The sequence below is a fragment of the Bos taurus genome, chromosome 7, assembly GCF_002263795.3.
Source record: "Bos taurus isolate L1 Dominette 01449 registration number 42190680 breed Hereford chromosome 7, ARS-UCD2.0, whole genome shotgun sequence".
Taxonomy (NCBI): Eukaryota; Metazoa; Chordata; class Mammalia; order Artiodactyla; family Bovidae; genus Bos; species Bos taurus.
The window spans coordinates 59,019,997-59,092,085 of record NC_037334.1 but is presented as its reverse complement, the minus strand read 5'-3'; the positions used below and the strand labels follow the sequence as shown (position 1 = coordinate 59,092,085).

General features: G+C 40.3%; 1 protein-coding gene and 1 non-coding gene across 2 annotated transcripts; both read left to right on the top strand.

Annotated features, from left to right (window-relative positions):
• Positions 1 to 34,775: 34,775 nt before the first annotated feature.
• Positions 34,776 to 41,774, top strand: SPINK1 (serine peptidase inhibitor Kazal type 1). The gene is given in 4 exon segments (NM_001025348.1): positions 34,776 to 34,888; positions 36,582 to 36,613; positions 38,132 to 38,238; positions 41,651 to 41,774. Coding segments are annotated over 4 exon segments (240 nt in total). The 5' UTR covers positions 34,776 to 34,833; the 3' UTR covers positions 41,697 to 41,774.
• Positions 41,775 to 53,661: 11,887 nt separating this feature from the next.
• On the top strand, positions 53,662 to 53,733 carry TRNAC-GCA (transfer RNA cysteine (anticodon GCA)). Its single transcript has one exon. It is a non-coding gene; the product is annotated as a tRNA-Cys (tRNA).
• Positions 53,734 to 72,089: the final 18,356 nt, after the last annotated feature.

The window sequence follows — 72,089 nt, the reverse complement described above, 5'->3', positions numbered from 1 at the left end:
TGATTTCCTTTAGGATGGACTGGTTAGATCTCCTTGCAGTCCAAGGGACTCTCAAGAGTCTTCTCCAGCACCACAGTTCAAAAGCCTCAATTGTTCAGTGCTCACCTTTCTTTATAGTCCAACTCTCACATCCATGCATGACTACTGGAAAAACCATAGCTTTGACTAGATGGATCTTTGTTGGCAAAGTAATACCTCGCTTCTTAATATGCTGTCTAGGTTGATCATGGCTTTTCTTCGAAGGAGCAAGTGTCTTTTAATTTCATGGCTGCAGTCACCATCTGCAGCGATTTTGGAGCCCCCCAAAATAAAGTTTCTCACTGTTTCTATTGTTTCCCCATCTACTTGTCATGAAGTGATGGGACCAGATGCCATGATCTTAGTTTTCTGAATGTTGAGTTTTAAGCCAAATTTTTAACTCTCCTCTTTCACTTTCATCAAGAGGCCCTTTAGTTCTTCTTTGCTTTCTGCCATAAGAGTGATGTCATCTGCGTATCTGAGTATCTGTGTATTTGATACTCTGCTGCTGCTGCTGCTAAGTCACCTCAGTCGTGTCCGACTCTGTGTGACCCCATAGACAGCAGCCCACCAGGCTGCCCCATCTCTGGGATTCTCCAGGCAAGAACACTGGAGTGGGTCGCCATTTCCTTCTCCAATGCATGAAAGTGAAAAGTGAAAGTAAAGTCGCTCAGTCGTGTCCGCCTCTTAGCGACCCCATGGACTGCAGCCTACCAGGCTCCTCCGTCCGTGGGATTTTCCAGGGAAGACTACTGGAGTGGGGTGATCTGACACTCTAGGTTCATGCAAATGGAAAATCATATGCAAATGGCAAATCATATGCAAATCTGACACTCTAGGTTCATGCAAATGGCAAATTCTATGATTCTATGCCAAATCATAGAATACATATCCTTTTGTGACTGGTTTATTTCACTTAGCATAATGCCTTCAAGGTTCATTCATATTTTATCTATGAATTCTAATACATTAGAATTATTAGAATTTCCTTCCTCTTTAAGGCCAAATAATATTCTATTGAATATACATACTACCTTCTGCTTATTCGTTCACTTTTCAATGGACATTTAGGTTCTTTTCATCTTTTTGCTACTGTAAATAATGCTGCTATGACTCACAATACAAATATGTATTAGGTGTATGTACATCTGAGCCCTCACTTTCAGTTCTTTTTCTTTTATTAGAGTATAATTGCTTTACAATGTTGTGTTAGTTTCTGCTGTACAATGAAGTGAATCAGCCATATGTATGCATAAACCAAGCTGGAATCAAGATAGCCAGGAGAAATATTAATAACATTAGGTGTGCAAATGACACCACCCTTATGGCAGAAAGGGAAGGGTAACTAAAGAGCTTCTTGATGAAGGTGAAAGAGGAGAGTGAAAAAGCTGGCTTAAAACTCAGCATTCAAAAAACTAAGATCATGGCATCCAGTCCCATCACTTCATGGCAAATACATGGAAAAACAATGGAAACAGTGACACACTCTATTTTCTTGGGCTCTGAAATCATGGCAGACAGTGACCACCGACATAAAATTAAAAGATGCTTGCTCCTTGGAAGAAAAGCTATGACAAACCTAGAAAGCATATTAAAAAAGCAGAGACATTATTTTGCTGACCAAAGTCCATATAGTCCAAGCTATGATTTTTCCAGTAGTCATGTACAGATGTAAGAGTTGGACCATAAAGAAGTTTGAGGGCCAAAGAATTGATGCTTTTGAACTGTGGTGTTGGAGAAGACTTGTGAGAGTCCCTTGGACTGCAAGGAGATCCTACCAGTAAATCCTAAAGGAAATCAATCCTGAATATTCACCAGAAAGACTGACACTGAAGCTGAAGCTCCAATACTTTGGCCATCTGATGCAGAGCCAACTCATTGGAAAATACTTTGATGCTGGAAAAGATTGAGGGCAGGTGGAGAAAGGGGCGCCAGAGGATGAAATGGTTGGATAGCATCATGGACTCAATGGACATGAGTTTGAGCAAACTCTGGGAGATAGTGAAGGACAAGGAAGCCTGGTGTGCTTCAACTCATGAGGTTCCAAAGAGTCAGACACAACTGAGTGATTAAACAACAATACATATATCCCCTCCCTCTTGAGCCTCTTTCCTACCCCTCATCCCACCCATCTAGGTTACCACAGAGCACTGAGCCGAGCTTCCTGTGCCTTCTTTTGAGTATTACCCAGAAGTAAAATTGTTGTATCATATAGTAATTCTAGGCTTAATTATTTTGAAGAGACTTCACACTGTCTTCCACAGAGCCTGCACCCTTTTACACTTCCATCAGTAATGAGCAAGGGTACCAATCCTTGCACATCCTGGCCAATACTTGTTATTTTATTCCTTTTTTTAAAAAAAAAAAAATAGCCCTCCCAGTAGGTGTGAAGTCTGAATTTCCTTTTTATCTCTAACTTGTATTCAACACCTCTATTAACAGAACAGAGTAGATGCTCTCAAAGGCCAACACCATCATCACCATCCTCATAATCAGTATCATGGATTAGGTTTTATAGATTACAAAGTACTTTTTGTAAACTATAAAGCATATATATTTGAAACAAATACATAATTTCATGTAAATCCACAAAATATAGGAATTTGGCAAGTATTAATATTTCTATTACACAGAAAAATTTACAGGTTTGAGTTTATTTGAAATGGTCCCAATGTCATGCCATGAGCTGTTAATTAGGATTAGAATCCAGATCATCTGCATCTTACTCTAAATCTTCCCCTGCTACCCACTGAGCCAAACTCAGGGCTCATCATGTGGCTGTTTGATCATCCTCAAATGTGTGAGCTACATAGCTGTAGGTGTTTGATCAGATCTGTCAAATCACAATGATATTCAAGAAGGTACCCACGGCCCTGATCCAGCCTTGTAAATGATTGGATTTATTCCCAACCTCTTCCAGGAAAATCAAAACATTATGAGGTTCCAGATAACTATGAAGATAAATACAATTACATTCTCCTGTCACCTGGTCCCTTGTATCAATAAGCATTGATACAACTGCTTATCAATGAGAGACTCAGATAAAGTCACTTGTATACAACAGCGATTCTGAAAGTATACCTCAGATTAATATCAAGGGCCTCTCCTAGAAACCTGTCAACCAATTCTCTGACTCGCTGTTAAACCCACTGCATTAGAAACTTTGGGGCTATAGCCCAACAACGTGCAGTTTAACAAGCCCTCCAAGGAATTCTGATGTATGTCAGACTTTGAGACAAAGTCTGATGTATGTCAAAATTCTGAGGTATGTCAAAGTTTGAGAACCTCTGATATAGAAGAGAGAACACTTGTCTTAAGATCAAATAGACCATAATGCTAGACAACTCTTGTTAATAATGATGGCTTGGGGCCTGATACTTCATTTTTGCTGCTTTTTATTCTCTAAAATGGGGAAAGTAGAGCCTTGCTGTATTGGTGAGTATTACACGAATAATGTGGGTTACATGAGGACATTTTGTACTTAAATATCTTTTTTTTTTTTTGCTAAGTCACGTCAGTCGTGTCCAACTCTGTGTGATCCCATCGACTGCAGCCTACCAGGCTCCTCCATCCATGGGATTCTCCAGGCAAGAGTACTGGAGTGGGGTGCCATTGCCTTCTCCGTAAATATCTTTAAGGCAATGTAAGGGTTATGATTCCGCTGGATAGGCTGACTCTCAGGATGCCTTCCTTGCTGACAGAAGGAAGCTGCCTCTCCCATAGCCCCTATTTGCCAGATAGCCATGAAGTTTACCACAAGGCCCAAATACAGAGGCTCTAATGGGTTTATCCAGGGACCAAGCACCTAGCTCCAAAGGAGAAAGCTACAAGCTGGATTGAGGATTATGAGCTATGGTATAGCCTGGTATGCTGTAGAAGGCAATGGCAACCCACTCCAGTACTCTTGCCTGGAGAATCTCATGGACAGAGGAGCCTGGTAGGCTGCAGTCCATGGGGTCACAAAGAGTCGGACACTACTGAGCAACTTCACTTTCACTTTTCACTTTCATGCGTTGGAGAAGGAAATGGCAACCCACTCCAGTGTTCTTGCCTGGAGAATCCCAGGGATGGGGGAGCCTGGTGGGCTGCCGTCTCTGGGGTCGCACAGAGTCGGACACGACTGAAGCGACTTAGCAGCAGCAGCAGCAGCATAGCCTGGTATGTACACAAACACACACACACACTCTGAGCTAGGTCAGAATTTGCATTTTAGAAACAAAAAGTGTTAATGCAGGAAAACGAAGTAGGAGATGGTAGACGCTGAAGCCTAAAGACTGCTTTGAGTCAAGAGGGGTCATGGCAAGGTGAAATCATAAGGAAGCAGAAACTTTGAGAAAGTAAAAGATAGAGAAGTTGCTATCGAGAGAGAATAGAGCAGAGAGGAAGCAAGAATTACCTTAAAGGATGGCAACCTGTGACCCACAAGAGGGGAAAGAGAATCTGACCCCTAAAGCAATTGCAGCTTCTGATAGCTTTCTAGCATCAATTTGAATCTCTTCTAATGAATGACCTTTTCTCTTGAGTGGGTCCCTGTTCCTTTAAAGCCAAAATGCTCAACTCAGCACATTTTCTTTATTACCACACTTAGACTGTAGAAAGAAGATCCAGCCTGGCAGGAGGGTAGGAGAGCGTAACTGGATATGACAACCTAGTTACATGATGGGCTATCACAAAGAAAAATAGGGGAATTGGATCATATGTCTCCAAAAGCCTGTGTCAGAACAAATACATAGAAGCTATATGACCCACGAGGGCTTAAGAAGGAAGTCTTTTCTAACAACAAAATTTCCTTTTATACTGCTTTTTTCCTTTTTTATTCTTATTGCTTATTGATTATTTTCATTAACAACTGAGTATATATGTTTGTATACTGTTCACTCTATTTCTTACTCTTTTCACTCCTATGTATTTTATTGGAGTGTAATTGATTTACAATGTTGTGTTAGTTTCTGTTATACAAAGAAGTAAATCAGTCATATGTATACATATATCTCCTCCCTTTTGGACCCCCTCCAATCCCATCCCTCTAGGTCATCACAGAGCACCAAACTGGGCTCTCTGGGTTATACCGTAACTTCCTGCTTGCTACCTATTTTACACATGGCAGTATATATGTCGACCCTAATCTCCCAGTCCATCCCACTGTCCCCTTTCCCCCACTTCCACATGTCCATTCTCTACATCTGCATCTCTATTCCTTCCCTGCAAATAGGTTCATCTTTACCATTTTTCTATACTCCACATATATGCATTAATATGCAATATTTATTCTTTTCTTTCTGACTTACTTTACTACCTATGACAGACTCCAGATCCATCCACATCTCTACAAATGACCAAATTTCATTCCTTTTTGTGGCTGAATAATTGTGTATGTGTACCACATCGTCTTTATCCACTTATCTGTCAACAGACATTTGGTTGCTTCCACGTCCTGGTTATTGTAAATAGTGCTGCAATGAACATTGGGGTACATGTGTCTTTTTGAATTATGGTTTTTCAGGGTATATGCTTTTCTTTTACCAAAGTTTATCATGAGCATGTTTCACAGTTTAAAATTAAAACCTATTTTTTAAAATGTTTTTAAACATTGGGTCTTTCCTGTGAACTTTAGAAAAAAAAAATGTCCTTTGGTAAACAATGTATTAGGGCTTTCCAAGTGGTGCAATGGTAGAGAATCTGCCCACAGTGCAGGAGACATAGGAGAACTGGGTTCAATCCTTGAGTTAGAAAGGTTCCCTGGAGTAGGAAATGGCAACCCATTCCAGTATTCTTGCCTGGAAAATTCCATGGACAGAGGAGCCTGGTGGGCTACAGTCCATGGGATCGCAAAGAGTCAGAAACAACTGAGTGACACACATTGTATTAGCAGTCAGTGTTTGTTAAAAGTCTTAATGTACAGTTCACCAGATGACTTACAGGATTTTAAGATTCTTAATTGCCACAGTCTCTGTCTGAACTGAATGGACAATGTAGTGTTTCATAACTTCCTTGAGTGCTCAAATTCCAACCTGCAACTCAACATACTGTTCTTCGGCAATTTCCTCTTTGCTACTGCTACTGCTGCTAAGTCGCTTCAGTCGTGTCCAACTCTGTGTGACCCCATAGACAGCAGCCCATCAGGCTCCACCGTCCTTGGGATTCTCCAGGCAAGAACACTGGAGTGGGTTGCTATTTCCTTCTCCAATGCATGAAAGTGAAAAGTGAACATGAAGCCACTCAGTCGTGTCCGACTCTTAGCGACCCCATGGACTGCAGCCTACCGGGCTCTTCCATCCATGGGATTTTCCGGGCAAGAGTACTGGAGTGGCGTGCCATTGCGTTCTCTGAATTTCCTCTTTAATCCCTTCTAATACAAAAAAGGAATGACTTGCTCACATGTTTAAGGCATAACCTACTTTCCAGAGGCACACAAATATTTCTTCTGCACCAGCTTCTTTAATGGAGTATGTAGGTGTAGAAGAGGGTTTCTAATGTGTGTAAAAACATGATGTGGATTCACTAGGATCTGCTTTTAGCTGCCACTCCTGACAGTGTGGCCTCTAGCATGGCAAGAAGGATTCTTAACCCACATAAACTTAGATTTCTTGTCTGTTAAATGTCTGTTAAACAGGCCCTAGTGTGTTTTAAAATATCAAAGGAGTTTAGGGAACATGGCATAGTTCTTGGTATGCAATGAGTTCTTTTCATTATGTATATCTTTTTATTATTTATCATAGATTTTTATTGCTACTGGTGCTTTCATTAATAATTATTGGTTTTGCTATTATTATTGAGTAAAGAAGAGTTACTTTTGGCTTCGAAAGAATTGCCAGTAATGCAAGTTGCCTTTTCAGTCCTTCTACCTACCAAACACACCTATGGAGGCAGACATTTTTAAACTCATTACATGTGATGATTAAATTTTGATAATACCTGAGTCAGCACTTTACCAGCCTCAGAGACCACCAGTGCCTGAGCACCATTCTCCCCTCAACTCTGATAAAGCCCAAATTTAGGGGAGAAGCTAATTAAGAACCAAGGTTAAACACATATAAAGAAACTCCAAAACCTTTCAAGTCTTACATTTCAACAAGGATTTACTGTATAGCACAGGGAACTCTACTCAATACTCTATAATAACCTATATGGGAAAAGAATCTGAAAAAGAGTAGAGATGTGTATAAATAAGACACCTTGCTGTACACCTGAAACTAACACAATACTGTATATCAATTATACTCCAATATAAAATAATTTTTTAATGCAAAAATTTTTTTATTTTTACATTTCTAGGTACATCCTTTCCTCTGCACGTTTCCACAGTTCACAAGGGAAATATTCTGTTGGAAAGAGTCTAAAGCCCCAGAACTTCCCTGGTGGTACAGTGGTTAAGAATACATCTTCCAATTCAGGGGACATGGGTTCAATTCCTGGTTGGGGAACTAAAACCCCACATGATGCAGGGCAACTAAGGTCATATGCTACAATTAGAGAAAGCCTGTGCTTCTCAGTGAAGAGCCCGTGCACTGCAATGAAGATTATATGCAGCCAAAACAAAATAAACAAACAAAATCAGTGGTTAAGGAAACTTATGACTTAATCCGATGTCCCATTCCTCTGTAAAATTATTTTTGTCCTGTGGCCACCCATCCCCTCTCAATATCTCAGGTGGTTCACTATATGTTTGGACAATACTAACTAATGACAAGAAATTTTAAATATTTGCCTAATAATCTGTGTTCTTTTGGAGAAGGAAATGGCAACCCACTCCAGTGTTCTTGCCTGGAGAATCCCAGGGACGGGGGAGCCTGGTGGGCTGCTGTCTCTGGGGTCTCACAGAGTCAGACACGACTGAAGCGACTTAGCAGCAGCAGCAGCAGCTGTGTTCTTTTACTTATTGCTTCTGTTTCTACCTTCGGGTGCCATAAAGAAAAATGGTTTCCCATTTTACTCAACAACACTTCAGATATATCTTATATCCTTTCATATCTTTCCTTCATATCATATATTTTAAATTCCTAGAGAAGGAAATGGCAACCCACTTCAGTATTCTTGCCTGGGAAATCCCATGGACAGAGGAGCCTGGTGAGCTACATTCTTGGGATCACAAGAGTCAGACATGACTTAGAGACTAAACCACCATCAGCATCATGTCTTAAGTTATTACTTATTATTCAGTTCATTCAGAAGAGAAATTTTACTTATTACCCTACCAGAAGCTGTACTTGGCACTAGGGGAATACAACAGGAAAGAAAATGATGCAGTCCTTAACCTTTTGATACTTATGTTACCATTAAGTGTTTTTTCCAGGTCAAAATTTCTCCTAACAGCTTTTTTTTCAACTGAATAGTGAAAAGCTAACAACGCAACTAAAAAATGGGCAAAGTATCTGAGTAGACATTGTTCCCAAGAAGACATCCAGATGATCAACAGTTGCATGAAAAGGTTCTCAACATTAATAATCATCAGGGAAATGCAAACAAAATCACAATGAGATATGACCTCATACTCGTTAGAATGGCTGTGATCAAAAGGACAAGAGATAACAAGTGTTGGCAAGGACAGGGAAATAAGAGAAGTCTGGTGACTGGTTGGTGGGAATGTAAATTGGTGCAGCCACTATGGAGAACAGTATGGAGATTTTTCAAAAATTTAAAAATAGAACCACCATATGATCCAGCAATCCCACTTCTGGATATATATCCAAAGGAAATGAAAAATTGAATCTTGAGGAGATGTCTATATACCCAAGTTAAATTCCATGTCATTCACAATAGCCAAGACATGGAAACAACCTAAGCACCCATCAATAATAAATGAACGGATATTATCCATGGATAAATAATGGATAGATATTATTCAGCCATGAGCAAGAAGGAAATTCTGCCATTTGTGACAACATAGACAGAAATGATGGAAGTTTACTGAACATCTAGATCATTACCAAACAAAATAAGATACTGAAACATTACTGAAAATAGGCTTCTTTTGACAGGAAAACTAAAAATTTCTAGGACTATTAATAATAAATATGTTTGGTGCCACAATGAGACATTTTCTATAAAAAAGCACACGTTTGTAGAAACTATAGATAGTATTTATAAGATTGTCATTCTACAAAATGCTAATACAAAGGGTAGTTTATAGTTGTTTACTTCTTGGTTTTTATTAGAAGTTAAGATTTTTAAAGGTTAAGAATTCTAATTAAAATATGAAATTAAAACTACTAAAAATAGGGAAACATCATTGTATGCAAAAGAAAGAAGGTATAAGGAATAGAAGTGCATTTGTTAAGGGAAGATAATAATTTTATACTAAAAAGAGGTTAAAAGAGAGAAAAGGAAGGACTCTGAAGGTGAAGAGAGAATCTGTAGAAGTTTTGTGGAAAAGAAACCCAGAGATAGGAGTTTTACATGTGATCAGAACTGGCATAGCTGGGAATGAATTTTAATATTAAAGGTAAGGTGGTACAAAATTAGAATTTGGTTTTCTCTCTGTTAAGAGGACAAAGTATTCTTGGACTATTGGGTTGTTTTTTTTTTTTTTTTTTTGACGTACAGTTGATTTACAATGTTGTCTTAGTGATCCGCTTTTGAGAACAGGTTATAAAATCTGTTTATCTTTTAGGTAATCTTTTGCAACTCTCTGTATGTGCCTTTGAAATCTTTTATTGTCACTAGGCTGAATGAATACGTATTGTTTCACAGTGACCTATGATCCTGTTTGATCAAGTGTTTTATAACCATTTGATATCTGATAAATATCCTTAAATCAAATAAATTAAGTTCTTTTGACCTGTAGCTAACTTTGGCATGCTTCAGAAGGCCCTGGAACATCCCAGACAGATATTAACCTAATTAGGCTTATTTAATATGTTAAATTACATGAGAAACATTGTCAAATCAGTAATATAAATGTTCTAGAAACTATATGGAATTTCTAATAATTGAATATATACTGGTATAATGTTATCAATCATAATTCTAGTTAATATTTCAATAATGTATGTTACCAAAATAACCAAAAGTCTTTGACAATTACATTGTAATCAGGCCTTTAACTGTGACTTTTTGAGTCTCATATCAATTGTAGACAGTTATTCTTTCACTATGATGCTTTTACAAAAAAACCCTCATCTTCAAGAAGAACCATAGAAAGAACTTTTTGACAAGCACAGGTTTCTGATAACTTTCAGATCATACCAATGAACTGAGTAATAAAGAATTCTAATAGAAAACCTGATGACTTCATAAAACTGTTAACAGAAGATCAAGATCAACAAGAATTAGTTACATAGGGCCAAATGATAATTTTTATGACTTTTTTCTTAAAATATTACTGGCTTTAATATTTGTTTTCCAGATACAAGGAAATCTTTCTCCTTAAGCTAATTATGGTTTATAGCAATTTGATAAATTATATCTCTGTGAGCAGAACTAAAACATTTATCTTTTCTCTCTGATTCCTCCAGAATCTAGAAATTCTTAGTGAGATTCTTATTTTCATGACAATATAATTATTTGCATAAGTTTAATGAGAATCTGTTTTTCTTGTAACAGGGCATAATTAGAAATTCTGGTCGTATTACCATGACTTTGACTGGAATATCATTTTTGACAATGCACATAGAATCAGATAAGACCAGAAAGCTTTAAAGAACCAAGGTGGACTTTATGTGTGAGTTGCTCAGTCATGTCTGACTCTTTGTGACCCACCAGGCTCCTCTGACCATGAGATTCTCCAGGCAAGAATACTGGAATGGGTTGCCATTCCCTTCTTCAGGGGATCTTCCCTACCTAGGGCTCGAACCCAGGTCTCCTGCATTGCAGTTGTACTCTACTGCCTAAACTTTATGAAGCCATGAAGGCCCTTGGAAAAACAACCTGGTACCTTGCTTACAGGGTTCCCAGAACCTGAGTGATAAATTATGTAATGATTGAAGTAAATAATGAAGGTCACTTTCTGGCAAGTACAGAAACCTCAAAATAGTTTGAGAACCCCAAGCAGAGATGAACTGATCACAAATCTGTGGATATTGTAGGTGAAATCTGATGACAAGTCCTTGATATGCTTCTCCATACCTTGAGAGATCTTTTAAAAGTTCAGTCTGAAGTATCTTATGAAAAGTTCCAGCAAAGTCAATTTAAAAGAGCCTATATTGAGACTTCCATCACAGTCCAGTGGTTAAGATTCTGTCAAAAACAAAACAAAAAGCAAAACACAAACAAAAATAAATAAAAGAGCCTATATGATCACTTACACTTACATATATCATCAGGCCAAGTTTATTAAAAGCTAGAATTATTTTGCAAACAAATGAGTCTTTAATTGGCTATATTTGGTAGAAATGATGGTGGTAATTAAAGAGAGAAAAATTTTACATTTTGTATTTATTCTAAGCTTCACTTTCTATTAATAGATGCGTCCTTGTTACTATGTTGCATTATTACAAAGCTTAATTAAAATTTTAAAAGATACCCTAAGCTTCTTCCTAAAGCTTATCACACTAATATCTTTTTGAACGAAGATCAGATGCTCCATGACCTGAAACCAGGAGATTACGTGCACTGGAAAAAGCATCACTTAAAGGACTGTCTTCCAACTATTAACAGACAGTTGACTCCTTATCAGGTACTCTTAACTAGCTCATGAGTAACAAAACTGAAGGGAATTAACTCACAAATTCATATTCTTCACTTAAAAAGGACTCCTACATTGGACTGCTCTATGGAGAGAACTGCTGATCTTGAACTCATCTTAATACTCAGAGGAGAAATGACATCAACATCAGCATGAGAAGAAGATGATATTAGAAGGAGACAGCTATCCCAAGATGCCAGACATGACCAGTAATTATTCAGAATGTTTTCTTTATTTCATGGACTTCTGCATATGAATAAAAATGTTTTTCTATCATGAATATAATCCCATGCAAATTTGAGAAATCAATTCAAATGTCAGGTTTGTAGTTAATTACTTACATCCAGTACTTCTGGTTTACCCTGGTGGATTTTTTTTATTGACAAAGCTCTGATTGGATGACCCTTAGAAAATTTATTTTAGAAGAAAGAAATTGTAGTTTTGTTCAGGCTGCTATTGATATTGCTAAATGGGATTCCCTCATTTGTCCAATCAACCATACTTGCTCTAACCCTGTCCATAAATAATAATTTTCTTTCAAGTTATTCAAGCTCAGTCAGAGCAACCAGCTAATTTCAGTCAAAGAGTATAACTAACCAATTATCAGGAGGGACCCACCCTCAGTTATGGGATGGATTTATATGGCTAACATCAAGCTATAGTCAGTTAAGTTTAAGGTTCCCCTATGTTGGGAACAATTCAATCATACTGAGATACCCAGCATAATAAAACTAGAAAACTAGGCTATGTGCCTTATGAAAAATGCCAACATGTTTCCCCTAAAGAGAGAGACTGATATGGAACAAACTGGGTCCGGCAACCAGAAATATACTAGGTCACACCTAATGGAACTCACGGAGAAGGCAATGGCACCCCGCTCCAGTACTCCTGCCTGGAAAATCCCAAGGACGGAGGAGCCTGGTAAGGCTGCAGTCCATGGGGTCGTTTAAGAGTTGGACACGACTGAGCGACTTCACTTTCACTTTTCACTTTCATGCATTGGAGAAGGAAATGGCAACCCACTCCAGTGTTCTTGCCTGGAGAATCCCAGGGACGGGGGAACCTGGTGGGCTGCCGTCTCTGGGGTCGCACAGAGTCGGACACGACTGAAGCGACTTAGCAGCAGCAATAGCAGCAATGGAACTCAATGGCTTTCAGCATCAATCTGTGGCCCTAGCTTCCTCCAAGATGGAAAGGAAAATATACCCTAGGATTCCTTTTGTCTCAAGGCCACAAGAGTGCCAATTTAGATATAACTCTGGTGTAGTGGTAAAGAATCTGCTTGCCAGTGCAGAGGACACAGGAGATGTGGGTTAGATCCCTAGGTTGGGAAGATCCCCTGGAGAAGGGAATGGCTAACCACTCCAGTATTCTTGCCTGGAGAATGCCATGGACAGAGGAGACTGGTGGGCTACAGTCCATGGGGTCACAAAGAGTCAGACACGACTGAAGTGACTGAATACATACTGGGAAATATACCATTAAGTAATACCATTGATATGGCCATTTAGCACCTGTTTTTGTGCCTTCAGTAAGATTGGAAGATGTAATTGCCCACATTGAAGCCTTTATAAAATTCACCCAACAGGCCTTAAATAGTGATCAGGCTATCAGCCTACTGAATTCTGAGGTCACTTTGACTATAAAAGTGGTCTTACAAGATCATACAGCCCTCAATATCCTTCTAGCATCTCAATGAGACATCTGCACCATAATTCAAACTGAATGCTGTGTTTTTATATCAGATGAATCTTCTAATATAAAACATTTTATGACCCATATGAAAAATCAGATTTCTGCTTTAAGTGATCCACTTCCTAATATTGGTCATCTTCTAAAAATTTGTTTAATTCTGGAAGCTCATGGCTTAAATCCCTACTTATGACCTTATTAATGCTATTAGCTATATTACTCATAATCCTATCTATTTTATGATTGTCATTTTTTTGCATGTGTTAACTAAGACTCTGACAAAATTAATGATCACTAAATATCTTAAGGCAATTGATCACATATATAGCTCTGCTACTGCTACTGCTAAGTCGATTCAGTCGTGTCCGACTTTGTTCGACCCCATAGACGGCAGCTCACCAGGCTCCCCCGTCCCTGGGATTCTCCAGGCAAGAACACTGGAGTGGGTTGCCATTTCCTTCTCCAATGCATGAAAGTGAAAAGTGAAAGTGAAGTCTCTCAGTCGTGTCTGACTCTTTGCAACCCCATGGACTGCAGCCCTCCAGGCTCCTCCCTCCATGGGATTTTCCAGGCAAGAGTACTTTGCTATTGCCTTCTCCGATATATAGCTCTACGTAAAATTAATTGTACTGGGGACTTCCCCGGGCAGTAGAGTGGTTAAGATTCTGTGCTTCTACTGCAGGAAGAAGTTCAATCTCTAGTTAGGAAACTAAGATTCCACATGCCATGTAGTGCAGTGAAAAAGAAAAAGAAAAGAAATTCTATGATGTACCTCTAGATATAGGAAGAAGCAATAAGGAAAACATTTTCTGGATCATATAAACTAGTAAGACATATGATTTTTCCAGTGGTCATGTATGGATGTGAGAGTTGGACTATAAAGAAAACTGAGGGCCCAAGAATTGATGCTTTTAACTGTGGTGTTGGAGAAGACTCTTGAGAGTCCCTTCGACTGCAAGGAGATCCAACCAGTCCATCCTAAAGGAGACCAGTCCTGGGTGTTCATTGAAAGGACTGATGCTGAAGCTGAAACTCCAATACTTTGGACACCTGATGCAAAGAGCTGACTCATTGGAAAAGACTCTGATGCTGGGAAAGATTGAGGGCAGGGGGAGAAGGAACAACAGAGAATGAGACGGTTGGATGGCATCACGGACTCAATGCATGGGTTTGGGTGGACTCCGGGAGTTGGTGATGAACAGGGAGGCCTGGTGTGCTGTGGTTCATGGGGTCACAAAGAGTCAGACATGACTGAGCAACTGAACTGAAGACATATGATCTAGAGAATTTACAAGTTATTAACAAAGCCTAATCTAGATACAGGGGCTTTCCCAATGGCTCAGCAGGTAAAGAACCCTCCTGCAATGCAGGAGGCACAGGAGATGCAGGTTCAATCCCTGGAGAAGGAAAAGGCAACCCACTCCAGTATTCTTGCCTGAGAAATCCCATGAACAGAGAAGCGTGGTAGGCTATGGTCCGTGGGGTCACAAAGAGTTGGATATGACTGAGCATCTGAACACACACACACAATCTAGATATAGTACATGAATAGCCTATTGACAAAATCATCACCTGAACTAGGAATGAGCCTTCAGAGTGAAAGTTGTTCAGTTGTGTCTGACTTTTTACGATCCCATGGACTGTAGCCTGCCAGTCTCCTCTGTTCATGGGATTCTCCAAGCAAGAATACTGGAGTGGGTAGCTGTTCCCTTCTCCAGGGGATCCTCCCGACCTAGGGATCGAACCCAGGTTTCCTGCAGGCAGATTCTTTATCATATTGTGGAACAAACCAATCATAAAATGTCTACCAAACCTTAGTAGAATTTATGACCAAAAGATAACAAGCTCTAAACAAAAAGAACAAAGAATGTCCTCATCATCTCCTTATACAAAGGGGTTTTTCATAACCCACTGCACTCACCGATCAACACTGATTGCACTCTGAGGGGAATTCAGGATGAAAAAACAGGAAGCTTTCTGTGCTTTGGATACAGGGCCCCTAGATACTTAAGATGCATAGCTAAGAAAGAATTTCAATGACCTCAGATTGTTACATCTTACCGGACATAGAAAGGGACTAAAACCATTAACTGGAGATGTCTGTTTTAATGATTAATAGTAATCCTTTAATGTTCAACTACATTTTTTCCAGCAAAAACTGCTATGTTTCCTAGTTCCTCCCTTACCTCTTTAGAACAGTTCCTCAGAGCTATCTAAGAGCCTGTCTTCCAGGCTATATTTCTCAGTAAGACCCCTGAATGAAACTGAAACTCACAATCTCACATAGTGCTTTTTTATTTCAGTCAACACTCTCCTATTTAAATACCTTTAATATATCCACATTAAAACACAAACTTTTGACCAGATAGCCAAGTAATATCCTTTCAAATCTGGGCTCTAGGATTTTGTTTTAGTTTTTACTAAAGGATTGTATATGTTCCATTTAAGCAGCAAAACTTGGTGAAAGGTGTGTCTCATTCATTTTCACATTCTCTCCATACTCAGTAGATGTTCAAATGAGGGAAAAGCAAATGTTTGGTAAAGAAATACTTACTGGAACATGCAGAGACAAAGGGACACAAAGAAATTTTAACAAAGACTTTGCTAGGTTCCTCCTCATTTACACACATAATTCCTAGCATAGATACCTATGGTGAGAGCTCCCTTGCTGAAACAGATCCTCCATCTATATCCTTTAGGCAGTTATCGGAGAGATCAAAGTGTCTTCCTGAGTCTTTTGAGCCTTGAAAATAATCAGCCTAAATTAACTCTCATGTTAAAGAGACACAGTTTGGGGGAGCATATTTTGCTCCCATTAGTTCAGTTCAGTTCAGTCGCTCAGTCGTGTCCAACTCTTTGCGACCCCATGAATCGCAGCACGCCAGGCCTTCCTGTCCATCACCAACTCCCGGAGTTCACTCAGACTCACATCCATTGAGTCAGTGGTGCCATCCAGCTATCTCATCCTCTGTCATCCCCTTCTCTTCCTGCCCCCAACCCCTCCCAGCATCAGAGTCTTTTCCCATGAGTCAACTCTTCACATGAGGTGGCCAAAGTACTGGAGTTTCAGCCTTAGCATCATTCCTTCCAAAGAAATCCCAGGGCTGATCTCCTTCAGAATGGACTGGTTGGATCTCCTTGCAGTCCAAGGGATTATCAAGAGTCTTCTCCAACACCACAGTTCAAAAGCATCAATTCTTTGGTGCTCAGCCTTCTTCACAGTCCAACTCTCACATCCATACATGACCACAGGAAAAACCATAGCCTTGACTAGATGGACCTTTGTTGGCAAAGTAATGTCTCTGCTTTTGAATATGCTATCTAGGTTGGTCATAACTTTCCTTCCAAGGAGTAAGTGTCTTAATTTCATGGCTGCAGTCACCATCTGCAGTGATTTTGGAGCCCCCAAAAAATAAAGTCTGACACTGTTTCCACTGTTTCCCCATCTATTTCCCATGAAGTGATGGGACCGGATGCGATGATCTTCATTTTCTGAATGTTGAGCTTTAAGCCAACTTTTTCACTCTCCTCTTTCACTTTCATCAAGAGGCTTTTTAGTTCCTCTTCACTTTCTGCCATAAGGGAGGTGTCATCTGCATATCTGAGGTTATTGATATTTCTCTTGATTCCAGCTTATGCTTCTTCCAGCCCAGCATTTCTCATGATGTACTCTGCATATAAGTTAAATAAGCAGGGTGACAATATACAGCTTTGACATACTCCTTTCCCTATTTGGAACCAGTCTGTTGTTCCATGTCCAGTTCTAACTGTTGATTCCTGACCTGCATACAGGTTTCTCAAGAGGCAGGTCAGGTGGTCTGGCATTCCCATCTCTTGAAGAATTTTCCACAGTTTATTGTGATCCATACACACACTATTAAATATTTGTTTGATTTTCTCCTGAAAATCTCTCCTACATGCTATTAAATATCTGTTCGATTTTCTCCTGTAACTTAATTCTCAGACAGGAAGAAGAATTCAAAAGGGCAGAAGTATACACAAACTTATTTACAAAGCAGAAATAGAGACACAGATGTAGAGAACAAATGTATGGAGACCAAGGGGGAAAGGAGGATACGGGATGAATTGAGAGATTGGAATTGACATATATACACTATTGATGCTGTGTATAAAATAAATAACTAATAAGAACCTACTGTATAGCACAGAGAACTCTACTCAATGCTTTGCGTGACCTGAATAGGAAGGAAATCCAAACGAGGGGATATATGTGTACATATAGCTGATTGACTTTGCTATATGGTAAAAACTAGCACAACAGTGTAAAGCAACTATATTCCAATAAAAAAAATTTTTAATAAAAAATGGTAGAGGCAAAATTTTTACCTCCTCCAAAAAAAAGCTTTCTTTTGAATAAGGTTAAGGACTCTGTACAGTTCCTATTGACCCATATCACACTCTGAATATGGATGTGCACTTTTCATAACAGTAAAAGAAGCTGTTTTTTTTGACAAGAGGCTAGTCAAATTTTCCTGTGTAACCAGAGCCTGGTAATACAAGGCATTACTAATAAAAGTTTGAGAAAGGGTAGGTGCAATACCTGTCAAGTTTTGTCAAACAACACACTCAAATGGTCACATCCCAGGCAGCCTTAATAATAAGATTGAACTGAAGTTTCCTCCTTCCTCTGTTAATCCAAATCTTAAGTGCCTTTCAAGGCTTACCTCAAAAACTTTTTTAATGATGTCTCAAAAAAAAAAAAAAAGAAACTCTGGCAAGTATTAATTTCTACACTGTGCTGATCATTCATACGAGCTAATAGCTATCTTATTCAACACAGTTCTTCATTTTCTTCTAACATATCATTTCTGGGTCTAAGTCTTATATGACTTTATCTACCCTGAGGACCCATGAATATGGTTTCATAGCAAGTGATTTGTATATTTTCCAACATAACGACTGAGTCCATGTTTGATTTCAATATGAACACTGCAACGACCAGTTTTGTGCACACTGACATCTCACCTTAGAACAGTATTGTGCCTCTCGGTCTTTTGGCCTCAGAATCTTTTCCTTCCTCTAAGGAGCTTAAAAGCCAAGACAGGAAAGTCCACTCGTCTGGAACCAACTCTTTAGCAATGGGAGTCAGAGTTCCATAGATAAATACTCTGGCTTCTGATTTTATATATGTTCTCCGAGACCTTTCAGTGGGGATTGAGCACCGATTGCCCTCTATGGTAATCAGGCCAATAATGCATCCCTTTTCTACTTTTTTTGTCTTACACATTCAGTTCCTTTCCTCCTGCTTACACCAAGTAAACTTCTTGTCTTAGAATCTGTATTGTCAGGGGGAGGGGAGGGTTTTGAGGATAGAAGTTTCATTATTTAATTCTTTATCCCTATTTTCTAGCTTAATTCATATCTGTAAGTTGATTAAAACTCACATAAAATTTTCATAAACCTATTTCATTACATTCAAACTAATAATGAGAAGCCAGCCTGCCCATTTTTCAAATGAGAACACAGTGGTTTGTTGCTATTATAAAGATTACAGTATTACTCATTCAACACAGTTTATTCACAGCCTCTCACTATACAGTCAGAGCACTAAGAAAGCACACAGAAAAGTTTTCTAAATCCATGTTTGGGGAGAGGGGCACTGATGAAGAATGGTTTCCCAGAAGAAGCGAAATCTAAACTGAGATGTGGGTGAATTTGGTCCACAAAAGCAGGACAAGTCCTAAAGGACTGATTATGCCATGTTGAGGAATTTTCATTTTATCGTAATTGTGAAAATGGAGTCAATGAAAAATTTTAATTGAGGGAGTTACATTATCATTCTGCTTCCAAGCAAAGAATAGATTAGATGACTTAAAAACTGGCAGGAGAAAAATAATTGATTCTAGGACTGAGGCAGGAAAAATGCAAGGTAGGTTTCAAGCATTTTGTAGTGACTGAAATTAAGTAAATACTCAAAAAAAAGAAAAGAAAAAGAACATGCCCAGGTGGCTCAGTGGTAAAGACTCTGCCTGCCAATGCAGGAGATGCAGGAGATGCAGGTTTGATCCCTGGATAGGAAGATCTCCTGGAGAAGGAAATGGCAACCCACTCCAGTATTCTTGCCTGGGAAATCCCATGGACAGAGGAGCCTGGCGGGCTCTAGTCCTGAGGTCGCAAAAAGGTGGACACGACTGAGCATGCAGGCATATACGTAGGGCTATAGGAACCAAGTGGAAATTACTCCCGATGGCAAAGCTGGAAGGGTTTTTGACCCACAAAATAAATTGCATAGTATTGGCTTATTTTAAACATAAATATTCATATTTAAATGAATATTCATTCATGTTCATTCATTAGACTTTGTACTTACTTATGTCAAAATCTAAACTGTTGGGGTTCAGGTGACCCATCACATTGCTTATTTTGAATTAAAGTGACTTAAGAAATGCCCAGTGTAGCAGGGATACTTTGATCCTCCTCTCTGTCTCCCTGAAAGTAGGAAATAAACCTCCCATGTGAAATTTCCCTCTCTGCATCTGAAAACGTAAGGACACCCGTATGGCCTTATCACCAGAGACAGAGAATTGGCACCAAACTGCCTGTATAAATAAAACTTGTCACCTCTTTAATTTACTACCCAAAGCCCAGACTCTCTTTAGAAGATTCACTAATTGAGCACCCAAAACCTAAGTTTCTTTGTCTTGTCAATTGCTCATAAATTTATTGTTTCTTTGTTTAAAAAATATAAAAGTTTCTTGCTTTGGCCACATTTTAGGCTCCACTTCTATGAGAACTTCATGCACACAAATTAAACCTGTTTCCTTTTCTCCCGTCTATCAGTCTTCTGTTAAATTTATTACTGGTCCAATCAAAAGAACTCAAGAAGGGTAGAGGGGGAAATTTCTCCCTCCCTGAGAATACTGATATAAATTAATTATTGGACACCAAAACAAACAAATAAGGGAAAAGAGACAAGTATCTCTTGCTGCTGCTGCTGCTGCTAAGTCACTTCAGTCGTGTCCGACTCTGTGCGACCCCATAGACGGCAGCCCACCAGGTTCCCCCATCCCTGGGATTCTCCAGGCAAGAACACTGGAGTGGGTTACCATTTCCTTCTACAATGCATGAAAGTGAAAGTGAAGTCTCTCAGTCGTGTCCGACTCAGCGACCCCATGGATTGCAGCCTACCAGGCTCCTCCATCCATGGGATTTTCCAGGCCAGAGTACTGGTGTGGGTTGCCATTGCCTTCTCTGTAATAGACTGTGAAAAGGGAGGTAAAACGTAACTTTGTAGTTGAGGAAACTGGCCTACACTACTTGAACCAGGTGACCAAGTTTAACATCATCAGTGGCAAGTCATGTTAACAGCATGTTTCCGTGACATCCGATGAAAAGAGTATCTCATCATCTCTGTGATGTTTTTCCCCAAATCCATAACCCCAGTCTGATCATGAGAAAAACAAAAAACACAAACAAACCTAAATTGAGGGACATGCTAAAAAACACGTGATTAGTACTTTACAAAACTCAGGTATAGGAACAAGGGATATCCCTGAGGAGCCATCTCAGGTCAGAGGAGACTAACGAAACATGACTACTAAATGTGATGTCATATCCTGGATGAGATTCTGGGACCAAAAAAAAACTCGGCAGCAGTGGGAAAAGTAGCAAAATCTGAATAAAATCTGAAGTTCAGTTAATAGAAATATTCCAGTGTTGGTTCCTTAGTTTTGACAAAGCTACCAAGATAATGTAACAATATGGAAAACAAGGTGGGGGGTATACACAGACTCTGTACTATCTTTTCAATATTTCTATAAATCTAAAACTATCCTAAAATAAGAAGCTCCCTTAAAGAAACAGCAGGATGTATTGAGAACAGTTTAGAGACTCTTTCAATGACTTGATAAGAGTCTGAATTAGAGAGACACTGTGTCAGCAGAGAAGAGAGTCAGGATTTTTAAAGCAGGTCGAACATGACTTGGTAACTGTGTTAGGGAAAAAAGGAACCTGGTGTATAGAGATAGAGGACAGAGCGAACCTTTTTGGTGAGTGGATGAGCCAAGTCATAAATCCAGGTCCTCTGCCCCTTTAAAACCATTAGATGCATAGCATATAGTATATATGAGAGCCCACCTGAACATAGGGCACTAATCCATGCATGGAGCAGAGTGATAGGATGAGACTAGAAAGAAGGATGTGGATAAAAGATGAACTAGGAACATTGCAGTTGATTAGACTGAGTACCATGGATAAGTAAGGACCAAAGATGGCTTTCAGCCTAAGATCTGAAATGAGGATGACACTCTCAAGAGAATAAGAAAAGTTTAGAAAAGGAGGACTGACAAGAAAGATTATCATATTTGTTTGGTACAGTGTTTGGCAGAAAGCAAAGAGGAACTAAAAAGACTCTTAATGAAGGTGAAAGAGGAGAGTGAAAAAACTGACTTAAAACTCAATTTAAGAAACAAAGATCATAGCATCCAGTTCCATCACTTCATGGCAAATATATGGGGAAACAATGGAAACAGTGACAGACTTTTTCTTGGGCTCTGAAATCACTGTGGATGGTGACTGGAACCATGAAATTAAAAGACGCTTGCTCCTTGGAAGAAAAGTTATGACAAACCTAGACAGCATATTAAAAAGCAGAGACATCACTTTGCCAACAAAGATCCATATAGTCAAAGCTATGGCTTTTCCAGTAGTCATGCATGGACGTGAGAGTTGGACTATAAAGAAGACTGAGTGCCGAAGAATTGATGCTTTTGAACTGTGGTGCTAGAGAAGACTCTTGAGAGTCCCTTGGACTGCAAGGACATCAAACCAGTCAATCCTAAAGGAAATCAACACTGAATATTCATTGGAAAGACTGATGCTGAAGCTGAAACTCCAATACTTTGGCCACATGATGCAAAGAAGTGAGTCCCTGGAAAAGACTCTGATGCTGGGAAAGATTGAAGGGAGGATGAGAAGGGGAGGATAGAGGATGAGATGGTTGGATGGTGTCATTGACTCAAAGAACATGAGTTTGAGCAAACTCTGGGAGATAGTGATGGACAGGAAAGCCTGGTGTGTTGCATTCCACGAGATCACAAAGAGTTGAACATGACTAACTGACTGAACAACAACAAAAGTGTTTGAAAATGATGTCAGGGCATCAATGGAAATTCTCCAGAGTAGAACGAAGCCACATAGAGTCTGGAGACATAAACCATAAATCTAGAGATGTGAGAAAGACTAACAAAAGATCATTTGAATTGGCAAGAATTCATTATTAAAATGCAAGAGGTTAGTTTAACAGAAGTAGGACTAGAAGCCAGAATCTACTCCAATTGTTTTCATTTTCTTCACATTCTCTCTCTTGCTGTGCTTGTTCTACACCCATCTACATTTCCTTATTTGAAATATGGTTAGTCATCTATTGATCTTTCAACCTTAAATATACGCTTCTACCTTTAGCAATGGAATTTTTCTTGGTTTCCTTACACCATAAAACCATTTTGTTTTCTTCCAGTAAACATTTACATGTCTCAACTAGACTGTTTCCTTCTCCCCTATTTGAGCATTTAGTTAATCATTGCTGGAGAGGAATCACTGCCAGGTTGGGAAAAGAGCAAAGCTGCTGAAAATGAGGCTCAGGTCTCTGTCAACAAGGAAAGACAGAAGGGGTAATCTCCAACACTGATGGCTTGCCCCCTTTTTTATATATAATTTTTTATTTGGCTTGGGACACAAGAACCACCCCCCCCACCTTTAAAAAAAATTAATGCAAGAGCAGTTCAGAAGTTTCCTATTAATTAGATATACAGTGAAGAAAGATTTTACCAATTAGAGAAAAGAGAAAGGGCAGGAGTTTGATCCCAAATTTATCATAAGCTATAGTGTGTCAGTAGTAGTAATAGTAACCATGTACTAAGCCCTTAGTGCCATGGGCTGAGCCATGAGCTTTACGTGCATCATCTTCTTTATTTCTCATGACAACTGCATGAAGTAGGTGTAGGTCCACAGTCCCTAATTCATAATACCAAACCATGCAGACTTCTGAAAACCAGAAATTTCTGTTGTTTTATTTTGTAACTCATTAGACAGAAAAATCTGTCAAGAGATCATGTAAGGCTATTTATTTTCTTTACATGTTTTGCTGCAGAATTACTAGTGCAGAATTACTAGAATTACTAGTCTAGGAAGTTGCTAAGAGCATAAATCTTTTTTTTAATTTAAATTTATTTATTTTAATTAGAGGCTAATTACTTTGCAATATTGTATTGGTTTTGCCATACATCAACATGAATCCGCCACGAGTGTACACGTGTTCCCCATCCTGAACCCCCCTCCTGCCTCCCTCCCCATACCATCCATCTGGGTCATCCCAGTGCACCAGCCCCAAGCATGCTGTATCCTGCATTGAACCTGGACTAGCGATTCATTTCTTATATGATATTATACATGTTTCACTGCCATTCTCCCAAATCATCCCCCCACCTCCCTCTCCCACAGAGTCCAAAAGACTATTCTCTACATCTGTGTCTCTTTTGCTGTCTCACATACAGGGTTATCATTACCATCTTTCTAAATTCCATATATATGCGTTAGTATACTGTATTGGTGTTTTTCTTTCTGGCTTACTTCACTCTGTATAATTGGCTCCAGTTTCATCCACCTCATTAGAACTGATTCAAATGTATTCTTTTTAATGGCTGAGTAATACTCCATTGTGTATATGTACCACAGCTTTCTTATCCATTCATCTGCTGATGGACATCTAGGTTGCTTCCATGTCCTGGCTATTATAAACAGTGCTGTGATGAACATTGGGGTACACATGTCTCTTTCAATTCTGGTTTCCTCAGTGTGTATGCCCAGCAGTGGGATTGCTGGGTCGTATGGCAGTTCTATTTCCAGTTTTTTAAGGAATCTCCACACTGTTCTCCATAGTGGCTGTACTAGTTTGCATTCCCACCAACAGTGTAAGAGAGTTCCCTTTTCTCCACACCCTCTCCAGCATTTATTGCTTGTAGACTTTTGGATCTAAGAGCATAAATCTTTAAAAGTTCTATTACAAAGAAAAATATGTGCAACTTTGTCTGGTGACACATGGTAACCAGACTCACTGCAGTGATCATTTTGCAACATATAAAATGTCAAATCACTAAGTTCTACACCTGAAACCAATATAATGTTGTATGCCAATTATACTTCAGTAGAAAAAAATCATCTCGATTGATAACAATACAATAATTTTCCTTTATTACCCCAACGGCAAATACTTATCACTTGCCTTTCATGCATTGAATACAGAAAGGCTCTATAGAGGGTTTATGACATTATTTTCTTGCTACTCTGGTAAATGATTAAAAGAACTAGGAATTTTGAGTTTGCAGAAATTAGTATTTAAGAAATAGACTCACAGATATAGAAAACAAACTTATGGTTACCAAAGAGGATAGCAGAGTGGAGAGGGGAGAAATAAATTAGGAGTTTGGGATTAAATATATACAAATATTTGCACACTACCATATATAAAATAAACAACAAACTACTGTATAGCACAGGGAACTATACTCAATATCTTGTAAAATGGAAAAGAATCTGAAAGAGAATAAACATTTAAATGTATAACTGAATCACTTTGCTGTCCACCTAAACCTCAGTACTGTAATTTAACTGTCCTTCAATTTAAAAAGAAAAGAGTGTGTAGATTGAGCCTGATAGTTGTCTTCAAAAGTCTATATTTGAAGCACATTATTTCCAATCTTAAGACCCTTTTTGAACTCACGTCTACTTTCAGGAACCTATTCCCTACTCTCTTTAGAGCAAAAGTTCTTCAAATGTATGTCATTCTCTTCATTTCCATTTTCTCACATTCTCTTCACTTTCTAACTTACTTTGAATGTAATTTATATAATCCCTTCTACCAGCACCTAACGCATAATAAGTCTGCATAAGTATTTGGTGAATTTAAAAGTACATCAGTTGTAAAACTTCAATGTACTAAGGAAGTGGTGAGGTTGAGGCACTTCCCCATCTGGTTCACCCCACATGAACTGATACGCTGAGTGTCAGTTAAAGGACAGGTACAGCAAACTGATCCGGTTTACGTACAGTGACTTGCATGCTAAGTCACTTCAGTCATGTCTGACTCTTTGCAACTCTACAGACTGTAACCCACCAGGCTACGCTATCCATGGGGTTCTCCAGGCAAGAATACTGGAGTTGGTTGCCATGCCCTCCTCCAAGGGATCTTCCCGACCTAGGGATCAAACTTGGGTCTCTTAGGTCTCCTGCATTGGCAGGCAGGTTCTTTACCACTAGTGCTATCTGGGAAGCCCCAGTTATACATATACATGTATCTATTCTTTTTTCAGATTCTTTTTCCACATGGGTTATTATAGGACACTGAGTAGAATTCCTTGTGCTGTATAGCAGGTTCTCATGAGTTATCTCTTTTATATATAGTAGTATGTATCCATTAATCCCAAACTTCTAAGTTATCCCTCCCCCTACATTTCCTCTTCAGTAATAGGTTTGTTTTCTAAGTGTGTGAGTAAGTATGTGTGTGAGTGTGTAAGTGCGTGTGTAAGTTTTCTAAGTGTGTAAGTGTGAGGACAGAGTTTTTTTTTAAAGAAACTTTGGAATATCTCATGACGGGGGGTAAGACAGGTAAATTTTGTGTAGCAGAGTAAGTAAGAGTATAACTTTGAGTTGGAAGATAATTAACAAGATTTTAGACATGATTATTAGAATTTAACACATGGAGTGAGAGAAAGGTAACGATCCTCTAGTCCACTGAAGTGGTTAAACCATCCTGCAGTAGCATTCCAGATAATTCCCTTTAAAAAGCACAAAGACAAAATGGAACCACCCTGAGGAAGAAAAACTTGAAGCAATATCAAGTGCGAATAGTTGACAGACTGGGTTGGCTCACAGAAGAGGACATTCAAAGTGAACAATAGTCATTATTAACAAACATTTGGAGGATCAGGATGTGGCAAAACAGAACTGACCTGAGGTCAAGCAGTAGGATAAATAGATGGAAATTCCAGAAAAGGTTTCAACTCCATAGAAGAAACTGCCAGTCCCTGTCACCTGAAGTGTTTAAACATTGGCACATGCCCACTGTCAGACAGATGAGATTTAAACATCAGATAAAGAGTTAGAACAGATGATTCGTGTCTTCCCCAATCCCGTGGAGAACATGATTATTCTAGAGAACAGTGACAAACCCTGGAAAGTCATGTTGCGATAGCTAGCTGACATTTAGTTCGCCCTACAACTGTACTGTTACAAAACAGCATTCAGGTTCCCTACTTTTAACTATGAGACTTTTATGATGTGGATCTGCTGATGATGTTAAAACAACCACTTGATTGGAATTCTGAGGACTATGTGAGCTCAGTACCGTGTTGACACCTATAAAACAAGGGTGCAACCCCACTGCCTTCAACATTCTTTGACTACAAAAAAAGAAACCCAAGAAAGAGAAGAATATTTTAACTCCAGTTATATTCTTAGTGGTAACAGATAAAGACCTATTTCAGTGAGACCAAAGTAATTGGAGAAATAGCTCAGGGTGGATTTTCCATGGCCACAGGATGGGCCTGTACAAAGTCACGAAACATTAGGCAATAGGAGAGATAAGAGGGGAAGGCTGCCATCTACTGCCCACCACAGTGAACAAAGGTGTGCATCTGTGAGGGGCAAGCAGGTATTGTAGAGAGAGAAGAACACATTAGATAAAAAATTCAGTATGGTATCTAAGCAAGAACAGACAGAAGATAATAGGGACCAGAAACTTACCCACAGTGGTTTCTGGGCAATGGTTTGCAACAAGGGTGATATGGCATGTGATAGGGGAAAGTGCTGGTTTCAGTAACTGAAAACAGATTGATTATCCACAAATCTATGTTAAAAAAGACTGAATCTTGACATCTATCTACATCATCTATAAAAATTAATTACAGTAGATTGTAGAACTTCTAGAATTATATAGAATATCTTCATAATTTTTCAGCAGGCAAAACTTTCTTAAACAGGAGACTCTCCCCCCAAAAAGAACACTAATGATAAAGGAAAAGATTGCTAAGTTGGAACCTGTTAAGATTAAGGACCTTTGTTCATCAAAAGATATCACTGAAAAGATGAAAATGTAAGCCACTCAGTAGAAGAACATATTTGTAATACATGGATCAAAAGGAAACCGAAGCTGGAGGAGTAAAGAAACTTGAGCAGTTGTCAGTGGCAATATTAAATTAGGAACCCAGGCCTCCTAAAGCTTAAGCTAGTGCTAACCATGTCACTATACTCAAATGCTCAAGCAACTGTTTCAAAGTGAAAAGTGGTGGGACATAAAAAAGTGCATTAGGAAGAACAAACAGGAGATTTGAAGTCATTTGTCAGATATACACTGCGTGTGTGCTCAGTCGCTCAGTGTCCTACTCTTTGCAACCCCATGGACTGTAGCCTGCCAGACTCCTCTGTCCATAGAATCCTCCAAGGGATCTTCCCAACCCAGGAATCAAACCCCATTTCCTGCATTGCAGGTGGATGCTTTACCACTGAACCACTGGGGAAGCTCCAGATATATATTATATAAATATACATATGTATACATACACACATAGATATATAAATGTATGTACACATACACACGTGTATATATATATGTTCAGTCACTCAGTTGTGTCTGACTCTTTGTGACCCCGTGGACTGACGCGTGCCAGGCCTCCCTGTCCAGCACCAACTCCCAGAGCTTGCTCAAACCCATGTCCATCGAGTTGGTGATGCCATCCAGCCATCTCATCCTCTGTTACCCCCTTCTCCTCCTGCCTTCATTCTTTCCCAGCATCAGAGTCTTTCCCAAGGAGTCAGTTCTTTGCATCAGGTGGCCAAAGTATTGGAGCTTCAGCTTCAGCATCAGTCCTTCCAATGAATATTCAGGGTTGATTTCCTTTAGGGTTGACTGGTTTGATCGCCTTGCAGTCCAAGGAACTCTCAAGCGTCTTCTTCAGAACCGCAATTCAAAAGCATCAATTTTTTGGTGCTCAGCCTTCGTTATGGTCCAATTCTCACATCCATACATGACTACAGGAAATATGTGTATGTTAGTATTTGATGTCTGTGGTCAGAAACATGATAATTGAAATCTTTGTGCCTTAGTTTCCTTACTTGTAAAATGGAAATAATAATGCTATAGGGTCTTTAAATGATGGAAATAAAGTACCACAGTGCCTGGCATAAAGATTTGAAATTTTTTAGCCACAATGATTATAATTATAGTAATGATGATGATCTAATTTTTTTAACTATTAAGTGATAGGTTTATGAACTTCTATGAGAGATTAAAGAGGAGGGGGAATCATAACTAATTGAATCAAGGACCATAGATATTTTAGCCAAGCTTTAGAGGATGGGTACAAAATCATTGGTACCTTTTAAGAGAGTAAGCAGTATAAAGAAAAGAAGAGATCATTTAAGAAAAATCAGAAAGGTCCATAAATTGTGAAAAATGAGATTTAACAGTTAAGATGCAGCTAAGTCAAAGAAGTCTTCAAGTGTCAGGTTAAATATATGAAGCTGAGTCTCTCCAATTTCTGTAATTTTTATACCAGTCAAACCTTGAGAACAGGATGTGAAAATTAACAGGTGCTCAACCAACATCCCCATTCCAGCCAATACTCTCAGCACCCATAACAACAGTTCTTTTAAGGTTTGTCATCGTTCTTTATTCAGGTGAATAATTAGTCCTTGACGCAAAGGACAGTAGGTCACAGTACATTTGATTGAGTTCCTGATAATATACTGATGGATATGTACACAGAGAAGTAAAGTGAAGGAGGGACTGACACAAGGCTAGGCCATGTAAACACATTAAATATGACTAACAGTCTAGACCAGTAGCAGAATTGTTCCAAGCAGTGCTCATCCCATCCTCTAGGGCACATAGTATTTATTCTAACAGTATTTATTCTGTCAAAACATTGATCATAAGAAGCTTAAATGTTTTACCATTTTTCCAATCCATGGAAAAAGAGTGATATTATTACCAGTTAGCAATTATTATTCCAAGGGAGATGAAAGAATATTTTTGCACAATATTTATTTTTCTAGGTTTATTTTTACTCAAACCAAATATCTTATGAAATACATTTTTGTAGTTAAAGAAAATAATTTCCCCAGAGTTCTATCACAGTTGAAACAGCAGTGTTGTAATTACAGCCAGGTTTGTCTCTTCATGTCCTCTTCGATTTGTGCCTTCAAAGAACCATCTCCTATCATAATTTAGGGCAGTTTCTAACTAGAATTTTACCCAGATTCTTTTTTTTTTAATTTAAATTTATTTATTTTAATTAGAGGCTAATTACTTTATAATATTTTATTGGTTTTGCCATACATCAACATGAATCCGCCACATGAATTAGAAAACAAGATTGAATGGAGTCCATGGGATTTCATTGTAGTAAAATGTTTTTCAAATTGCAAGTCAGGACTGGTGAACTATGAGATAGGACAAAACAAAATGTACCAAGAACCATCGTGTATCATAAGATTATGTTTTATTTCTTAACAGTCTTACCTGTCTATGGCATACATGTGTGTGTATGTATATACTAGGCCATAACACAAAATCTGTGTTTTACTTTGGGTCCAGAGTCAAAATGTCTATTAATCAGTGTTTTGGAAAGAGCCTGGGCTTTGGCATCAGATGGTTCTAAATCTGAATGTTTTACTACTGCTATTATTATCTAAAGAGTTTCTGTCCCAGGGCGATCAGGGTTGATGCACTGGATGACCCTGAGGGACGGGATGGGGAGGAAGGTGGGAGGGAGGGTCAAGATGAGGAACACATGTACACGCATGGTAATTCATATGAATGTATGGCAAAAAACACCACAACATTGTAAAGTACTTAGTCTCCAATTAAAATAAATTTTTAAAAAAGAAAAAAAGACTTACTGTCCCAAGTCAATCCTCTGTCCTCAGACTACTTGTGAAACCAAAGAAAAATTCCTTTTCTATTAAAATCCAAATATTAACAGCCCCAACCCTTTATGGTGGCTATTGGAAACTTCTTATTAACAATAAAACTAATGTTTAAATTATGATTTGAAATGAACAAAACTTTACTCATTCAGATGATATTTATAAATGCTTAGCCTAAACTCCATGAGAGCAGAAATCATATGGATTTCCTTTGCACTCAAGCCAGACTTTTTAAATAGCAAGGCTCTATGAATATTCAATTATAATAATGGCTGAGCAAATAAAAGACTAAAGAAGCCAGTGAAGGACTACTCTATTGCAGACACTGGAGTAAAAATGAACAAGGCATAAAACTGAGTCTTTAGGAAAATCAGATATATACATGTACTACTCAACTTATGTTTTCAGTAAATATTTATTTAGAACCTACTCTTTTCCAGGTACTTTGCTTGCTACTACAGTAAACAAAACAACAAAATTTGCTCCCTAAAGGTAAAGAGATATTACATAATAATCATAAAAACAGCTATAGAATGGAAGTTAAGTGCTATGCAGGGTATCAGGAAATAATAAAATAACAAAAGTTAATATAGACACAGAAGAGAATTAGGGAATGCTCAGAAAAGCAGCTCCATGAGAAAATGTAGCCTGAATCTGAAGCTTAAAAGCTAGATGCTCCCCCACACTGCCCCCCTTCAAGAGAGAACAAAGAAAAGACCAATGTAGACTGAGAGACTGAACTAGCAGGAAACTGATGGGAATAAAGTAAGAGATGTAGACAGGAGCCAAGCCATTCACATCAACCTTTCCTAGGATGCTGAACCATGGGGAACTGGAGCACCGCATGATCACACATACACTCTATAAAGATCACTGAATTATCCTATGGAGGGTAGCTTGGAAGATGAAATAACAGATGTTGTTGGGAAACTACCTGAAAGAAATTTCAGAATGTCAAGGTGGAAATGATTGCATCATCTTAGATAGGACCGTGTAAGGGAATGAGAAGTGTCCAGAATTGAGGTTATTTTGGACACAAAGTCAAGAAGAGACCTTGGAAATGAATTAAGAGTGGAAGATGGCACATCAGGTGAAGGTGGAGGAAGGCATCAAGAAGAACACTTAGGTCTTGACCAAACAACTGGAGGAAAGAGAAGCAATTGGGAGGCTGAAGAGACAAATATCTGTGGTAAATGATTAAAACAGTAGTATAACATTAAATTTGAAGTGTCTATAGGATGTTCAAAATTTTCAGGAAGGCACTTAATATCCGGTATGAAGATCAGAGGAGAGATCTAGCAAAGAGATACATATATGAGAAATATATACAATTTTACATATGCAATTTAAATAAGGTAGATAAATGTGCTCACCTCAGTTCAGTTCAGTTCAGTCACTCAGTCATGTCTGACTCTTTGGGATCCCATGGACTGCAGCATGCCAGGCTTCCCTGTCCATCACCAACATCCGGAGCTTACTCAAACTCATGTCCATCAAGCTGGTGATGCCATCCAACCATCTCATCCTCTGTCGTCCCCTTCTCCTCCTGTCTTCAATCTTTTCCAGCATCAGGGTCTTTTCAAAGGAGTAAGTTCTTTGCATCAGGTGGCCAAAGTATTGGAGTTTCAGCTTCAGCATCAGTCTTTCCAATGAATATTCAGGACTGATTTCCTTTAGGATAGACTGATTGGATCTCCTTGTAGTTCAAAGGACTCTCAAGAGTCTTCTCCAACACCACCGTTCAAAAGCATCAATTCTTCAGTGTTCAGCTTTCTTTATAATCCAGCTCTCACATCCATACATGACTACTGAAAAAACCGTACCTTTGACTAGATGGATCTTTGTTGGCAAAGTAATGTGTCTGCTTTTTAATATGCTGTCTAGACTGATCATAGCTTTCCTTTCAAGGAGCAAGCATCTTTTAATTTCATGGCTGCAGTCACCATCTGCAGTGATTTTGGAGCCCCCAAAATAAAGTCTCTCACTGTTTCCTTTGTTTCCCCACATATTTGCCATGAAATAATTGGACTGGATGCCATGATCTTCGTTTTCTGAATGTTGAGTTTTAAGCCAACTTTTTCACTCTCCTCTTTCACTTTCATCAAGAGGCTCTTTAGTTCTTCTTCACTTTCTGCCATAAGGGTGGTGTCATCTGCATATCTGAGGTTATTGATATTTCTCCCGGCAATCTTGATTCCAGCTTGTGCTTCTTCAAGCTCAGCATTTTTCATGATGTACTCTGTATACAAGTTAAATAAGCAGGGTGACAATATACAGCCTTGACGTACTCCTTTCCCGATTTGGAACCAGTCCATTGTTCCATGTCCAGTTCTAACTGTTGCTTCTTGACCTACATACAGATTCTCAGGAGGCAGGTCAGGTGGTCTGGTATTTCCATCTCTTGAAGCATTTTCCACAGTTTGTTGTGATCCACATAGTCAAAGGCTTTGGTGTAGTCGATAAAGTAGAAATAGATGTTTTTCTGGAACTCTCTTGCTTTTTCAATGATCCAGCAAATGTTGGCAATTTGATCTCTGGTTCCTCTGCCTTTTCTAAAACCAGCTTGAACATCTGGAAGTTCACGGTTCATGTATTGTTGGAGCCTCGCTTGGAGAATTTTGAGCATTACTTTACTAGCATGTGAGATGAGTGCAATTGTGCAGTAATTTGAACATTCTTTGGCATTGCCTTTCTTTGGGATTGGAATGAAAACTGACCTTTTCCAGTCCTGTGGCCACTGCTGAGTTTTCCAAATTTGCTGGTATATTGAGTGCAGCACTTTCATAGCATCATCTTTTAGGATTTGAAATACCTCAACTGGAATTCCATCACCTCCACTAGCTTTGTTCATAGTGACGCTTCCTAAGGCCCACTTGACTTCACATTCCAGGATGTCTGGCTCTAGGTGAGTGATCACACCATCATGGTTATCTGGGTCATGAAGATCTTTTTTGTATAGTCCTTCTGTGTATTCTTGCCATCTCTTCTTAATATCTTCTGCTTCCTCATGCCACCTCTGCTTAATATCTTCTTTTTCTCCATAACGTTTAGTATAATCTGATATACTTTGTAATTATTTGATTACTTTTTTATTCCCTATCTCTCTCAAACTAAAATGTCATGGAAGCTTCATGAGAACAGTGATCCATCACCATAGATTAGTACAGTTCTTTTTTTTCTTTTGAATACAGTTAACATACATCATTACCTGGGAGGGTTTAAGATTTCACCCTGGTTGGAAGCTGACACGTTATTCTGCCACAGTTAAAGGCAGTCTGACAGAAGACACAGACTCCTGACTCAGAGAAAAGAGATGTAATTACTCAATAGCAATAGCCAGAGTCCCAGCGTTTGCTCTGGTTCCCCAGGCCCAGCCTCCATAGCGTGACATGAAGAGGGCCAAGGAAACATACAGAGAAAGCACAATGTGCTACAAGGGAAGGATACCCAGCTTTTAAAAATCCCTAAATTTTTTCAAGGGCACTATGCCTGGAAATTCCCTGGTGGTCCAACAGTTAGGACTTGGTGCTCTCACTGCCATGGCCCAGGTTCAATCCCTGCTTGGGGAACTAAGATACCACAAACCATGTGATGCAGATACACAAAAAAAGCATTATACCTGCCTAAACTTTGCCCTAGTGAGAGATACTATCTTATACCCAATGGCAAACAAACCTGTCCTTTACACCAGAGAGAGAGACTATTCTACATTCCAAGGCTATTTCCTGTAGAAACACTCTTGAAAAGATTGTTTGAAACACACGCAGTCGATGTCTCTACCCATAAGACATGCAGAAAGATGAGAAAGAATTGAGAATTATTTCCCCAAACCACAAATCGTTCCAAAATATACACAAGGCATATTTTGGAATGAAAGATCAATTCTTTGAGGTAGGTACTGTTATTATTTCCATCCCCAGGTGAACTACTTGTCCAAGGACATAGAGCTGGTAAGAGTCTCTGGTGAGCCCACTCTACCTTGGAGTACACACACACCTTAGGAAAGAGAGTCCTCCTTACCTCTAACCTGGCCCTCTGTCAGCTACTTTAGGCTTTGTGAATGGGTGGCAGAAAAAGACAGAAAACAGAGAAAGAATTTTAAAAGCTGAAGAAAAAGAAGCAAGAATGGAATTTTTTTAGATATTCATACCTCTTATACACCTAGAATTACAGAGGACAAGAACTTTTGAGTTCACCTTACAGATGAGAAAACCAGAACTTGACCATGGGCTTTCTCTCCATAGTCAGGGGAAGTTAGGGCAAGAACCAGGTAACCACTAGTAATCTCTTCCTGACAGTCTTTACCTTGCACGTTTACCTAGGAAGGCCTAGGGCATTCCTCTCCTACACCTTTCTTACACTGGTGGTGTGCCCCAAACCTGGAGGACAGGCTATACTACGGAGTCAATCAATAACCAAGGAGATCTGTGACGCAGAGCAGGAGGTGGAGACTGGAAGCCCACGCACACTATATGACCCTTCCAGTCCCAGGGTTCCAGAGCGAAGTGTAAGTTCGGTGCAGTTTTCGACTGAGCTCTAGAACCAGCATTTCAGCCATGAAGGTGGCAAGCATCTTTCTCCTCACTGCCTTGGTTCTGATGAGTTTATCTGGTAGGTGTCTTTGCTTATTTTTCTGATTTGAGTAAAACCTTATTGCCTTATTGAGCACATTACTTTCAAGACTTAGAGTCTACTCTTGGACAGATGTTTTGGTTCTAGGGAGATGAAATAAGATCAGTAGATGAGAATTATATATCGAAAGAGGGATTTTAACATAACACAGGAAAACAATTTTACTAGTGCTCAGACATGAAATTTTTTTTTTCAGGTAATGAAGCTGACTCTTCAAGAGATATGGTAGAAAAATGAAGGGATTATTTCAACATCAAGTACCCTTCTAACTCTGTACATGTTTAAGGCCAATTTACAAATTTTATGTTCTCATGGAATTGTAGAAATAGGTTACAATGGTTTCCAGTTATTCAGTGTACAGGGCAGAGTTTAAGAATTTGACTTTTGACCTACAGAATAATTTTAGAAAAAATATTCTTTTTGAATAGATGGTATGTGCATATCTTCAAACTGTCTTGATAGTGCTGAGAGACGATCTGAACCCCCAGAATCGGCATCAGCTTCCTTTTTGTCTTTGGAAATGGATAACGTGTTAAATTTTTTATCAGATCTAGCAAAGAAACCAAATCAACACTTTATGAAAAAAGGAACAATGCTGTTTGTTGTATTTGCTAAATATTTATGGGAGTGGTGGTCCCTTTTCCATTTCTCATGCATATCAATTAATACAGATAGATGCCTGTGTGGCGATCACCTGCTCATTAAATCTTAGACTCAACTAGATTCTAAAATCCAGGGGGATTCTCACCACATCAGGTTCTGTCTATTCCAGGGACCTTCTTTTCCAGGCCCGTGAGTGTCTTATGCCTTTTCAAAACATTTAGCTCAGGAAAACTACCTCCTTACCTAGTTGACTTCAGAGATTGTTAATAACAAAATCAAATCTGACCAACATTTCTTCCTTTAGAAGAAGTGACTAATACTATCAAATTAGTCCATTTTCCCTACAATGAGCTCACCCAGAGTTACCATATCCTACATAAACGTGATGTCATCAAGACCTGCTATTTTCTGGAAAATGCAGCATGACAATTTTAAGTATCTACCTGTAAATTCAAAAAATGTGAAATTAAACTAATAGCACAATGCAATGGACGAAAAGAGGTCTTTGGGAACCAAAGTTTGAGTTGTCAGAAGATTCCACTTTTTTTAGTATCACTTACAAAAAAGACTTATGTATAAATATAAAAGTTAGTTTTGCATCATAAGACCTGGTAATTGCTAGTGTTAACTGTTTTACTGGTTATAGAAACTCTCCATATCTTTATCTATAAACTTAAGATAGATACTTACATTTCCTACATCAATAAACAAGTTGCTAACTAGAATGTCAGTGAGTATTCAGAAGGTATTTGCTCTGTGCCTGAGACATCTGAAGCAGTAAGTACATCGTTTTTATTTTCAAGGAAACAAGTCAACTTGTCTTAAATATACAAAACTTTTGTCCTAATCAAATTTTTGCTTAATTTTTTTGAGGTTTCAGAAGGCAGGCTGTGATGAACAGCAGTGAGATGTCCTTGAGGAAAAAAGATGGAAATAAGAAGGGCTAGGTGGTGAAAGAGGCCAGCAGAGAAGACATAGACTTAAGTGGAAGCAGAAATTTCTGAATGAGAATACATCTGTCCTCTCCCATTCAAGACTCAACTTCACATGTCTGATTTATGTTTTCCAGGTAACAGTGGAGCTAACATCCTGGGAAGAGAGGTAGAGACAATTTTGTAATTTTTTTTACCTCCGGGGCTAAAAGTGTTTGTTCCAACCAAAGCGTAGTCTAACTCACCTTTCAATTTAGCCTCAAGTTAATACAAGGAGTTTGAACGCTGGCAAGGCTTAACCTACTAAACGTGGGTAGTGATTGTAGTTCCCCACAGGTGCTTATGTTGAGGGACAAATTCTCAGATACACAGGCAATTTCTGTGTAGTTGTATTATGTTTGCTGTAAAGGGGTTTTTATATATATCTTGTAGGACACGAATTTTAAGTGGAGACCAGCGGAAGAAGTGTCCTCTTTTCATTACATTTATATGTAGTGAGAAGGCCAATGACAAACCAAAAGTGCATGAGTAAATAAATTACTACATCTGTGATGTATTATAAAGAAGTTCTGATTCCATTAGCAACTTACCCTAGAGTTTCCGTGGTGGCTTAGTGATAAAGAATCCTCCTACCAGTGCAAGAGACCTGGGTTCGATCCACGGTCGGGGAGGATCCCACAAGCCGCGGAGCAAAAAACATGTTTGCCAAAACCATTGGCAAATGGGTTTCATGCTCTAGAGCCCAGGAACCGCAACTACTGAGCCCTCAAGCTGCCACTCTTGAAGCCCATGGGTCCCTAGACTCATGCTCCGCTACAGGAGAAGCCACTGCAATGAGAAGCCCACACCCGGTAACTAGAGAGTAGCCTGTGCTCACTGCAACTAGACAAAGTCTGTGCAGCAACAAAGACCCAGAGCAGCCAAAAATAAATAAATATTAGAGTCAAGTGGTGAAGAGCTAAAGTTCAGGACCTGGACTGACAGGGTTTAAATCCAGGAACCAGTAATTATTAGGTGTGTGACCTGGGATGATTTACTCCCTTTGTACTTCATTATCCTTACTAGAAGGAAAGTATGATAAAAAAAGTTCATAGGCTAGTTGTGAAGTTTAAATATAATAATACATAAAAAGCATTTTGGACAGTGTCTGCCCTGTGAAAGTCATTTCATAATTACTAGTTCTTACTGATGGTAGAGAAAACAGGCTGTGCAAAAACTCCAAAGGTGGAAGGCACTGCACGTCTTTAAGTGACGTGGATAAGACCAGGGGAACAGGACTACCGTGTGCAAGGAAGAACATGCTTCAAGGTGTGGCTGACCTGAGAGAAGCTGGCACTTGTAGTGACTGTAAACTTGAACATTCTCTCACTCACCCTATTCAAACCTCACAACACCACGATGAGACAGGTAGGAAAAAGGACAACATCATTCTTGTTTGGCAAATGAAGTGACTGTGGTTCAGAGACACCAAGAGATTTCCCAATGTCACACAGCCTGTAAGTAGCAGAGGCATTACTTAAAACCAGGTTTTCTGAACACAAATTTTGGATTCTTCCCTTTAGAACACTTAGTATCAGCCTTCCAATCCATTTTTAAGGTGATCAACTCAGGGAGATTTTAGAGACTGTGCTATAAATTCAAAGAATGAAAAATGATGGGAAATGATTCTGTTTCATTCCATTTATAGGCCAAGTGCACAAATGAAGTGAACGGATGTCCCAGGATCTATAACCCTGTCTGTGGGACAGATGGAGTTACTTATTCTAATGAATGCTTGTTATGTATGGAAAATAAGTGAGTACAAGCTTGAATTTCTTTTAAAATATATATTTTAAGCTAGATGTCTTCAGATTTTTATATATCTAAGACTCAGTGAATATGCCAATAACATGAATTTCACCATGTGAAAAACAAAATACCTAGTTTTCCCTCAAATATTCTTGATCTTTTTCTCATTATATATCTGTAAAGATTATATAGAAGTGTGTGTGCATTATGATAGAAGAGTATACATTGTGTCAAGCATTGTGCAAGGTATTTAATATTCATAATGACTCTATGAGGTAAATAATACTAAGCTTATTATGTCCAGGAGAAAATTGAGATTTAGTTAGTTTAAATAATGCTTAGCAATGAGTGACAGATCTGGTACGAAATCCTTGCTCTTTCCATGATAAAGTCAGGTACCAGCCTAAGTACATGTGAGATACAGAAGAAAATCCTCCAGGTTTTGTCTCCCAGTTTGCTTACACTCAATGCTAACACAGTGGGGTCAGTGGTCGTGTAAGCAAAGTGCTCTGAGAGCACAAAATCAAAAAGAATTAATTATGCCTGCTAGGATTTTGAGAAGTTTGGAGGCTTTCTCTAGGACATTCTAAAGAAAGAGAGAGAAGTATTCCAATATGAAGAAAAAACTGAACAAAAACCAGAAAGTAAGTAATAATATGGTGCAGTATAAAAGGTGTTTAAGAAATTACCAAGCAATAGAGGAGGTGAATGGCACCCCACTCCAGTACTCTTGCTGGAGGAGCCTGGTAGGCTGCAGTCCATGGGGTCGCTGGGAGTTAGACACGACTGAACGACTTCACTTTCAGTTTTCACTTTCATGCATTGGAGAAGGAAATGGCAACCCACTCCAGTGTTCTTGCCTGGAGAATCCCAGGGACCTGGGAGCCTGGTGGGCTGCCGGCTATGGGGTCGCACAGAGTCGGACACGATTGAAGCGACTTAGCAGCAGCAGCAGCAGCAGAGGAGGTGAAGTGTTTGAATGCTTCTTTCAATTATTTTTTTAAAAAGTCAGTTCTATGATAAAAAACTCCAAGGTTTTTTAGCAAACGAGATAGTATGGATTTTTTAAAGCTCACAATGTACCCCAAATTCCCTTATACTTAAAAAAAAAAAAAAAACATTCTTTGCAATAGTAATCATCGTGTTTACTAAAGTCCTAAAATATGCAAAGGTGAATTATATTGATTAGGTGACCAAAAACATATTTTGGTAACACTTTTTTTTAATGGATGTGAGAACCAGCCTCAGTGGAGTTTCTGAACTGACTGTAGGTGGCTAGTGATGGGAATCAGACTCACGAGCTCAGAGAAATAAATTTGCCACAGATATTCTGTCTTTGCTACTGAACACTTTCTGCCAAGCATTGTGCTAGTCTCCTCCACTTGTGAATATAACTAAGAGAAAATAGCACAAATAAGGTAATTTCTTGTAACTTGTGACAAATGCCGTTACATGGGTGTTAGCAATGTGCTATAGGAATGAAGGAGAGAGACAGATTGCTTCTTACTGAAAGGGTCAAGAAAGGATTCATGAAAAGGAAGTCATTTAAACAGTGGTCTGTTTTCATAGTATCACAAAAGCCTTCCAGGTTAAATAAAGATGTAGAATGGTCAAACAAAAGAGATTCCGCAAGGAACCTAGAAAATTCTGTTATTTTGGAACTGATGTGGTGTTAAGACTTTGATTTAGGCTCAAATGACTGCATGCACTTCCATCATTCCACTGCTCTAATTCACTGTATCATGAACCCTCTCTTTGATCTGCTTTAAATCATTTCAGAAAATTCTTGGTATTTAACAAGGATTGTGGAAATAGGTTCCCAGGGAGAAATATTTAATATCCTAAAGTTGTAGGCTGAAAACATTAGATTCTCTGCTTTTAAAAAAATCCCACGCTAAAAACTTATAAAAGAAAGTTGAAACCACCTGTTAATTTTCTCAAGGCCTATGCTATTGATGTTAAAGTCAAACATCATATTTCTGTCCAAGGGGAGGGGAAAGCAGTACAACAGCCTTGAGACTTGGGCGACTTCCAAGTGCCAAGATCAAACGGCCTAATATTTAGAGTGAAACACTGGAAAAATATGAGCATAGGGCTGGGACGCCCTGTTTCTTTAGATTTTAAAAATCTATCAGTCCTACCTGCTTTTTCTATTCTTCTAAAAATATGTAAATAAGGGGGCAATATTTGAATGCCCAAAAAAGTACTTTCTATTCCTATATTTCTCTAAGAAAGCAAGAGAGAGAAATGTGGCTTTTTGAAAAGTACCACTTTTTAAAAAATATTTTTAGCTGGAGGGTAGTTGTTTCACAATGTTTATACAAGAGTGTGAATCAGCCGTAAGTATACATGTCTCCTCCCTCTTGAACTGCCCTCACCTCGTCCCACCCCTCCAGGCTGTCACAGAGGACTGCGTTGAACTCCCTGTGTTGTTCAGCAACTTTCTATTAGATATCTATTTTACATGTGGTAATATATATGCTTCAATGCTACTCATGTATCATTTTGCTTTTCTTTCTACTGCCCATCAAAACCACCAAACAAGTGTTAATATATTGTATGGTTAACTAGATCCAGGTTCTGACCCTAGTTGTTGAGTTTTGCGATGAGTAGAAGAACAAGGGCTTGCATCTCCTTGATCACTATGCTCCTGGCAGATATATTCAGTAAGAACTTTTTTTTCTAATTACTCTATATCTTCTCAGGCAACCTACACTGGCAAATTCTTTTCTATAAACTAGCATTCTCCTGCAAGAACTTTTTGCAATGACGGAAATGCTGTCCAATATGGAGGCCTCTAGTCATGGCACCAGCACTTAAAACATGGCTACCATAACCAAAAAGCTGGACTTTTAACATTATTAAACTGATTTAAATTTAAGCAGCTATATGAGATCATGTCAGCTGTCATGGACAGCATAGCTATGGAAAATAAGTCCAACCATCGGCTCTGTCTAGATGCTAAATAAAGCAACTATCCTACGAGATAAGGATATGATTTCCTTTTGCAAAATCTCACAGATGGGAATCCCCAGAGTCCTAAGGCAAAGATCCGAAAGTAGCCTGGGCACCTGCTAAGCTGGAAATCTGGTGGCTAGGACAATGACGTCAGCAGGAAAAGCAACAATGGATTAAAGATTAATTCCAAGGCTTTTAATGATGCCCTGCTAGATCTGTCAACTCTATAAGGATGAACATTTTTCCCTTCTGTTGTATTCTCAATATAGGTAGTAGTTCTCAATCAGTATTTGATGACTTAATAAGTGAATGAATATATGAATAAGAGAAACAGAAATGGAAGGAAATCTCAAACCTCTCATTTTAAATAAAGCTGAATTTTTTCCTTGTTTTCCCCCCATAGTCACATTTTCTCAGCAAAGTTTAAACTAATTTTTTTTTTCCCCAATCTCTTCTACAGGGAACGTCAGACTCCTGTCCTCATTCAAAAATCTGGGCCTTGCTGAGAACCAAAGTTCTGAAATCCCATAAGTACACTACAATGCATGGCTGGCCTGATTGCTGAATAAAATGCATCTAAATACGTCCTGTTGCTCCTATATGCTTTTTCCTCAAAGGCATGTTTGATTATACCAAGAACAGAGGCTGGAGGCAAACTCAAAATAAACCGAGTTTTACAAAATACAGCAATCCTATAATTTTGGACAGGGTTTCTTTCAGGATGCTTTTCCCTTCCCCATCCTCCTCACATTCTGAGGACCCTGTCTCAGGAAATGTGACTGCAGACATTAAATGACAGGATGCAGTTGATCACAAATATCATAATCCCATGAGGATTAGACTAGCATTTTAAGAAACAACTGGAAAGCTCTCAGTCCAGAAACATGTTGCCTCACACCATTCACTGACTGAAATAATTTCTTTAGGGTTCCTTGGAATTTAACTGAGCATCTGTTGTGCTTGGCACTGGTCTAGGCACAGAGGCATACGATTCTGAAATGCTGCCTGTCCAGTGGAATAGAGTTTAGTCTTAAGATTTTCCATATATCTCACAGTAGATTTGAGGTGAGGCACGACTTTCTCAAAGAGGCTCTAAATCATTGAGGAAACCAAAAGAGTTACATTTTCTCAGCTGTGTGGTGGAGGAGCCTTTGCATTCAGGCTTAATTCTCCCCCAGCAGAGGCGATTGCCACTAGTTACTGAGGTGAGTGGCAGTGATGTAGAGCTCCCCATTTTCCCTGGCAGCCCGAGGACTATATCTCTGGCTTGACTTGGAGATTTGCTTTTTTGGGTCTCACGGGTTTGCGCTGAGATGAACAAAGAGGAACTAAGACCTGATTCTGATTTAACTTTTGCCACCAAAGCACTCCCAAGAGATGATCTGCTGTGGAAAATAGGGACTTCAGACCTACAAGACTACAGATGAAATGGTCATGAGGCCTCTGTGTAGTTCACTGTGCTTTACCTACAAGCCACAATAACCCTGTGTAGTTAACCTTATCTCGTGAGTAAACTTAGCAAAGTTAGATAACCTGACTAATATCACCACCAAATAAGGTGGCAAAATTGGGCTTGTAATTCAGGACAGACGCCAAATCTAATGCATTTTAGTCGAAACCACAATCACCCCAGGTAGACTATCCCTTCCTGATTTCTACAGGAACTTTAGGTAACATGCTCACATTAAATGGCATATGTAGAAATAAGAAGTGCCTCAAAAGGAAAAAGATATCTATAATCACAAAAATAGAGAAGGAAAAGCAGTTTGAATTCCTAAGCTCAGACAAAGAAGTAGCCCAGAATGGAGAAGTAGATAGAGGGTAAGATGACCCTGAGATGCATCAGGTTCCCTGATAAATAATGGAGAATTCATCACCCATTGAACCAAGAGTAGCCAATAAAATCTGTCCCACACTTGCAAAACACAGTTGCATGACACTTAAGGTTTAGGTTAATTTCTTGTGATATTCAGAATATACATGGCTTGAGGTTTAAATCTGACCACTAGGGGATGCTGTGGTCTACTAAGTGACTCAGGCAAACACACCTCACAGCTCACCAGGTTAAATTATGGATGCAAGATGGCTTCCAGCATCTTGTCTGTGATGCTAGAGGACATTTGAAGGGCAATGCTAAGCGTAAGGAACTTTGCTCTAGTAAACAGATTTAAACATTGAATGCTAGAAATTGTCACGGTCTGGAGAGAAGAGATTTGAAGATTACAGGCAGAGGCAATAAATAAACCTAGATAGTCTACATTTAATGGTTCTGCTCACTTTCTGACTTGTTAAAAAATAAATTTAGGCAACCCACCTTTCTGCCTGGCCATATTTTTGAGACCTCCAACCTAACTGTTGCTAGGCCAAATTCTTGGGACACAAGACACAGGAGGAAACAGCTGCCCCTGGAAAGAAAGGAAGGGCAACTAATGGCACCTGAAAGCAAATTTATGAGTCACATGATTCAAGGATCTGAAACAGAGGGATCCTGGAGGGCCCTCCTGGGTAGGAATCCTTTCCCTGTCCCATATTTCTCATTTGCAGAAAAAGGGCTTCAGCCTCCTAGGCCTTTCCTGAGTTCCAAATAGCACATTCAATCAGGAAAGTAAGAGAATGCAGAAACAAAGGAAGAATGATCAAGAAACTATAATTCAGTGATTTAAGCCGAGTCCTGGTTCCTCCTCAAGGGGTGTTGTTGCTGTTCAATTGCTAAGTCGTGTCTGTGACCCTATGGACTGCAGCACGCCAGGCTTCCCTGTCCTTCACTATCTCCTGGAGCTTGCTCAAACTCATATCCATTGATTTGTTGATGCTATCCAACCATCTCATCACCCACTTCTCCTCTTGCCCTCAATCTTTCCCAGCATCAGGCTCTTTTCCAAGGGATACACTTAATGATATCTTTGAGTTCTTCTGAAGGAACTAAGGCCCACACCGGGGTGGAGGATGGTAACTTCAGGCTGAGCACAAAGTTCCTGGAACCACTCTGTTATCTCACCCACCAAACAATCAGAAGAGAATCACACACACTATAGCCCCCACCCCAAATTTTACCTATAAAAATTTCTCCCTAAATGGCATCAGAGAGTTGGGGTTTTTGAGCGTAAGCCACCTCATGCCTGTTGCTTGGTCCTCCAGTAAGTTTCTGCTCCACACTCTGATGTTTTGGTTGTTTGGCCTCACTGTGCAATGGGCACATGACCTTATCTTCAGTAACAGACTGATTTCTTACAAATGATTTTTTCCTGCCAATCTGGATTTGGAAAGGAAAGGACAAAATGAAACCTACCTTCCTATCTGGAGCAGGCACCACAGATAGAAACAGTGATGAGCCAGCTGACTTTGGTGTCAACTACAAATTGGCGCTTGCCATCTACCTATCTACTGCTGCAAGGATTAAGTTATATGCTGCTACGGGTGCTGACCTTCAACATCCCCTGAAAGGAATTCAGGGTGAAGATCAGAAATGAAGCACTCAGTTGCAAGGGTGGGGGATGGCAGGACAGGTCTTTCAGATAGATGATTTCAGGAGCCCAGTTCTTGTATCTCCCCATACCTAGAAAAGCACTAAAATCCTTCATGGTAATGACTGTTCCCTGTAATTAGCAAAGGCTTCACGAGACTAGTAGAAACTTTCTGGAAAAATATGTGCTTGATTGCATGTATTCCCCCTTCACCAAAAATCATGTATATACTGACCATTCCCCCCACCTTGGAACAGTTTCTCAGAGCCATCTGAGGTGCTGTTTCCTGGGCTGCAGTTTTCACTCTGCCCCAAATAAAACTGAATTAGCAATTCTCACATCATGCCTTTTTTTTTTAAGTCCACGTAACTATTCTTACAGGTTTCCCATGCTGCTAGTGGTAAAAACAAACAAACAAACAAAAACCCATCTGCCAATGCAGGAGACGGACAGGGGTTTGAGATCTGATTCAGGAAGATCCCCTGGGGGAGGACATGGCAACTCACTCCAGTATTCTTGCCTGGAGAATCCCATAGACAGAAGAGCCTGGTGGGCTATAGTCCATAGGATTGCAAAGAGTTGGACATGACTGAAGCAACTTAGCACCACACAAGTATTCTCATCTGTGGCCAGCTCCTGCTGGATTTCCCTGGATCCTCTCTGCAGGTTCTGGAGAGAGTAGTGTGTCCCAGTGGCCATCAGGAACTTTAAAGAAGGAAAAAGAATTTTGCTTCTATCCTTTATGGTGAGCGTTGGCTGAGAAAACCCCATTTTCTTCAGGACACATCTTCTCAAAGGCATGTCATACATGGATAAGCTTATCTAGCTTAAAAGTTCTCCACTGTGGCCGTTGTAATTCATAATTATCTTTGGGAAGCTTAACTTGCTTGTTCAGCCTTCAAACAAAATTTTACTTGCTGGAGGCCTTACTCTGGACCCAATCCAGCGTAAATTGGACCCGGTCTGATCTTTCACCGGGTCTGGTTTAGGGGTTAGACCAGGTCTGTCACTGGAAACAGTTCTATATCTGTGTCCCATGCCACCCAACTCAGGCCAGTTTGGGGATCCAGGCCATGGGAAAACAAAAATCCTCAAAACGAAAAAAATGCTCAAAACAGTGAACACTCCTAACACACAATCTATGGATGGAGGATTAGAGGGAACTTACCCACCACCTCCAGAGGCAGTGAGGAAGCAGCGACTCAAGGGACTCCTCAGGTACCTTCGCTGCTGTTGCTCGATGCCGCTGAGGGCAGTCAAAGGTCTCCTTGTTTCTCTGTTCAGTCACCAGACCTGTGTTAAGATAAACCGAGGCATATTAAAAATTCTGTTTGAGCAAAAATGGATTCAAATTGTGCAGCATCCAAATTAGCAGTTAAGAAGGAGCCCCAGGGGTCAGTGCAAAGTGGCATTTGCATTCAGAAAGGAGGCGGGACAAGAAGTTACTAGACAAAAAGCAGATTGAGTATTGTAGGGTTACTTTTTTTTAGGGGATGGTGGGGGTCTATCAGGCAGATTACTTAACTGATGCTGATTAGGCAATTTCTGATCACTAGTTTAAGATTCTATTTCTGGGAATGGAAACTAAAGTTAATTCAGTTGGTGACATGGGTCTTAGCCTAAGAAACTCCATTTGGGGCAAGTTGCCTTATTTTTAACAGACCCATCAGAAAGCATGTGGATTGCTATTTGATTTGCTGTTTCATGTCTGGTTGGCTCAGCAGCTCACGGGGGGAGACTCAAGAAGGAGGAGATATATGTATACATTTGGCTGATTCACAGTTGTCCTATAGCAGAAACTGACACAACATGGTAAAGCAATTATATGCTAATTAAAAAAAGAAATTTACAACTGAAATGTGTTTAGAGGAGAGAGGCTACCATGATAGGGAAGATTTTGCAACTTTGTGCTATGACAGATGGTTGAAAGAATAGGAAACTTTGGTCTGAGGAAAGGCAAACCTTTAGAAATCTGGTGGCTGTTTTCAAACAATTTAAGGGAGAGAGTGTTAACATCATGAAAGCAGAAACTCTCTTCTCAGTGCTGTATTACAGGTTGCAAGACAGTATCTATCATCTAGAAGGTGCCTGATTAATATTCTTTTTCTTACAAACAAATGAATGAAGAAGAGAAATTAACATGCTCCTTTTGGCCCCAAAGGGTAGAATTGAGACTAATTGAGTAGGGATTAAAGGGAGGTTGATTTGGATTCAGTAGAAAATCAAATAGTATAATGGTTAAAATCAAGGACTCTGGGTTAGAGTCCTGGGCTGGAATCTAGTTTTACCACTGTTTAACCATGTGTCCTGGAAAAAGGCAGAGAATTATGTCTCAATTCCTTAATCTCTTATATAGGGTTAAAAATAACAATAACAAGTACCTCTTAGGGCAGTCAGCACAATGCCTACCTTATAGTTAGGTGTTCAAGAAGGATTAACTATTGTTGTTGTTGTTGTTATTCATCTCATAACCCTTTGAGCTCACTAAAGAGGTCTCCTGGTACATGATAGGAGGAGAAACAATTCACTACATCATTAAATTGTTATCTTACAGAAGAGATTCTTTAACTGGATACAAGGTCAGACTAAAATCTCTCTGCTTTTAACTGTAGAAAAATTCCAGAACTATAAACCACACCCCCAAAACAAGAACTCTAGAGTAGTGGCTGGGAATAAGTGTTGCGGAAGGAGAAGGTTTTTTTGGCCCTCGTAAAAGATAAGGTAATAAACCCAACTTCCACTGTTATAACGTTCCCCTTCTCTGGAGAAATAAGGAATGCAGGATGGTTTCCCTTAGTATTTGAAATTTAAAGTTATCAGACAAAAACAGTATACAAAAAAAATTTTTGTCCATTGGAGAAGTAAACTTGTTTGAAATTAAACTTTTTTTGAGTATTTTTTTTATAGTCAATGATTTCTTATAGTTTATGGAGCCTCCTGAAGAATAGGAACATGAAAAACATTGAACATTTTATTTCCATTTCTCTTGCCCAGTTTAGCCCCTAAAAACCTTTGCTTATTCCAACTAAGTTAAAATAAAACGTATTTGCATAATAAAGGAGGCAATTACATAAAAATGTCCTAAGTTCTACACTGCCAACAATTTCCTTTGTTTTCATTATGTAAGCAGTACCTAACTTTTAGCTAAAAATGTGAAAAATGGAGGTAATAAAATGATGTTCATGAAAAAGGAGTAATACAGATTTTTGCTTTTCAACAAATAGACACTCACTGGAAAGCCAACAAACATCAAAAATAAAAATGGCTATTTGGAGATCAGGTCAAAAAACACTGTTTGGAGGAGCTCCATTTGTGGCCATGCATTTTTTAAAAAGATGATAATATTATATGTTGCAGGGACAGGGACCCCTTCCAGGGCCCGGAACTGGGCTCTTGTCTAACACTCGGAAATGAATTGTCCAAGGAGACACATATGCTGACAAAGCAAGAGACTTTATTGGAAAAGGGCACCTGGGTGGAGAGCAGTAGGGTAAGGGAACCCAGGAGAACAGCTCTGCCACGTGGCTTGCAGTCTTGGGTTTTATGGTGATGGGATTCATTTCCGGGTTGTCTTTAGCCAATCATTCTGACTCAGTGGGCTGGAGAGAATAGCTGCTGCGCTGGATTCCCCTGTGGGACATCCCTGGTGGCTCAGATGGTAAGGAGTCTGCCTGTAACGCGGGAAACCCTGGTTCAATCCCTGGGTTGGGAAGATCCTCTGGAGAAGGAAATGGCAACCCATTCCAATATTCTCGCCTGGAAAATCCAATGGATGGAGGAGCCTGGCAGGCTACAGTCCATGGGGGTTGCAGAGTCGGACATGACTGAGTGACTTCACTTCTTCTTTTGACTCAGAGTCCTTCCTGGTGGTACACGCCTTATTCAACCAAGATGGATGCCAGAGAGGATTCTGGGAGGTGGCTGGACATGTGGTGTCTCCTTTTGACGTTTCCTGAACTCTTCCGGTTGATGGTGGCTGATTAGTTCCGTGTTCCTTACTCGGACCTCCTGTCGTAAAACAACGCATGCAAATGGTTACTATGGTGCCTGGCCAGGATGGGCAGTTTCACTCAGTGTGTTTCCCCTAACATTATAGATGACTGTTCTACTTATTGCATGTGTAGTCATGAATAAGGCATGTAAAATAAATTTAATACTATTTGGGGGGCTTTTTATTGTTCCCTGTTGAAGGAAGAAAAAGACTAACAGAAAGTGGCAGATTAGGAATCTAGTTGTGTTGTCAAACAGTTGTGTTAGAAACAGAAAAATAAACACAAAGAAAACAAGTGGGAAAATAAGAAAAATGCATACCTGTGGAAATTAGAGGAGCAAAAAGCAGAGGAAACATGTGTAGTATAAAAACAACAATAATAATAATAAAGATAAGCACCTAAATAGAAAGAGAATGAGAAGCAGAGAGAAAGACAGTGAAAATTTAGGAAGTTTCATACTGAATGTAATTCTTTAAAGCTATATTCAGAGTAAGTTAATATATTTTGAACTGCTTATGCTAAATATCAGGGCTTTTTAAAAACTTATTTACTGAGATATATGTGTTTTTCTTTAAACTTACAGCTATATGTTTGAAATAAATTTTTTTTGGTTTCTGAAGAACTTTAAAATACTCAAAAAATGGCTGAATAGAAATCAACTTTCAAATCTTAACAATGTAAATTAGCCCTTAATGTCTTGTAAAGTTAATGAAAATTAATAAAGATAAGAGAAGCTAACTTGTACTGAGTAATAATCCTATGTCCCAAACCCTATGTTAAATGCTTCCCTTGCATTGTCCCATTGAATTCTCACAAGAACCACCCCAACCCCCCAACCCACCCCCAGAGCCTCATTTTAGGAATGAGAAAACTGAGATTCTCATTCACTCAGGGTTATAACTAGTAAAACTGCAGAGTTCCTTGGCTTATCTGTCATGTTACACTCTATCCATCTCTCACTTATAACTGCTACTGCCTTGATCTATATCAGCATTTATAGCCTCCCCTTCTTTAAAAGTAATTACTCCAGGTTCCCTGAACCTACCATGCTCTCTGGCCTCTGCATTACATCTCTGAATTATCATTATTGCTCAACTCCCCACCACCACCACCACCATTCTATTTCTCTTCTCTCACACACACATATTATTCCCACACCCTCCATCTGTCTCATTTTTTTTCTTGGCTTATCAGATGAAGGTATGACCTCTGAGAATTCTTTCTTCATACAACTCTTCTTAAGTGTCCCCTCTTTTTGTTCCTTTTATGTGCTTGCCAATTTCTCAAACATTTTTTCAAGATCTCTGCCACTGCAGAAGCTCTGGTCTCTCCAAAGTCTTCTAACCTTTCCTCTTTTCTTGATTTTCTAGGCATCTAAAGCACTCTCAGGTATTTGAGTCAGGTCAGTAAATCCATTTCATAGCCAAACACACATCTCCTTCCCCAGTGCATGCTCACCAAGAAAATCAGTGGTATCTAGTAGAGGTAAAACGTGAGGACCAACAAAATTTTCCATAGAATTTGGACAATGGAATCCATCCCTAAAACACTCTCTCAGGTCTAACCCCTCTTCTCCATTTCCTCAAATACCACCCTCTCGAAGCCCAGCATTACTGCTGATATGACTGAATATAACTCACTAGGGGCTCTACCTGCCCAAGGTTATTCAGCTGTCTTCCTTCCAATATATCCTCCTACTCTGTACACTTCATGCAAACATATGTGCTTAGTTGTTTCAGTCGTGTCCTACTCTTTACAATCTCATGGACTGTAGCCCACCAGGCTCCTCTGTCCATGGGATTTTCCTGGCAAGAATACCGGAGTGGGTTGCCATTTCCTCCTCCAGGGAATCTTCCCAACCGAGGGACTGACTGAACTTGTGTCTCCTGCATCTCCTTCATTGGCAGGCAGATTCTTTACCACTGTGCCCCCCGGGAACCCTCGCTTCTAGACCACAAAATAATTAAAGTAGTCCTTTAATGAAAAAGCTGTAATGGCTACACATTGTCTACTAAAGAAGGTCCCAATTTAGCCTGATGGTTATAAGCCCTTAATGTCTTTCTGCATTCCTTTTTTATCTGTCACTTTTACCTATTTAATAAACATCACTTAAGATATTGGTTCTCAAATTTTAGACTCAGTGAGAATCCCCTGGAGAGTTTCTTTAAATTTCAGTGGCCTAACCTCACCTTGCAGATATTTCAAATCAGTGGATTTGGGGGTGGATCCCCCAAATTCCTCATTTACCTCAGTTTTTAAGCCTCCCATGAATTTTTTCCTGCTCTCCCAAACTCTTATCTTCCAATTTCCCATAAAAATATGTTGGTTCCTTTCTTATTATAACCACAGTCAATCTTGAATTATAAGAAAGTGTGCTCATCTTTATGTGTTTGTTGGAGTTTCCTAGGGGGAGTAATTGAGGCCTAAGTATTTCTGTATTCTGTATTACATAAACACAGCACTTTCTCTAATAAATGAAAGTTAATTTATATCAAGAATGTTGTGGTGGCCAAAATTTTTAAAGAGTTGGGGTTCCTGCTTTCATATTATATGAAAATTGAGATTTAAAAATTGATGTGTGGAGAAAGACAACTTTTCTTTATCCAATTATGTTCAGTAACTGGAGTCTACAAATTAAACTGATCTATAATGGCACCCCACTCCAGCACTTTTGCCTGGAAAATCCCATGGATGGAGGAGCCTGGTGGGCCACAGTCCATGGGGTCGCTAAGAGTTGGACACGACTGAGCGACTTCACTTCCACTTTTCACTTGCCTGCATTGGAGAAGGAAATGGCAACCCACTCCAGTGTTCTTGCCTGGAGAATCCCAGGGACGGGGAGCCTGGTGGGCTGCCGTCTACGGGGTCGCACAGAGTCGGACATGACTGATGCGACTTAGCAGCAGCAGCAGCATAACAGATTGACAGGAGAAAAATGACTGATTCATATCCATATAAAAGCTAACAAAAAAGTCACTAGCTTATTAAATGGTTAAACTTAGAGGTGTATATGCTTAACTCAGTAGGGGAAAAGGAGGAAGAAGAAAAGGGATCTATGGGAAGAACAAAGAGATACAAATGGGTTTTTAGGAGAGCTGCTGCTGCTGCTAAGTCACTTCAGTCATGTCCGACTCTCTGCGACCCCATAGACGGCAGCCCACCAGGCTCCCTCGTGCCTGGGATTCTCCAGGCAAGAATACTGGAGCGCAAAAGATGAAAAAGTGCGTGATGTTTGTCTATGCTGGTGGGAATGGTCCTTCTGTCTTCTTCAGTGACTTACTTTCATTTACTATAGGTTTACTCTTCTTTCTGTTCCCTGTAGAGCTGCCCCAGAGAGGGAATGACAGCAGTCTTATCTCCCAGAAGTTGCCTGGATCTCTGGATGAGCTGTTGCTTCTGTTCAGTAGATAAAATCCTGCACATTTAGGATGGGAGAAAGGGCCACTATCCATGGAAAAAAGAAAGCCAGACCTTCGGAAGGTTAAGACTAAAGGACTGGGTGTTTTATGCCTGCTGCCCTCCTCTCTCTGCTTCCAGTGTAGGAGGCAGTGAGAACAAGGCTTCTCAGGGGTGAGAGGAAAGGAAATTGAAGCACAGGGAGATGGACCTAAGCATCAAGGAGGGTTATCTTCAAGGAAAAGATGATCACTGCTCTCGAGAGTGTCGTCCCCATGCTTGACTTGCCACTTGTTTCACACCAACATTCTCCCAAACCCCTGCCCAGTGTAAATGATGCTCTCATATCTTGTTCCTGCCTTTACCTATCTTGACCACATTTAGTTCTAGTTCTATTGGAAGACAGTGAAGTGTATCATGCTTACAAATTGTGTCTATGGGAACAAAAATGGGCATTTTGCACACCTAACTAGGAAGAAGGAGCTGTACTAATTGATAATTTTGGAAAGCGAGACAGAGTTTTCCTCTCAGACATTCAAAAACTCAAAGCCAGAAGTTACTTACCTGATAAAAAGTACTTTCAAGCAAACATCATTGAGAGAGACTGGAATCAATGATGTTAAGTTCTGAAAGAGAAAAGAGGGATAATTTGGTTTGTTCTAAGGAATCTGGGTGAAATACTCTATTTGAATGTTACTGGAGCAGACAGAGCAAAGTCCCCTAACACCCTGCATCTGCTTCCTCAAGACAGCATTGGCTGGAAGTCAGTTTCAAGTGGTAGGCAAGGAACTAAAACTTACCACTGTGAGAAAACTCACCACTGTAACAGGATCCTTTTAGCAGTGAGAGATCTGCGCTTTGGTCCCAGGAGAGGAAATTGTGAACTTCCCTAGAAGGGATAGAAGGAGAAAGCAGGAGCAGGTAGCTCTGCCCTCTGCACTCTGATCTGTGTGTCCTTGACAGTCCTGTACTGTCAACACATCTGCACTGAAGTGATGTTCCTCTTAGAACCCAGGATACTGAGGCGGGAAGACCTTGGCTAGGTATGATTCCCAGTGTGGCCCTGACACTTGCCGATGAAGTTGCTGTGTAGTTATCCACCCATCCTTTCAGAACAAAGGGAATTTCAGGGGTCACTTTCAGAGGTTATTCCTTAAAAAGGAAAACAGTGGGTTGTGCATCAGATGGAGACATCTGCCTCTGTATGCCTTGATTTCTGATTGCTACCATTAAATAGTCATCAAATTCCCCACCTAAAATTCCCTTTTAAAAACACAGAGTAGAGATGGTGTATATGTCAGTATCCCCTCTACGATGCATCCATGCCACAGAAGCCACTGAAGTGTGCTCTACCACAACCATTTGAAATTAGTTGTGAGTGAGCAAGGTTTGCAAGGGTAAGTTGTTCCCCCTGAACTGGGAGAGCACATTAAATGTAAAAGAAGGGGAAAAACAGCTATAAGGGACATTGAGGACAAGATTGGCCCAATTGTATAAAGTAAGGAACAGAGTGAAACCAAATCAGGCATTAGAATAGGATTTCCCAGGGCTCAAATTATGCCTATATCATATTAATATTCAAATGATTTTTAGGGCTCCTTTCCCTTCATCCCTGGATTTCCCTGGTGGCTCAGAGGGTAAAGCATCTGCCTGCAATGCAGGAGACCCAGGTTCAATCCCTGGGTTGGGAAGATCTCCTGGAAAAGAAATGGCAACCCACTCCAGTATTCTTGCCTGGAGAATCCCATGGACAGACTGTCCACGGGGTCGCAAAGAGTCGGACACGAATGAGCAATTTCACTTCATTTCCCTTCATCCCAGCTAAGGTTTTCGGTTCTCTCTGCTAAGTCTCAGGTAGACCAAGGCCATCACCTGACCCAGCTTCTAAATCTTAATCTTCACCTGTTCATCCTATTGTTCTCGCCTGGTTGTATCTGCTGCCCAGGGCAGGCTCAGTGTAAGTCATGTCCATCAGTCTCCAGAGATCAACTTAATTTAAATGAGTATATCCTTGTTGTTGCAAACAAGGGGGGGTTTTGTTGATGTTTCTGGAAAACTGGGAAGGAGTCATTCTCCTACGAAAGAAGTACTGCCTTTATTTACTCAAAGCCACTGGAAAAAAAGATTGATGGGCCAAGGTTTGCATTATACCATATGTGTAACACAAAGAGTCTGTATTCAGTGTTGCTATGTCTTGATGTGTTCAGTTCCATTCAGTTCAGTCGCTCAGTCATGTCCGACTCTTTGCGACCCCATGAATTGCAGCACACCAGGCCACCCTGTCCATCACCAACTCCCGGAGTTCACTCAAACTCACGTCCATCGAGTCGGTGATGCCATCCAGCCATCTCATCCTCTGTCGTCCCTTCTCCTCCTGCCCCCAATCCTTCCCAGCATCAGAGTCTTTTCCAATAAGTCAATTCTTCATATCAGGTGGCCAAAGTATTGGAGTTTCAGCTTTAGCATCAATCCTTCCAAAGAACACCCATGGCTGATCTCCTTTAGAATGGACTGGTTGGATCTCCTTGCAGTCCAAGGGACTCTCAAGAGTCTTCTCCAATACCACAGTTCAAAAGCATCAATTCTTTGGTGCTCAGCTTTCTTCATAGTCCAACTCTCACATCCATAAATGACCACTGGAAAAACCATAGCCTTGACTAGACGGACCTTTGTTGGCAAAGTAATGTCTCTGCTTTTCAATATGCTATCTAGGTTGGTCATAACTTTTCTTCCAAGGAGTAAGCGTCTTTTAATTTCATGGCTGCAATCACCATCTGCATTGATTTTGGAGCCCCCAAAAATAAAGTCTGACACTGTTTCCACTGCTTCCCCATCTATTTCCCATGAAATGATGGGACCGGATGCCATGATTTTCGTTTTCTGAATGTTGAGTTTTAAGCCAACTTTTTCACTCTGCACTTTCACCTTCATCAAAAGGCTTTTTAGTTCCTCTTCACTTTCTGCCATAAGGGAGGTGTCATCTGCATATCTGAGGTTATTGATATTTCTCCCAGAAATCTTGATTCCAGCTTGTGTTTCCTCCAGTCCAGCATTTCTCATGATGTATTCTGCATATAAGCTAAATAAACAGGGTGACAATATACAGCCTTGACGTACTCCTTTTCCTATTTGGAACCAGTCTGTTGTTCCATGTCCAGTTCTAACTGTTGCTTCCTGACCTGCATACAAATTTCTCAAGAGGCAGGTCAGGTGGTCTGGTATTCCCATCTCTTTCAGAATTTTCCATAGTTCATTGTGATCCACACAGTCAAAGGCTTTGGCATAGTCAATAAAGCAGAAATAGATGTTTTTCTGGAACTCTCTTGCTTTTTTGATGATCCAGCAGATGTTGGCAATTTGGTCTCTGGTTCCTCTGCCTTTTCTAAAACCAGCTTGAACATCTGGAAGTTCACGGTTCATGTATTGCTGAAGCCTGGCTTGGAGAATTTTGAGCATTACTTTACTAGCGTGTGAGATGAGTGCAATTGTGCGGTAGTTTGAGCGTTCTTTGGCATTGCCTTTCTTTGGGATTGGAATGAAAACTGAACTTTTCCAGTCCTGTGGCCACTGCTGAGTTTTCCAAATTTGCTGGCATATTGAGTGCAGCACTTTCACAGCATCGACTCTCAGGATTTGAAATACCTCAACTGGAATTCTATCACCTCCACTAGCTTTGTTGGTAGTGATGCTTTCTAAGGCCCACTTGACTTCATATTCCAGGATGTCTGGCTCTAGGTCAGTGATCACACCATCGTGATTATCTGGGTCATGAAGATCTTTTTTGTACAGTTCTTCTGTGTATTCTTGCCATCTCTTCTTAATATCTTCTGCTTCTGTTAGGTCCATACCATTTCTGTCCTTTATCGAGCCCATCTTTGCATGAAATGTTCCCTTGGTATCTCTAATTTTCTTGAAGAGATCTCTAATCTTTCCCATTCTGTTGTTTTCCTCTATTTCTTTGCATTGATTGCTGAGGAAGGCTTTCTTATCTCTCCTTGCTATTCTTTGGAACTCTGCATTCAGATGCTTATATCTTTCCTTTTCTCCTTTGCTTTTCGCTTCTCTTCTTTTCACAGCTATTTGTAAGGCCTCCCCAGACAGCCATTTTGCTTTTTTGCATTTCTTTTCCATGGGGTTGGTCTTGACCCCTGTCTCCTGTATAATGTCACGAACCTCAGTCCCATAGCTCATCAGGCACTCTATGTATCAGATCTAGTCCCATAAATCTATTTCTCACTTCCACTGTATAATCTTAAGGGATTTGATTTGGGTCATACCTGAATGGTCAGGTGGTTTTCCCTACTTTCTTCAATTTAAGTCTGAATTTGGCAATAAGGAGTTCACGATCTGAGCCACAGTCAGCTCCTGGTCTTGTTTTTGCTGACTGTATAGAGCTTCTCCATCTTTGGCTGCAAAGAATATAATCAATCTGATTTCAGTGTTGACCATCTGGTGATGTCCATGTGTAGAGTCTTCTCTTGTGTTGTTGGAAGATGGTGTTTGCTATGACCAGTGCATTTTCTTGGCAAAACTCTATTAGTCTTTGCCCTGCTTCATTCCATATTCCAAGGCCAAATTTGCCTGTTACTCCAGGTGTTTCTTGACTTCCTACTTTTGCATTCCAGTCCCCTATAATGAAAAGGACATCTTTTTGGAGTGTTAGTTCTTAAAGGTCTTGTAGGTCTTCATAGAACTGTTCAACTTCAGCTTCTTCAGCGTTACTGGTTGGGGCATAGACTTGGATTACTGTGATATTGAATGGTTTGCCTTGGAAATGAACAGAGATCATTCTGTCATTTTTGAGATTGCATCCAAGTAGTGCATTTCAGACTCTTTTGTTGACCATGATGGCCACTCCATTTCTTATGAGGGATTCCTGCCCACAGTAGTAAATATAATGGTCATCTGAGTTAAATTTACCTATTCCAGTCCATTTTAGTTCGCTGATTCCTAGAATGTTGATGTTCACTCTTGCCATCTCTTGTTTGACCACTTCCAATTTGCCTTGATTCATGGACCTGACATTCCAGGTTCGTATGCAGTATTGCTCTTTACAGCATCAGACCTTGCTTCTATCACCAGTCACATCCACAACTGGGTATTGTTTTTGCTTTGGCTCCATCCCTTCATTCTTTCTGGAGTTATTTCTCCACTGATCTCCAGTAGCATGTTGGGCACCTACTGACCTGGGGAGTTCCTCTTTCAGTATCCTATCATTTTGCCTTTTCATACTGTTCATGGGGTTCTCAAGGCAAGAATACTGAAGTGGTTTGCCATTCCCTTCTCCAGTGGACCACATTCTGTCAGACCTCTCCACCATGACCCGCCCATCTTGGCTGGCCCCACCAGCATGGCTTAATTTCATTGAGTTAGACAAGGTTGTGGTCCTAGTGTGATTAGATTGACTAGTTTTCTGTGAGTATGGTTTCAGTGTGTCTGCCCTCTGATGCCCTCTTACAACACCTACCGTGTTACTTGGGTTTCTCTTACCTTGAACGTGGGCTATCTCTTCACGACTGCTCCAGCAAAGCGCAGCCGCTGCTCCTTACCTTGGACGAGGGGTATCTCTTCACTGCCACCCCTTCTGACCTGGAACATGGAATAGCTCCTGTGGGCCCTCCTGCGCCCGCACAGCCACCGCTCCTTGGAGGTGGGGTTGCTCCTCCTGGCCGCCGCCCCTGACCTCGGACATGGGGTAGTTCTTCTCACTGTTCCTGTGCCGTCGCAGCCTGGCACTCTCGGCCACTGTCCCTGACCTCAGACGTGGGGTAGCTCCTCTTGGCTGCCTCCTCTCGGGCATGGGGTCCTCCGGGCTTCTGCCCCTGACCTCAGACATGGGGTAGCCGCCCACGTTAAATGTGCTGGTCGCAGCCGCCCACGCTTAGGGAACTCAATCAATTAGAGGAAAGAAACACTGAAAGAAAAGGGACAGTTCATTGATAGTTTGGAACCTCTTTAATCCAGAACATTGAGAGGCAAAGAAAAGAGAGCAAGGCAGCTCTTTGAAAGGTGGGTTTTGATTTACTTAAGAGGACTGGAGGCAGAGCCCAAGAACACTGTTGTAAACCTCTTGCTGGGACAGTCATTAACTCTGGACTTAAGTATAAAGGACACTTCGAGCAGTTCAGCTCTGAAGACTAAGGAGAAAAAGATAGTCAATAATTGCAACTGATTATAGGGACTCAGCTTGAATTTTAGGTGTATATTGTTTGGTTTGTTTTATATCTCAGTTACCTGACACACTATTACCGCCCCCCCCCCCACACACACACACAAATTAATGAAGAAATAACTGTAAGATTTGTTCCTTGAAGGAACACTAGAGAAGTATCCAGAGAGGGACACAGAGTGAGTGTCTCATTAGACTCAAGTCCCACCATCAGCCTTGATTTCTCAGATAGGCTCTGGGCCCCAAAGACAATGCCTGGGCCATGTGGGAGCTCCAGAGAGGCTTCACAAAGTATCTCCTTTCACTGTCTTTCAATGCCCACCTACACCAAGTCCCTATAACAAAGAAAAGGTCTGAAATAAAACCCAGCCTTCTGGTATACCTGTCTATGACTCCATACATGCTGGGACTGAGAGCTACAGGAGAAGAGAACAAGTACTGGAGGTGCCTAGGAGACCACATGCCTTCTGATTCTACTTGAGTTGACTTGTTGCCCTTGGGAGCCTGTGATCTACAGTCACTGTTCAGTAGCTGAGGTGCTTATGAGAGACAGTAGAGCAGAGACCATAGAGGGCTCACATACTTCTGGGTACAAGAAAATGAAGATCTCTCTTCAGAATTATTTTTTTTTCTCTGGGTCAAAAAGACTGTTCTTAGACAATTCTGGGGAATAAGAAAGACCGCTTAAAATTGTCATTTGATGGCATCCTCTCATGCTTATCTATGGTCCTCTGCCGTGAAACCAAAGAACAGGAAACTCTGAAAAGAGAGAATGCTCCTTCCTTTGGCTCTTTCTTTTTCACTGTGTCCCATGACTTGAGCTTGAGTGAGTAGTCTGGTGAAGGCAGAATAGTTTAGGATACACATCTTGAATTTTCATTTCTCCTTATTTCAGCTAATCTTTTCCCATCATGCTGACTATTAAAGCATCTCCAAGGTTTTCATTGAAAAGACTTTGCATTCATGCTAAGACGTTAGAACTAGCCCACCCAGGAGGAAAGGATAAAATTATTCACGCTCTAAGTGTCCATATGTAACTGAGGAGGCTCTGACTTGCCATGGCCACCCACACCACAGTGGTGACGTCTGAGTGAAAATTTGGCAGATAATGACAACCACAGTGATGGTGCCTGAGGCCCAGGGGTCTGACAGGACAATTTGCCTCCTTTAATTTAGCAGTGGGAAACTTGGATGCATATAGCTTCTTAAAGTATTCTTCACAATACTAATTCTCTCATGCTAAGAACTGATTCATGAAGACTCTCATAGATAGCTCTGATGGGCTTAGAGGAGCCTGTAAGAAGCAAGCCTTTCCCTGCCTCATGACTCTGCCTTTAAGCATGAGTGTAAAGTAGACAAGAATCTCAAGGAATGAGGACATTAGTTGAGGCACAGAATCCTGTTTTTTTTTTTTTTTTCCTTGAGGGTCTTCTCTATATGTCAGAGCTTAAAATAATGGAGAACAAAACCTGGGAATTCAGGAGGCATAATAGAAGATGCAGTTTAAAGTTTTACTCCTCCTAATTCTGCAACAATGAATTTGTCCCCAAACTCTAGCTATAAAAGCCCACTCCCAGAGTTCCCTTGTGGTCTGTCCAGTGGTTAGAACTCAGCACTTTCACTGCCATGGCCCAGGTTTGATTTCTGATTGGGGAACTAAGATCCCACAAGCTGCATGTGGTGTAGCCAAAAATAAGTAAATAACTAATTTTTTTAAAAGCTCACCCCAGTTCTATGGTACTAAACATAAAGCATATCACACAGTTTACTGATCTAAAATTTGATGGTATTCTTCCAGAAGGCAGATTTTTAAAAATAAGTAAATAAACATAGCCTGAAGGTCAAATTTAGAGAGATCTGGTTATGCTCTTGGGTGGGAAAGATGCTCATTATGCAATGTAGGGATCTTACATCTCATTAAGGCTGGAAGAGAGAGGTAGATTGTCTATAAATGTTCTTTCCTGGAGAGGGAGCTCATAATAATTGATTCTCACTGAAGATCCTAACACTAGTGAAAAATTTGCTGAGAATTTTATAGAAACTTCTGACCACAAGAATAAAGCATATAGCTTACTTCCTATGGAATAAAATGCCCCCTTTAAGAAAATGACACCAGGAGACATGAAGACTCATGAGTCAGCATCCTGCCCACCTAAGAGGCAACATGAAGTTTCCTCTCCAGTGCTGAGTCTCTTATTCTGAAGCATGTCATGAAAGCATCTCCTAGAAAGCTCTGAAGGGTTGAGAGACAAGGGAGCATTGTCTCTCAGCTTCCTTTTCACCCTTCACTACTTTGTTTTGTGTTATTAGGGCTGGGACTATGCAAACTCCACTGCTACTTGGCCAGCAAACTCTGCCAGTAGCCAGTGCCAAAGGGAGACTGGAAGATCGTCATAAGAAGGGACTGGTTCTCTCCCATTTGCACCCCGTGTACTTGAGGTTCCTGTGAGCATCATTGCAGCAATCTGGGAGGAGCAGGGAGGACAGGGGAGAAAGAAAGAAATGAGGGGAAAGATGGGAGGAAAAAGAGAACTTACAGAGAAAAACTTAGACATTATGTTTGTTCATCTAAGTGCCATGTATATTTTCTAAAAGCAAGGATAATTTCTTTCACAAGGATTCAATTCTCAAAATCAAGAAATTAACAATGATAAATTCTAATCTATATACTTCATTCAAATATTGCTAATTATCTTCTTAATGTCCTTCATGGCAAGTTGCTTTATTTTGTTTTGATTCCCCAGGATCCAATCCAAGATTCCAAAGCATTTAGTAATCATGTTTTTAGTCTTCTCTAATCTAGAAGATTTTCTCAGTCTTTGTCTTTTATTACCTTGACATTTTTGAAGCATGTAAGCCTCATTTTGCAGAAGATCCCTCAATTTGAGTTTTTTCACTTGTTTCCTCAAAGATTAAAATTGCTATAATCCCACGGACCGAGGAGCCTGGTAGGCTGCAGTCCATGACGTCGCTAAGAGTCGGACACGACTGAGCAACTTCACTTTCGCTTTTCACTTTCATGCATTGGAGAAGGAAATGGCAACCCACTCCAGTGTGCTTGTCTGGAGAATCCCAGGGATGGGAGAGCCTGGTGGGCTGCCGTCTATGGGGTCGCACAGAGTCGGACACGACTGAAGCGACTTAGCGGCGGCAGCAGCATCATGTGTCTGGCAGAGATTTCTTGGAAGAGATGTTGTGATCTTTTCAGTTCATCATGTTAAGGAGGCATGTGAGACCTATTTGTCCTGTTCTCAGTGCTGTAATCACTTGGTTAGAGTTATCTACCAACTTTCATCACTATAAAGTTATTATTTTTGTCTTTGTAATTAAAGAGGGACCTTGTGGTGAAACAGTTTGAGGTTCTGTAAATGTCCTCTTCCTCATCAAACTTTTACTCATTACTTTCAGCATCCATTGATGATTCACACCCAAAAATATTGCTATGATGTTGACTAAATGATGGTTTGCCAAGTGATAGGTGATTCCTTTTACAGTTATTAACTGGCATCCTACTATAGAAGGGAACTTTCCCTTCTCCCCTATTTATTCCATTTTATTTATTTGTTTATTCATGATGGCATGGACTCATGGGATTCTAATTTTATTCTGTATATTATATTCCATTACTACAATTATTCATTTTTATGCTGAAACTTTCCCAGATTTTGCTAGTGGGAGTTCTTTCAAGTTGGCTCCTTTGACTTTCTAAGTATCTCCATCATTCTTTGAATACTTCTTTATTCTCAATTAAGAGTAGAAAGGAGTATTGGGGAGATAAGTATAAGACATGAAGCAAAGCATTCCATGACTGCTCTTTGGCCTGCTCTCAGTGCTAACATTCTTGGCCATGATAGAAGGTGACTGAAAACAGGAATAGGATAAAATAGTTAGCATGAATCTCTGTCCCAGCTGATTCTCCTATAGCAAATTTGTTCACCAAAGTATACATGTGAAAACCAGTCTCAGGCTGTTTAATAACATAAGACATAGGATATACCCATGACTGCCCTACAGTTTAGATGAGGTCCTGACAAAAGGCATAACTGGAAAGATCTTGATCTTGGTGATTAGACTCAACAATTTCTGGGGATGGTCCTGGGAGGAGTGAGAGTCAGTGTTCTACTGATGAATTTTTAATCAAACCAAGACTGGAGGAAAAGTGAAGTGAGATGTATTCTAAAGGCCTTTCACTGGAGAACAAAAGTCCAGTGCTAGTTTCCAGTTGTAGCTCCTATGCACAGTTACAAAGACTGAGGATTTTGCAGGGACAATCACGGAATCACTCCTCTACTGAGAGGTGAAGGTAGAGGGGAAATGTCCATATTAAAAGGACACTAGCAATGCTGGTGACATGTCACTCAAATATTTGTTAAAGGAAATGAAAAGAAACAATATCAGGATTCCTCTTCACGTTTTGGTCTCTCAGACTAGACTCTGAACTAAGAAAAAACCATATCATGTACTTAGAACTGGGCTTTCCTGGTAGCTCAGTGGTAAAGAAACTGCCTGCAGTGCAGGAGACACAGGAGACCTGGCTTGGAATCCTGGGTTGAGAAGATCCCCTGGAGGAGGGCATAGCAACCCACTCCAATATTCTTACCTGCAGAATCCCTGGACAGCAAGCCTAGTGGGCTATAGTCCATAGGGTCGCCAAGAGTCAGAAATGACTGAAGCAACTTAGCATGCATGCATGTACTTAGAATTATTAGTTTCAATCCTCTTCATTTTTTCATCCTCTATTTTATACATGAATGTGTCTGACTTGAAAACAGAGTGCCAAATGGAGGAAAATATGAGGACTGAGGATATTGCTTCATTCAGTTTTGTGGTATATTAGCTAAAGTTTAGACTAAAGAAACCTGGAAATCCCAGGAGATGTTGGTAGCCAAAGTATAAAGCTCCTTTTTCTTTATCTCATACCATCTGCTTCTAAAATCCTATTTATAGAGACTTACCCACATTGATCTGAGAAACTGAGGCTCAGAAACTAAATTTAATATCTGTTACAAGCTTTGGCTTAAGAGGTAAAAAGGATTGTCATTATCACCTATAAGAGACCAGGACTTTGATTTCGTCTGATTTAGGTCACAGAAGCCACCATAAGGCCTAAGTGTTCTTTCTGGGCTTGATATCTCATCCTGAGGTTTGGTACATGAAATAAACCTACTCTTGTTCTGTAATATCTGCATTTACCAGTCTCTATATAATGTCAGACCCAGGACATTTTCCAGAGGAAATGAGGACATTGCATGATCCAAAGCACTTGGCTCTTCCTCCTTGACATCCTCACGCTGCCGTGTGTCATCCTTCAGTCACTTAGTTGTGTCCAACTCTTCATGGCACCATGGGCTGCAGCACGCCAGGCTCCACTGCCCTCCACTGTCTCCTAGAGATTGCTCACATTTATGTCTGGTGCTATTGTGTTTTAGAGCCAAAATAGAAATGATGGGGGAAATGGAGGAAATATTAGAGACTCCGTCACCTCTGATTCACTTAGGCTCTTTAATCCTACTAATTTTCTTAAAATACGATAGTCAATAGTCACTCCATGTATCAAAAAAAAAAAAGATCTTCTCTCAATTACGAAAAAAGATCTTCTCTCAAAAATTCAGTTAGTAGGAATTATGAATTCCTACTAATTTTCTTAAAATCAGATAGTCAATAGACATCCCATGTATCAAAAAAAGAAAGAAAGAAAGAAAGAAATCTGAAGAATTACAGAGGAATGTGCATGAAGCACAATATGCAACTTCTCCGTTTGCATTTGTGTGTAAAAATTATTCCTGGTTGCAGAGGCTGGGAATCTAGGGACATAATCACAAAGCAATGTGACCTACTCCTCCTGTCTGAGTGTCCAGTTATAGAGTGACTAAAGATTAAAAAAAAAAAAAAAAAGAAGGCTTGGAAGCTGAGATGTTTGGAGACAGAAAGAATGGATATTTTTTCTCAGTGTTTATTTGCTCCTGATGCAATGACTTGTAAAGCCTCCCCTAGGGCAATAGAGTAGCTTGAAAGTAGAGGTTAAGTTCCATACTCAAGGCATTCTTGTGTATCAGACCTTTCAGGAGATAAGAGGATGATCTAGTAAAAGAACAGTCTTGAATTCTACCACTGATACTCTGCTCTCATATTGAAGGCAAAACACCCCAAACTCTGGATAAGTCCCTGGCCCAGTTTCCCTTACTATAACATAAAATCTAAATCTGCCTGGGGTTGGCATGATGTAAGTGACCCCTAAGGAGACCTCTGTGGTGTAAAATTCATTGACTCTCTGCATTGCCCAGAAGCACAGCTATAACTCTATAGGGAATTGTGGCTACATGGTGTTAAGCTTTCTAAGAGGAGCTTTCTTTTGAAAGGGAGGCTAAAGAAGTAAGGTCCACAGAGTTTATACTTCTATTGAAAAGCAAAGGCATGAAGTCCTTCCCCCAGGCTGGATTTCTCATACTGACTCAGAGCCAGGAAGGCCTCTGCCAGACATTCTAAATAAATCAAGGGAAAGTAGTGAAACAAAATTTCCTCTCTTCTTGTGCCCTTCAGGAAACTCTCTTTTATGAAGACAAACAGTGAGATTAATGGGAATTTGGGGCATGAAAAAATTACACAAGTCAAAATGTCTGTGTTTTCTACTGCTGCCCTTCTCTAATGTGGAGACCGTGACGCATGAAAAGCCAGACAGATGACAGGGTGCAGCATGTGGCTGCACTGCGTTTCTGCAGCTCACTCTCAGTTTACCCAACTGAAAAGGGATGTGAGAGATTGGAGAAGGAACCTAAAAATAACTATTTGTTGCATAACCAAATTATCCTGACCTCTGATTTGCCTGGGTGAGTGAATGAGCCCCAACCTACTCACCCTGAAAGGTCACATTCCTGCCAAAAGCTCTCAAAGAGATTATTATATGAGCTCAAGAATTGGTGCCGCAGCCTCTGGTCTTTGCTTCTCAGGACCAGGTCTTCATCAGAGCCCATGAAGATGGAGACCCTGCTGCTTCCAGATGTCCTGCACACATGGTCTGTTAGGCTTCTACCACCCTGCACAGGTCTCTTCTCCTCCACACATAGTGGTTGCCTAAAGATGCCCTGGATCCTTGTCAGGCAGAAATGTTTAGCACCTTTCAAGGTAAGGAAAATTCACTCTCACCTCTACCTTTTAGGGAAGGAAAAAGCTCTTTCCCTTTATACAAAGATCTTTTAGTGAGTTGAGAACAATTCTCTCTGCTTTTCACAAAAGTGTTGTTCAGGCAGGAATACCTGGGCCCCAGTGTGTGAAAGTGTGAGTAGGAGGGATCTTTCAGTTTCCACACAGAGCACATTACCCCCGTGATAGGTCAAGACCGGTTCAAGCACCTGTGCCACGTTCTACCTGGAAACATTGCTGTCATCCATTCTTCTTTTTCATTCTTTATTTCAGTTACTTATCTCTCTGCCATAAATAGAGTTGTAAAATGGGAGGATATTGTGAGAGACAAAGACATTGCATGAAGCGAGAACCCCCAGATTTAACTCTGGGTGTGTTGTGAGTCAGTGGATGAGGCTAAAAAATTATCTGGCAACACCAAGAAATGTTAGGAAGAAAGATATGAAATTCCATTTTTCCAAGTTCAGTTTCAGACCATTGCACCCTTATCCTGTGTGAGGTTTCTCTCATGAACAAGAGATTAATATTCATTCCATCTGTTGATTTGGGTGATACACGGGTTGGCTATTAAGACAGACAAAAAAACTAACCACTAGCTTAGTTTATTCAAGGTCATAAAGATCACTCCTGTGCATAAAATGTGCATCTCAACAGATGCTTCTGCTGACAGCATAATAAAAACTACTCTTTTCCTTTAATTTGTATATTCCCTATAAATATTTAGCTTCTCAAATGCTCTTTGGGCCAGTTTTAGCATATTACAGGGTCTCTGATTTAATAAATAATAAACACATGAAATCACTGATGTGTACATTTTGCATTTGCCTAAGGATCTTGATTTTACCATTATCAAAATTATACTTCAGTAAGAGATAAGAGTTTACAGATTCATTTTAGAGCTTGATTGGGATTTTGTTAAGATCTGAGTAATATATCAGAAGAGAAATAGATGCTGAGAAAAGAGAAGGAATTTGGACTTAGGGCAAAAGAAAAGAGGTTTTAGTAGAGTTAAATAGAGAAAAGCTGTTTTCTTGAACTTTAACTCCCCTCTCTGGGTTTGGTCCTGCCTTAGTTTTGCCATCTCCATTCAGAATCAAACCCATTTGGTTCCCAAAAGGAAAGGCCCTTCAGCTTGTCGCAGGTGCTAGAGCCAGGGACACGTTAAAGAAGAGTACTACGTTGCCGGGGGGGCAGGGGTGCAGGGATCAATGATTTCCTGCAAAATCTCATCCTTGGTGTGGGGAGGAAAAATCCCATGAAACTCAGATTTCTTCACTGTGCATTTCTCTAGCATGGAAGTGTTAGCAAGCTTCAAGTTTCCAATTTCACACTTCAGATCAGCTATAAGAAACAAATCAAAAAGTAATAAGATGTAAACACAAGGTGTAAATATTTAAAGAAAGTTGGCTCATAAATACGTGAGACAGAGCATGAATGCTATAAGTTTCATTTTTACAGACTTTTTCTCCTTTTGGTCCCTCTGCCCCCTGCCCTGTCAGTGGAAAATAAGTACTTGGCCATTTAAGGGATATAAGGAATAGTACGGGGGTCAGGAGGTGGGAAGCATTAGAGAAACTGTCCAAGAATTTGGGGGCTGGGAGGAAAAGATTGGGGCTTTAATAAGAAAGGTTCAGGTGTGGAGGAGGAGATAATATAATAGAACAACTGGGACTTGTAGAGATCTTTCCATCTGTCAGGCACGGGCTAAGGTTTTTACAAACATAATTCATATGACCTTCATTCAGTAAGTCAGTAGGTTCAGTCACTCAGTCATGTCTGACTCTTTGCAACCCCATGAACTGCAGCACTCCAGACTTCCCTGTCCATGGCCAATTCCTGGAGCTTAGTCAAACTCATGTCCATTGAGTCAGTAATGCTATCCAACCATCTCATCCTCTTTCATCCCCCTTTCCACCTGCCTTCAATCTTTCCCAGCATAAGGGTCTGTTCCAATGAGTCTGTTCTTCCCATCAGGTGGCCCAAATATTGGAGCTTCAGCTTCAGCATCAATCTTTCCAATGAATATTCAGGACTGAGTTCCTTTAGGATTGACAGGTTTGATCTCCTTGCAGTCCAAGGGGCTCTCAAGAGTCTTCTCCAGCACCACAATTCAAAAGCATCAATTCTTTGGCAGTCAGCTTTCTTAATGGGCCAAGTCTCACATCCACACATGACTACTGGAAAAACTATAGCTTTGACTAGACGGACCTTTGTTGGGAAAGTAATGTCTCCGCTTTTTAATGTGCTGTCTGGGTTGGTCATAGTTTTTCTTCCAAGGAGCAAGCCATCTTTCATGGCTGCAGTCACCATCTGCAGTGATTTTGGAGCTGAAGAAACTATTTGAAATAGCTCAACTGGAATTTCATCACCTTCACTAGCTTTGTTCGTACTGATGCTTCCTAAGGCCCACTGGACTTTGCATTCCAGGATGTCTGGCTCTAGGTGAGTGATCACATCATCATGGTTATCTGGTTCTTTAAGATCTTTTTTGTATAGTTCCTCAGTGTATTCTTGCCACCTCTTCTTAATATCTTCTGCTCCTGTTAGATCCATACCATTTCTGTCCTTTATTGTGCCCATCTTCTCATGAAATATTCCCTTGGTATCTTTAATTTTCTTGAAGAGATCTCTAGTTTTTCCTATTCTGTTGTTTTCCTCTATTTCTTTGCATTCAGTAAGCAAGGGCGGTTTTCACCCTGGCTTTGTGTATGAGGCAATGGAACTAAGAGACGATATGATTTCCAGGTCTCATGATTAGAAGGTGTCAGGAAGGAGTCAGCTGTTGTGCAAGAGAATGTAGTTTGGGAGGCTCAGAGTAGAGGAAGGCCATTTCTTATTGGCAATCTGCTTCTCAAGGTTTGAGGATTATCTGAGTTAGAATCGTTGCTTCTTCCAGGCCTCATCTATCCTATTCCAGCTAGACTGCTTCCACTAGAGTTGTCTAAGCTCAGTGATGATTTACCCAACATACCACCTGGTCGTTAATGCCTAATTCTCAAGGACATCAAGCCTGAGGATGGAGGGAGGAGGGACCCCTGGCAGTCAGGCACTCAGAACCCCTTTAAGTTTCCCCACACTTTTTCAGAGCCAGAGCCTTGAGGCCTTTCCCCACCACAGAAGGTAAAAACCAAACCTCTTCCATTTCTTCAAAATGGGGACTTTGTTGTCTACTTAGATGTTATTTGATATTCACCTCTTCTTCAGCCTCAGCTTCCAGAGCATCTGCAAGTCTTTGCAATGCCACCTCTAAAATGTACTTGTTTGATATAGTCCAATTTTCTCCATATCCACTGTGCTGTGCTTGTGCTTGTGGTGTTCTCAGTCACTCAGTCGTGTCTGACTCTGCGACCTCATGGACTGTAGCCCTCCAGGCTCCTCTGCCCATGGGGATTCTCCAGGCAAGAATACTGGAGTGGGTTACCATGCCCTCCTTCAGGTGATCTTCCAAACCCAGGGGTTGAACCCAGGTATCCTGCACTGCAGGCAGATTCTTTACTGTCTGAACCACCAGGAAAGCCCATGAATACTGGATTGGGTAGCCTATTTCTTCTCCAGGGGATCTTTCATACCCAGAAATTGAATCAAGGTTTCCTGCATTGCAGGTGGATTCTTTTCCAGCTGAGTTACCAGGGAAACCCATATCTACTACCACCACTCTAATTTAACTGCTCTCATGTTCAGCCTAGATGACCACAGCATCATAACTACATCCTAACTACACTGTTGCCCAGAAAAATGTCACTTCCCACAGTGCTTCAAATCAAATTTAAAGTCTTCAATGATTCTTTCTTGCATTTAAGAAAAACTCCAATTGCCTGACAGGGGGTAACTGCTGTTACCCCCTGTCAGGCAATGACAGGGGATGCTGCATATGTTGGTTCCTCTCTGCCTTTCCAACTTCCCCTCATGGCACATTCCCTCAGGGTCACCATATCCAGCTATGCATGCTTGTGAGTGCTCAGCCATATCCGACTCTTTGCAACCCCATGGACTGCAGCCCATCAGACTCCTCTGTCCATGGGATTTCCCCAGCAAGGATACTATAGTAGATTGCCATTTCCTTCTCCATGGGATCTTCCTGGCCCAGGGATTGAACCTGTGTCTTCTGGGTCACCTGCATTGGCAGACAGATTCTTTACCGCTGAGCCACCTGGGAAGCCCATCCAACTATGGTGACCATCAAACATATTTCTCCTCTGTGCTTTTCCTCTCGAAAAGAGCTCATCTTTCCATTGGAAACTCTCTTTTCTTAGCTTTTACTGGGCTGGTAGAATCCATACTTCATTTCTAAGTTTAAATGTCATCCCATAGTGAGTTATTCCCACTCTCTACTTCTCCATCCTTATCTTCCCCCAAGTCGTTCATTGCTTCATAGCACTTGTGAAATTTCGCTGTTTGTTTAGTGGTTGGTTTTCTTATTCTTTGGCTGCACCACCTATCAGACTCTTAAGTTCTACCAGGACAGGAACTAAGACTGTTTTGTTCACAGTGGGGTACAGGTACTTATTGTACTACTTGGCTAAAGTCCTCTCAGCGCAGTAAGTAATGACATTTTGAGTTCCTAAGCATTGTAGAAATTCTGACAATTATGGTGCCTCCCATAGTAAAAATTAGAGAAAAATTAAAATAAAACTGTACATATACTGAAATGAAACTTGTAAATTTTTTTTTTTTAATTTTTATTGGGGTACTATGCTATGTACTCACATAGAACAAAAACTGAGTAACATGCTGTGTTCTTTCACACCTCAGGACCAGCATGCACTTCCTTTTGTCTGAAGCCACCTGCCTCCACTATACTCCACAATTCCTCCAGGAATGGCTTTTCAAGGCTCTCAAACACGTTTATGTTTGGTTATGTTCTCCCTTTATATGCCATCAGAGTTTCTTGTAGTTCTCTTGTTTTAGCCCTCAATATCATTTATTTTTTAAAAAATTTGTAGTCTTTTTTTCTTTTTGGAGCAGAGAAAGGCTTATTACAAGGCCATGCAAGGAGAGAGGTGGCTTAAGCCCTGAAAAGCCTCAATCTCCCTGAAGCATTTTGGCAAAGCATTTTTAATATGTTGGTTGGGGGCAGGGGTTTCAGGGTACTTGATCAGCTTATGCACATTCTTTGAATGACACTACACTTCATGACAAATAGATGGGGAAACAATGGAAACAGTGACAGACTTTATTTTCTTGGGTTCCAAAATCACTGCAAATGGTGACTGCAGCCATGACATTAAAAGATGCTTGCTTCTTAGAAGAAAAGCTATGACAAACCTAGACAGCATATTAAAAAGCAGAGACATTACTTTGCCAACAAAGGTCCATCTAGTCAAAGCTATGGTTTTTCCATATAGTCATGTATGGATGTGAGAGTTGGACCATAAAGAAAGCTGAGTGCTGAAGAATTGATGCTTTTGAACTGTGGTGCTGGAGAAGACTCTTGAGAGCCCCTTGGACAGTAAGAGGATCCAACCAGTCAATCCTAAAGGAAATCAATCCTGAATATTCATTGGAAGGACTGATGCTGAAGCTGAAACTTCAATACTTTGGCCACCTGATGGGAAGAACTGACTTATTGGAAAAGACCCGGATGCTGGGAAAGACTGAAGGAGGGAGGAAAAGGGGACGACAGAGGGTGAGATGGTTGGATACCATCACTGACTTGATGGACACAAGTTTGGGTAAGCTCCGGGTATTGGTGATGGACAGGGAAGCCTGGCGTGCTGCAGTCCATGGGGTCGCAAAGAGTCAGACATGACTGAGAGACTGAATTGAACCGAACTGAACCCTGAGGCAGCAGAGTGGCGTCACAGGGGGTTAACATTATCAGTCCTTAGTCTCCAGGAGGCCTGGGGCTATGTGCTCATGGTCATCAATTAATTCTTTCATTTGTGTGTGGTTGTGGGGAGGATTCACATCTGCTAAACAACTCCTATGGCCAACCACCTTATGGGTGAGTCTACACTGCAGGTGGATGGCCATAGGAAATTTGCATCCAATACTGTTGTTATTGTCTGCTCAAAATTCTCCAAGCCAGGCTTCAGCAATATGTGAACCGTGAACTTCCTGATGTTCAAGCTGGTTTTAGAAAAGGAAGAGGAACCAGAGATCAAATTGCCAACAACCGCTGGATCATGGAAAAAGCAAGAGAGTTCCAGAAAAACATCTATTTCTGCTTTATTGACTATGCCAAAGCCTTTGACTGTGTGGATCACAATAAACTGTGGAAAATTCTGAAAGAGATGGGAATACCAGACCACCTGACCTGCCTCTTGAGAAATTTGTATGCAGGTCAGGAAGCAACAGTTAGAACTGGACATGGAACAACAGACCGGTTCCAAATAGGAAAAGGAGTTCGTCAAGGCTGTATATTGTCACCCTGCTTATTTAACTTATATGCAGAGTACATCATGAGAAACGCTGGACTGGAAGAAGCACAAGCTGGAATCAAGATTGCTGGGAGAAATATCAATAACCTCAGATATGCAGATGACACCACCCTTATGGCAGAAAGTGAAGAGGAGCTAAAAAGCCTCTTGATGAAAGTGAAAGTGGAGAGTGAAAAAGTTGGCTTAAAGCTCAACATTCAGAAAACGAAGATCATGGCATCCGGTCCCATCACTTCATGGGAAATAGATGGGGAAGCAGTGGAAACAGTGTCAGACTTTATTTTTCTGGGCTCCAAGATCACTGCAGATGGTGACTGCAGCCATGAAATTAAAAGACGCTTACTCCTTGGAAGGAAAG